The sequence below is a fragment of the Ovis aries genome, chromosome 13 (assembly GCF_016772045.2).
Source record: "Ovis aries strain OAR_USU_Benz2616 breed Rambouillet chromosome 13, ARS-UI_Ramb_v3.0, whole genome shotgun sequence".
NCBI classification, from domain to species: domain Eukaryota; kingdom Metazoa; phylum Chordata; class Mammalia; order Artiodactyla; family Bovidae; genus Ovis; species Ovis aries.
In genome coordinates, this window is record NC_056066.1 from 54710075 (window position 1) to 54776930 (window position 66856).

At 53.5% G+C, this 66856-nt stretch overlaps 4 protein-coding genes and 1 non-coding gene across 11 annotated transcripts; 2 read left to right on the forward strand and 3 right to left on the reverse strand.

Annotated features, from left to right (window-relative positions):
- Positions 1–2362: 2362 nt before the first annotated feature.
- Positions 2363–9754, reverse strand: MTG2 (mitochondrial ribosome associated GTPase 2). 4 transcript variants are annotated; one of them, XM_060396942.1, is made up of 7 exons: positions 9726–9754; positions 8171–8379; positions 6314–6461; positions 5571–5686; positions 4907–5125; positions 4605–4743; positions 2363–3882 (listed from the first exon to the last, which is right to left on the reverse strand). In XM_060396942.1, exons 2-7 carry the CDS (start codon positions 8372–8374, stop codon positions 3488–3490), a joined length of 1221 nt encoding a protein of 406 aa, XP_060252925.1. In that variant the 5' UTR covers positions 8375–8379; positions 9726–9754; the 3' UTR covers positions 2363–3487. The 4 variants fall into 4 exon arrangements, with proteins under 4 accessions (XP_060252925.1, XP_027832779.1, XP_042085839.1 ...); XM_027976978.2 differs by having other exon boundaries at positions 8171–8395; XM_042229905.1 differs by having other exon boundaries at positions 9106–9748.
- A 226-nt stretch (positions 9755–9980) lies between these two features.
- On the reverse strand, positions 9981–37779 carry SS18L1 (SS18L1 subunit of BAF chromatin remodeling complex). 2 transcript variants are annotated; one of them, XM_060396943.1, is made up of 12 exons: positions 37621–37779; positions 29781–31573; positions 23092–23168; positions 22496–22580; positions 21780–21924; positions 21125–21322; positions 20199–20360; positions 19911–20015; positions 19027–19119; positions 14762–14881; positions 13710–13837; positions 9981–12583 (listed from the first exon to the last, which is right to left on the reverse strand). In XM_060396943.1, exons 2-12 carry the CDS (start codon positions 29811–29813, stop codon positions 12557–12559), a joined length of 1173 nt encoding a protein of 390 aa, XP_060252926.1. In that variant the 5' UTR covers positions 29814–31573; positions 37621–37779; the 3' UTR covers positions 9981–12556. The 2 variants fall into 2 exon arrangements, with proteins under 2 accessions (XP_060252926.1, XP_027832780.1); XM_027976979.3 differs by lacking the exon at positions 29781–31573.
- A 339-nt stretch (positions 37780–38118) lies between these two features.
- Positions 38119–43682, forward strand: PSMA7 (proteasome 20S subunit alpha 7). The gene is made up of 7 exons (XM_027976982.2): positions 38119–38281; positions 40246–40372; positions 41025–41149; positions 41788–41910; positions 42322–42441; positions 43098–43160; positions 43454–43682. The coding sequence occupies exons 1-7, from the start codon at positions 38186–38188 to the stop codon at positions 43544–43546; spliced, it is 747 nt and encodes a 248-aa protein (XP_027832783.1). The 5' UTR covers positions 38119–38185; the 3' UTR covers positions 43547–43682.
- Positions 39746–39817, forward strand: TRNAE-UUC (transfer RNA glutamic acid (anticodon UUC)). Its single transcript has one exon. It is a non-coding gene; the product is annotated as a tRNA-Glu (tRNA).
- Positions 43683–45384: 1702 nt separating the features above from the next.
- Positions 45385–55905, reverse strand: LSM14B (LSM family member 14B). Of its 3 annotated transcripts, none has more exons than XM_027976980.3 (10): positions 55630–55905; positions 53563–53726; positions 52310–52445; positions 51464–51580; positions 49230–49397; positions 48922–48999; positions 48564–48725; positions 48063–48213; positions 46999–47184; positions 45385–46518 (listed from the first exon to the last, which is right to left on the reverse strand). In XM_027976980.3, the coding sequence occupies exons 1-9, from the start codon at positions 55754–55756 to the stop codon at positions 47013–47015; spliced, it is 1275 nt and encodes a 424-aa protein (XP_027832781.1). In that variant the 5' UTR covers positions 55757–55905; the 3' UTR covers positions 45385–46518; positions 46999–47012. The 3 variants fall into 3 exon arrangements, with proteins under 3 accessions (XP_027832781.1, XP_060252924.1, XP_027832782.1); XM_060396941.1 differs by lacking the exon at positions 55630–55905 and adding an exon at positions 53843–55148; XM_027976981.3 differs by lacking the exon at positions 51464–51580.
- Positions 55906–66856: the final 10951 nt, after the last annotated feature.

Sequence of the window (66856 nt, forward strand, 5' to 3'; positions counted from 1 at the left end):
AGAGGACCATCTTTGAATCGAAAGGAGTCTGAGCATGGATAGGCTTGGCCAGGGACAGTATGCTAGCATCTTGGGGGCATGGCCCTCTAGACTCCAAGGCTTGCTCTGTCCTTGGCCATGGGTCCCAGAAGATCCCACATGGGGAAGGGGCTGTGTACCCAGGGTGGGGCTGAAGTAAGCAAGTTTAAGACCCCAGGCCAGACCACGGGTGTCCCTACTCTGTTGGACCTTACAGATGCGTCCCAGGCATATAGATGATAAAACCAGGCAATTAGGGGTGGGTGACAGGCATATCCCAGTGCCAAGTGTAGTGGGCTCCATGGGCTAGGCAGCCCACCCAGACCACAGTGAGGCAGAAAGCCTGCCCTTCACCCCCACCTCCACTTCAAGGCCACAGCAGAAAGTGGAGACATCTCGTGGCTCTGGAAAAATACCGACCCACTGCTGCCTGGTTACTTCTGACAAGGAAAAAAAAATTTTTTTCTCGAGAGTTAAAGGTTTGCAAGACAGAGAGACCCCTCCAGGTGGCCCTCTTTGGGTGCTCACACTCCTGTCGGCAGCTCTGGCTCCACCCAAGGCCTGTGTGTCCCCTCTGCTCTGTCTGCCCTGTTGCCCTTTCACAAGAGGAGACACCCTGGCCTTGGTGGGCCTGAGCATTAGAGCCACCCTGTGATGAGACGGATGGTGTCAACAGTGCCTAGCACATGCTCACCTGCACGTGTGTGCATGTAACTGCATGTGTGCACACAAATGCGTGTGCTTAGTTCTGCGTGTGTTTTTACTGTGATCAAATATATGTAAAACTTACCCTTTTAACCGTTTTTAAGTGCACAGCTCAGTGGCCTTAGGCACATTCACAGTCGTGCAACTATTCCCAACATCCACCTCCAGAACTTTCTCGCCTTCCCAGACTCTGAGTCTACCCATCAAACCTCAAGTTCTGTGCGACTTCGTCACATGATAACATGACCAGGCACCTCACGTGCTTTCAGAGCCATAGCCACCTCTCCACCCTCAAGCCTGATCACCACTGACCCGTCTGACAGAACCCTCAGGGGTGGTGCCCCCTGCCATCTGTAAACACACTGGTGTGTATCCCCACACACGTGTTTTACCCAAACTACTATGGGCCCAGCAAGTCTGTCCTCCTGCCTCTGGTGTCCTGGCCCTGGGATGCAATGCAAACCAGTGAGCTGTGTCTCAAAGAGCCACGTGGTGGCCGATGAACATACCAAGGACCACGTACCCACAGGCCAGCATGGCCCAGGGCAGGGCCCATGTAGGTGAGTCTGGCTTTGATCAGATGGTTGCGGGGCCACCAGCTGGGAGGCACTCATAGGGTGTCTGAGGAAGGGCATTGGCACACAGAAGCCTGGTTTCCCAGAGGATCCTTACTGGAGGGTCCCTGGTGTTGCAAGGAAACAGCTGGAGTGGTGGGGCAGGGAGCCCAGGGGCCAGGGGGAGTCAGGCCAGGCAAGGGAGAGGGTCGCCAAGCAGGGGTGGGGTAAGGATCTGTGCATACAAGGATAGGGCCACTTAGGCTGCTGCATGGGGAGATGAGGGGGCATCAGCTCGGTATGAAACAGGGTGCTGATGGGGCTGAAGAGGACCCCAAATTCACATCAGTTGGAAACTCACAATATGACCCGATTTGGAATCAGGGTCTTTGCAGATGAATTGAGAGTAAAGCAGGAGGGAGGAGAGAGCAGGGAGGAGCTGAGCCCACTGTCATCCACGGGGGAACAGAAGGCCGAGGAAGTGGAGAGAAGACCTCAGGGGAGGCTGGTGGCTGAGCTCCGGGGAGATGGAACCAGTGGGAAGGGATGACGTGGACAGACACCACCTGGAGGAGGGAGAATGCCGCAAGAAAACCCAGGACCCCACAGCCCATGCCCCGATGGCCCGACACAGACCCAGGGAGGGTACAGGGATTAAGTGTGAGAAAGCAAGTCCCTGTTCAGGGCCAGAGATCAACAGGTGATGCTCCAGGTTGATCAAGGTAGTAAGAGCTGCTCAGACTTCAGAGCAGGTCACTAAGCAAAACAGCCAGAAGAGGCAGGTCTAGGGGAGCTGGGACGGGGGCTGTGGCTTGGGGTCCACCTGATCTTTTAAATGTCTTTAAAAGCAACCTAAAAGCACTGGATATCTGCCACCACACACTTGCTCGTTCCACAAATGTACTGGTGCCCCTGATGGTCAGGTCCTGAGGCTCTGGGGGACACAGCGAGAACTGGACAAGCCCCTGCCCCTGCAGTGGGGTCCCTGGCGGGTCAGCTACACGGGCATCTTGAGCGTCTCCGCCTCTGAAGAGTGAACGTGGCGGGGGCCCTGTGAGCAAGATGAAAGGCCGTTGATAATTAAATGCTACTCAGACCTGGCTTTTACTCTTTGTGGTGGCCTGAAAGAACAAACAGATGCAAAACCCATCTCTGGTTTCCAGAACACAAGGATCTCTGAAATTACAAGACATTAAAATAAAGCTTCGGGTAAAGAACTCTTGTTCTTGTCGCAGATTTGATGTTAGATCAAAATGGAATTGCTCCTGAAAGCTGAGGCGCTGGCTTATTGTTTGAGGTCTGCCCAGCCCCCATCATACAGAAACAATGTGGGTTTGAGTGATCCAGAGGCTCAGATGCCTTGAGACCCTGAGGCCAACTCCTAGAGGGCCTGTTCCTCTGCCCCTCCCTCACCCCTCAGGGGCACGTCAGGGGCATCACACTTTAGCTGGGGGAAACAGATGTGTGGGCCCACACCTTGCTCGATGTGTGGGCTTGTCTTCATTAGGGCATCTGCAGTTGGGGGACCCTGAGGTGTGGGTAAAGCTGCCAGTGACACCTAGCAACACAGACCTGTCCCTGACCATTCTGAGGCTCAGGCTGCCGACACCCTGCCTGCAGCCTGCAGTTAATAACCCACCATGAGGCCCAGGTCGGATATTGGGAGCACTCAGTCGTGAAGCTCAGCTTCCACAGAGCACAGCACCGTCTGGGATGACAGAGCGGGCGTCACCCTCACTGATGCCCTGTTTCTTCACAGCTGGGCACCTGCAAAAGCTTCCTCACCCCCTGCCTCACGCAGCAGACGGAGCATCCCTGTGAAAGGGTGCCAACAGCTGTGGAATCAGAGGCCCACCTCTGCCTCAGCTGCCACCACCCGCGAGTCAGCGCTGCTGACGCTGGCTCCTGTCCACGTCCCATCTGGTGACGTCAGCCAGCATGTAATCCCTGCTATTAATAATTAGGGGCCAATTAACACAGATGAGCCCATTGCAGCACGTCACTCACACGCAGGCGGGTGTGGAAGCACTGGGGAGAGACTGGCAGGGGCAGGAGCGTCCGCTGCCGAAGGGGTCTTGTCCCAAGGCAGGGGGTGTGTTGGCTGGGAGTCCCAGGTTGGCAGGAAGGCCCCTGCACCAAGGCCTCCCAATTCCCTGGGGCTCCTTCCTCATCTCCAGTTGCAGCTGGCCTGCCAGGTGCGGCCTCCTCTGCTACCACTGCAGCGGCTGGCGGCCGTGCTCTAGCTCGGTGGCCACATGGCGGTCATGCAGTTCCTTCAGACGCAGCAGCAGCTCCTCCAGGTTTTCCCCGGTGGCTGCCGACAGGGCGATGGCCTCCTGGCCCAGACGGGCCTGCAGCTGGGGCAGCCGGGCCCTGGCCTGTGGGAGGTCGATCTTGTTTGCCACGACAGCGTAGGGTCTCTTGGACAGGCCTTCGTCGTATTGCTCCAGCTCATACTTCAGGTCGTCCAGCTGCGTCCAGGGCTCTGGCACCGAAAGGTCCACCAGGAACAGGAGGAAGGGGCAGCGCTCGATGTGCCTGAGGAAAGCCAGGCCCAGGCCCCGGTTTTGGTGGGCACCCCGGATGATGCCGGGGATGTCAGCCACTGTGGAGGAGACAAGCAGACAGTCAGGAGGGGAGCCCGGGGCCTCTGGGCACTGAGACTTTCCTTCCAAAAAGTATCTCATGAGTGAAGTCATTCAATTTTCCGCCTTGCTGATTCACCAGGCCGATTCCATCTGAGGCACTGCAGCTTCCAGTCTTGCTAATGCTTTGAAATATTTGGGTGACTGGCATGATGACAGATCAGTCTAATAAGAACTACTTAACACATTCCAATCTCTCTGGCTTCAAAAGTGATTCAAAAAAGGGGAAAACGGCTTCCTGTAATCTATTAATAATTTGATTACCGATAGAAATTATGATAGAGTCCTCTGCAAATATAAAGTGCTATACAAACCACGTTGCCAGCAGGCTTACTATTTTTAATGGGTACATTATCTTCTGGAAAAAGTTTTCTTCTCTCAAAATGGTACAGGGAAAGCTTTTAAAATCACATGTTGTCCACATGACTGATGCTGCCGAATTCCCCGTAGATGGAAAAGAAGAATAGAGGCGGTGAAAAGGAGTAATTTCCTCAGGTTTGAAATTTAAACTCAAATTCCTGAACTGCCACTAACAGATGCCTGGGGGAGGGGGTGGGAAGCAAATCTAAACCGATTTTGATAAAGAACTATAATTTTTCAAGGAAGAAAAACAAGGCTGCATGTAAGTTACATAAGCATGGCTCTGAATTCCACCATCACCCAATCCTCTGAGAGATCCTACCTGCTATCTGCTGGTGGTCCTCGTAGTGAACAATCCCCACGTGGGGGTTCAGGGTCGTGAATGGGTAGGAGGCCACAGTGGGCCTTGCATTTGAAATGGCCCGGAGAAGCGAGGACTTCCCGGCGTTGGGGAACCCAACCTGGAAGACAGTGAAGACTATCACCACAGAGTCTGTACCTGGTTGGGTCAGAGAGTCTCAGGTTGGGAACGGGGGACAAGCAAGAACAGGGCTCCTAATGAAGCCAAGAGGACCTGATAGGAGAAAGCGGGCTGCTCTGCCGCCATGATGCACAAACACCCACCAGTCCAGCGTGTGCCACCGTCTTGAGCTCCAGAAAGAGGACGCGCTCCTGGCCCGGCTGTCCGGGGGTGCAAGTTGTGGGTGCACGGTTGTCGTTAGCCAGGAAGAAGCGGTTACCCTTCCCCCCTGCCCCGCCCACTGCTGCAATGAACTTGTCTCCTGGGCGCGAGAGGTCAGCCAGGACTTCATTTCCCTCCTTCACCAAAGTGCCCACGGGGACCTGAAACACAACAAAGTGTTTTTAGGGGCTCCAGAGAAGGGGGTACTTCAAGCTCCCAGAGGGAGGAGGGCCCTCAGGGTTCTGTGGGGCAGGCTGCACAATGGCTTCTCCCAGTAGCACTTCTATAGCATCAGGGTGAGCAGAGCATCTGCGAATGAGAGCGACGCTGAGGGTGTGAACCCACTGCTCACACGGAGATGCCCCAGGGGGTAGGGCAGGGGAGGCTTGTGGGGCTGCAGATAGGGACTGCGGACCTGTGGGTCCCCTCACTGGAAGACAGAATCGTCTCAGGACTGTGAACAGGTCATAGGTGCATATGGTATGAAATTGACACTAAGTCCCCGACTGGGGTTGCTCTGTGGAAGACAGGCCCCTCTAGGCCACTCGCAGGACCTGGGAACCCGACGGCCCACAGGGTGGACAGGGGACCCCACGCCTGGCCTACCCGAATGTAGAGGACAGCGCCATTCCGCCCAAAGCAGTTCTTCCTGCCGCCGTCCTCGCCGTCAAACCCTTGGTACTGCGACAGGACAGAGGACAGAGACTTGACCTGCTGGTCAACTGGAAGTCAAAGCGGGAAGCGTCACCGCCCTCTGTGTTAAAGGCAGACCCGTCTCATTTCGTAAAGTTTCTCTTGTTCAGACTAAGAATGCACACGGGATGAAGTCACAGCAAAAGTTACCAAACCCGCAATGAGACTTTTTGAAAAAGCTAAATTCCTTTTCCTTTAAAAGATACTACAGTTTCCAAAAAATTCACAACTACCCACAATATCATTGTGATTTGAACAGCTGTACTTTATTATTATGCTGTGAATGGCTACTAACTCCAAGTGGACTGGTTTGCTAGGCCTTTGTGCTCCATGTGTTTAGGGGTGATCAACACCCTTTTAGCACTTGACTGATAGTAACAGTAACAGATTTAACCCTTGGACATATGGTACCAGAATGTTAGATTCTCTGATAGTCTTTATGTTCCTGAAACGTTAAAAAAACAACAAACCATCAAAGTTGGTTTGAAAGTTGGTTTGGGGTAAAATATCTAAATGTGAACATCCACGTAATTTAATAAAATGATGTCCACACATCGGTTTTGAATTCAAATTCCTGTTAGGGCAAGAAGGTGCAAACTCCCCATCCAGAGATGACAGACAAGAGTGAAGTTCCCCAGCTGCCCAAGGGCACCTGCCTCTCAGGATGACATGGCCCCCGTTGCCTCCATCACCACCGTCAGGGCCTCCAAACTCCTTCCGGGGTTCACTGTGAAAACAGCTCACCCCATTGCCTCCACGTCCCCCTCGGACGAGCACTCGGCGATGATCCACAAAATGCCGTTTCTGCAGAGAGCACAGGGTGCCCTGATTGGTATTAACTCCGCAGTCATTCCAAGGACCAAGCAGCCATTTGAAACATACCTTTTCTACCTAGGAAGAGCTTTAAAATTAGATGCTAATGATACTAACATTGTTAATCTCTCCTAAAATGCAAATATAAGAAAGAGTTCCCGGAAGTCACTGCTATTTGTAGGCAAATATAAATTCACGACGCAGATGTAAAGAGTGGTCAGCGTGGAATACACACCCCAGAAACAAACAACACTAACGACCTAAATACAGCACAGCACAGGAGACACTCCTTAAATAAAGCATCTTCCTAGATTTTTTTCAAATAGAAACACACTACTGAAATAACAGACCTTTACTAAGGAAGTTTCTGTTCTTCAGCATGAGACACTGAGAGCGACGGTCCCTGGGCCATTGCCAGGCTTCCCGCTAAGAGCAGAAGTCTCTGGCCAACTGAGTAGGTCCACATTTTTAAATGTGGTGGTGCAAACCGAGCTCCAATCTGTGAGCAAGTTCTTCTCCAGGTCCCTAAGGGAGCTACAACCGACCTCAAGAATTAGACCTAACCGACCAGGCTAATGTTTAATAAATGTTCACTGGCACAAGATGTCCAGCTGCCCGAGGTGCCAGGGTTCAAGTTGGGGCTACCACCCCAGCCCTGTCCCAAGAAGCCTGCCTGCTTCCCACAGGAGTGCACAGGCAGATGTGGCCGCCCACACAGCCCCTCCGTGGGGACCAAGGCATCTGCATTTCCATAAGCAGATCTTTTTTTAAAAAAGGAAAACACACAAATATTTTAAGATGCTCTGGCACCACCACATGGAAAAACCATGAATTACTATTCAAAAACACAATGCATAATTTTGAACACGAGGGAAAGCAACCTGATGGGAAAAAAGCATAACTGATGAGCACTGAACAGAAGATAAAACTCAGAATCAGTGCTTACATTCCAGGGAGGAGACATAACCATTGGAAACCTGATACATCTGAGTACACTTACTGACTGCCAAAGTAATTTTCCCACAGGAAGTACTCTCTGCCCTAATAAGCCTCATGTGGAACCCCCTACTTAGGGGAAAACAAAGTGGTCTTAAACACATACATTCTTCAATTTGATTAAAGATCATTCATATTTTAAATAGGTTTTGGTAAACAGAAGAACAAAAAAAGTGTAAGACTTTGAGAACTATAAAACTAAACGTCTATGCGCCCCCTCTCCAATGTTATAAATTAAGAACTATTCACACATATTTAAGAATATGAAAGTGAAAAGTGAAAGTGTTAGTCACGCAGTTGTATCTGACTTTTGTGACCCCATGGACTGTAGCCTGCCAGGCTCTCCTGTCCATGGAATTCTCCAGGCAAGAATACTGGAGTGGGTAAGCCGTTCCCTTCTCCATGCATTTAAGAATATATGTAATACTTATCTCAGACACATAGGCTAGTGATACAGGAGTCTGGGCACCCTCCTGGTGAAGGCAGAGAATACCCAGAAGGGTCATCACTTCTACCACACTGGGTACCACCTTGGGGCCACCACAGTTTTGGCCCGCATGGTACTTGGTATCCACAGGCCTTCATCTCATGTCCTCATCTTCAAGGATAAATGAAGACAAGATAGTGGGAGCTCAAAACAACACCCCGTGACTTCCAATGAGGAAACTGGAGGCAAATCCCTTCAGGGTTTCTAGAAGTCTCACCAGTTTTTTCTCCGAGAGTGGCTGCTTCCTGGGTGGTTCCTGGTGCTTGGTGCAGTCCGCACAGCTGACTGAGAGCAGTCTGGGAGAAGCGCGCAGCAGAAGAAGGCGGCTGGGCCCATGGACCATGCGGGCTGCTAGCATCCAGCACCCCACACCCTCCAACACCGCTTGGGGTCTCGCTGAGAAAAGCCTTGAAGGTATCATAACTCCTTAACAAAAGGCAAACTGGTAAAATAAGACATCTGGTTTAAACCTGAACATGAAATTGAAACTAAAGAAGTGTGGGTTCCTGGGCCAAAAAAATCCTGATCTACGTTTCTGAAATAAATGAGCCCACGAAGGAAGCTCTCACCTCACTCACCACTTTCCACAGGAGTCAGGCCCTCTTAGCCCATATGCCACTTGGAAAGAGTTCCCTGGTGGCCTAGTGGTTAGAATTCTGGGCTCTCACTGCCAGAAGCCTAGGCTCCCTCTGTGGCCAGGGAACTGAGAGCCCATAAATCTTGAGGACAACCCCCCGCCCCCACGCCAAAACAAACCCATTTGTTTCTTACAACCCTATGAGAGATAACACCGCATACTGGATTTTCCCCATTTGCTTTTCTAGACTCCTTTCCCACGCTGCTGTTTCAAGAGAATACCCTGCAGGACCACCCTCAGTTGCCTTGCTGTTGGGCAATGGCTGGATGGAGTAGCAACAGCTGGATATCGACTGAAGGCTGCACCACCAGCCAAGGAGGCCATGTCTACGCTCCTCTGTCCTGGTCCTTCTCCTTACCCTGCGGGCGTCCAGGAGCGGCAGCAACGCCATTGTCACCAGCTCCAGATAAAAACATCAACTCTGCTGTTTCCCTGAATGCTCCCCTTCAAATGGGGGCCTTTACACCCTCCTTAAATTGTCCTCAAGAGACCGTGCCAGGATTTCGGACCCTTACATTTTGCACGCCCATTTTAAAGCAGTGGAGGCTGAGACTCAAGAGAGGCTGTCACTTGCCCACTTCACGTAGTATCCTCACTGCACCAGTGATTCACAGCAGTGTTCTTCAAATGCGGGACACACACACGACCACCGTCCAGGGCACCAAGGCAAAGGTCATTTTTAAAGAATCAATGTTGTGTTTCTTAACTCTGGACACGTTTCCGCTGCTAAAATCTATGTGCCTGAGAACTATCATTTAAAAGCGTGTTCTCCTTTCCGCTCGTGTCTCGAGAAGGGTCCTCTACAGAAGGAAGCCCCCTCCTGACGGACCGGGGTGCCAGACCAGGACGAGTCTGAGAAGTCCAGCCTGCCCCGAGCTGCCCTCAGAGCAGGACGCTGCTTCTGCAGAACTCTACACCCGTGTTCACGCTCACACTGTTCTGTGCGACCGCGCCACCGCAAGTACAGAACAACACCCGCGAGGACCTCGGCCCGAGGGCGTCTCCGGGCTGCCGGAGCGCGCCCACGCGGGCTAAAGGGAAGCAGGAAGCCCGGGCCAGGGACTCGAGGGCGCGCTCGGTCCCACTCCTGTGCCCTACCCTCTCCCACGGGTGCCCGGACGCTACCCACACTCACCACTCCGCGGGCACGTCACTTCCGGGGCCGCCTCCAGGGATCACTTCCGGGACCGGCCCCGCCTGCGCAGGGTTCCTCAGCGCGCATGTGCGAGAGGGGGAGGGGCTACGGGCGTCCGGGGAGAGCCGAGGAGGGTTTCCAGCAGGTGGGAGGGTGTTTCCTTTGAACCCAGGGACTCCGACACCGCCGGCCGGGCAACCCTCTCCCACCGCGGCTTCCGGCTCCCCATCACCTCACGGAAACTCAGTCTTCAGGTCGGTTCTCGAAGAGCCAGTTTATTAATCACACCAAAGGCATAAAACAAGACGCCAAAGTCCGACTGAAGAGAGAAACGGCGGATGAGGACGGTTGTCCGAGGACGGCCTGTGCTCGTGAACGAGACGGGGCGACCTGCCCGGTCACGGCCAAATGGTCAGACGCCCACCTCTGGCTCCGAGGTTGAGCGGCCGCCGGCGCTCAGCGACCGCCGAGGCGAGGCTCCGGCTGGGCGCGGGAGAGATGCTCGGTCGGCCGTGCCGGGCCGGAGATGCCGAGTCCAGACGCGGCCGGGGCGGGGTCGCCGCCCGGGCGCCCGCACCTCGGCCGGGAGACCAGGCGGCACCGACCGCGCCGCGCGGACAACTCGCTTCGGCCTGAGCTGCCGCGGACAGAAGAGACACGAGAGTGACGAGCCGCTGGCATCACTCCCCACATTACATAAAAATGGACGGCACGTTAAATAAACATTTTGTTATTAATCATTAAATATATTAACACCAACAATCATGTATAAATTAGGAAATAAATGTACAAACTATTTCACAAAGTGCTTTTTAAAATATATACACAACATTCAAGAAATTCTTAATGTAAGACATTTCAGATTGAAGTTTTGGGATAAGATTTTTTCAAGTGTCCTTTTCCTTCAAAAAGTATTAATACAGCACTTAAAAAAACACACACACACACAAAAGGCATATTCCCATATTGGCAAAGAATAAAAATAAACTATTTTCACAGTTCTCAAATGTTTTAACATTTTCAACAGGAAATTTTAATCCCCGATTGAGTTTGCAAATTACTTCTATGAAAATTGTCAGGAAAGAACAGAACAAAATGAAGGGAAATGACTCCCTAAATTGAAATTGCTAATGTCTGTGTCATTTAGCAATTAAGGGCTCTCACTTAAGTAATTTAATATAGAGATGTATTTTTTAAGCCCTTACTAGTATTAAGGGTTTCTAAAACCCGAAAGTCTACAAAATAAACATTTCTATCCCACTGTCCCTGTGATTCTGTCTCCACAGAAGAGGGCAGAACGTCCTAGAACAGGACTTGTACTGGACCCCAGCTGTCCCTTCAATGAGCCCTGGTGCTTCACCTGTAAAACAGCAACAGTAACTGTCGCCATGTTCCCAGTGGGGACGGAATTCATCCTGCTAGAAACACATAAAAAATGTCTTCTAGACTGCAAAGCATCCAATTATGCATAAAGTACTACCTTAAAATTTTAAAACATAAGACTTCACTAAAACATCAACTTCAGTAGACTTGATATCAAGAATTGGATTTTTTAAAAAAATTTTTTGGTTCTTGGAAATATGTCAGCATTTACCCAAAGATGTTTTTAAAGGGACCATAATAAATATGGGTATTATTATCCAAGTAAAGGTTGATAAAATGTCTGTATGACTTACTAGTGAAATGTATAACTTTTCCTTTGACCTGACTTTTCCACATGAGCTATCTTTAACATTTGCGCAGAATTTAAATGGCATTTAATGTCCTAGGAATGTAAAAACGACTCAAATTTCTCTGCGTTAGAGCTTTCCTTCTTTTTAGGAAGAACACAGTGAAATCAGTGGTGTTCTCTTTAAGATGTGAATTTCAGATATTCCTAAATGAAAAGGAATGCTCGCTTGGCGATCTGAATAAGCAGGTCCTGGAAGAAGTATAAAATAACTTGCCAACTCTTTGGAGAATTCGGTGTCACTATTTTAAATTATGAATTTAGAATTGAGCATATTACATATTAAAATTCCAGAAACGACCATCCGATAAACAAGAGTCAAACCCAAAGTAACTCCAGAGGACTACCCTCTCCTTCCTTCAGTTAACACCTCTCTCCCTGGGTGAGGCTGATCACAGTTGCCTTCTTGGATTCCTACTTATTTGGAACAAAGTCATTGATCCCTCTTTACTTTGTAATACAAAAACGTGTAACTTTTTGGATAAACAGAACCAGTGACAGACACAGGTAAGGAACGAGGTCTGGAAATCAAGGTTCAAGGCCTCTCCAAGTGAAGCTTATTTATCCTTTCCATTGGGTAACAAAGACTAATGCAAACCACAGAAAATGCCTGCCCAACTCCCCTGCCTTGAGGCCCAGGAAGAAAGAGGCTGCCATCCAGGGGCAGTGCAGCCAGTGAGAGACAAGTTTACAACCCCCAGTACAAACATGAGAGGAGAGTCAGACCTCAGGTCTGTTCATAAGAACATGCGGACTGTGGCCTCTGGTAGGTTTGTCCCATCACTGGGCAGAGAAGACTCCAATGACAAAGGGACCCCTAAAGCTAGCTAGAAACATGGATGGGGGGACAAAAAGGGACAACCTCTCCGTTGTATGGACATACAATACTATACACAGCACCAAATATGTCACACCATCAAAGCGCCATCTGGCACCAGCGTGCACGCTCAGTGTCCTACCCCACATGAAAAGTGTGCGCTTCACAAGCAGACGCTGCGTGAGACGAGGGGCAGCCTACAGGTCACAGCCCCTCAGAACTGTCACTGGCCTGTCCATCCTGGGCGGACATGCCACCTCAGGATTCCTCACAGACACGGGTCCTTCACTGCTGGTAATTTCCGTACTGGCCCTGCAAGAGAGCAAGACACAGATTATACTCCGACAGGTGAGAGGGTTCACACCTGAGGATGAGACAGATCCCACCTCAGCCCACACCCAGGGTGAGAGGTGGATGGGGCATGGTTGGCCAGCGACCAAATGCCTCAGCCTGTGTCCATGAGGCAGGTGGGTAGCTAATGTTCTGGAAGCCACCATCCAGGCTGAGAGACTGATTTAGGTCAGTGGGTGGAAGAGGTTGGTCCACGTGGTCACACAGCAGCTGACCGCACTGGGCCTGGGCCAGGTACCCGCGTCACATCCCCACCTGACCCTGCTGTGAGCAGGTTTGGGATGGGCTCCCCAGGTACACTCCCCTTGGCACTGCTTCCTACATGCTCACCGGAACGTTCCAAATGCCAAAAAGGATTTGCTTCCCTAATAACTCTGCCCTGGGCTTGTTTACTTCTTGTTGAAAACTCGTTCTCTATGTATAACTGGCTCATTCTTTATCTCTCTTTAGGGAGCAGAGTGAGAAGTATTTAAATAATGAGATACAGGACCTTACCTATTCACGTACCAAGAGAAAAACATCCCTAATCCATACAGTGCCTTAAGGTTTTATTAGCCACGTAAATAGTCGTTGGTGCCTCTGACCTACCACATAGTCACTGACGGATAGTCACCTCTTGCCCGGGACTGTCCTCCAAGGAGACTCCAGAGTGCCCAGGACCCGTCTCCTCCCACCTACCACCCTGCTCCTGCCCGAGACAGGTCCAACTGTGACAGGCAAGATGCAAGCTCTACAATCTGCCTAGGTGCCATAACCTGCACTAGACAGACACTGCCAACTGGGGCAATCACGTGCGGCAGCTGGGGCAATCACGTGTGGCAACAGACACTGCCACTGCCAGGCATGAGGGAAACATCCGAGGTGAGAAAGGACGAGACTCTGGGCGAGTTTAGGACACAAAGAGCCAGCTGTGTCTGACTGAAGTGGCAATTTTTAAAAACCTTACAGGCTCAGAGAATTCATGTTCTGGAGGAACCTGGGGAGCCAGCCTGTCCCATTTTATTATTCCTCATGGCCATAGGGGAAACCTTTGTCACATGTGATGCACAAGGCGGGGTGTGGGTCTGGAAACGGGCAGAAGGCTTGCCTGCTCGTAGCCATAAGGCCGCTGCTGCTGGGCGGACGGGCCCGTCTGAGATGCACGGTAGCTTCCGTACTGCTGGCCTTGTCCCTGCTGGTAGCTGGAGTACTGTGAGGGGGCACCCTGGGCAGGTCCTAGAACACAGCAGGATCGTGAGATCACCCCCCAACACCCTCTCCCACAGGTCCTCCCAAGCCCCTGAGACGTGCATTCCTGCTAATTCAGTCGTGTCTGACTCTTTGCAACCCCATGGAATGTAGCCTGCCAATTGGAGTAGGTTGCCATGTCCTCTTCTAAGGAATCTCCCCGACCCAGGGATCCAACTTGCATCTACTGTGGCTCCTGCATTACAGGTGGATTCTTTACAGCTGAGCTACTGGGGAAGCCCCTGAGACATCAGCACCCATTTTTCTACCACATTAAACCTGAGTAGTGAAAGCACCACAGCTGGCGGCCAAACCTGCTACGCCCCCATGGCTCCAGCTATGCCTCCCCCACATCCAGACGGGGACTGGGGGCCACTGTCAGAGCGCTAGACCTGCTTCTTGGGACCAGTCTACACAGTCACAGTTATTACTGTAAACACGAGTTAAATGTACAGCAAATGGCGAGAACACAGGCAAGACAATGATGGTGCCTCGAAGCCTAAGTGGACAGGGAAGGCGGAATTGACAAAGGCTGAGGGGTTTTTCCAAAACCAGCCTGATGGAGGGTCTACAAAGTGCCTGCCTAGCCCTCTTCAAAGTGCCAAGGTCAGGAAAGACAAGGAAAGTGCGAGCAACTTGCAACCCAAGGAGTTGTGGAACCCCGGACAGTCCAGGACAGGAAAGGACATGTAGGTAGGCCCATGAGGTCTGAAGAAACGGGGTTCAGTCCACGGCCACACACCAGCGCTGGTTTCTTAGCTGTGACCATGGGGCGCTGGGAATAGAAGAGGTTAGCCATGGGGAACCATCAGCTTTCCCCATAGCTTTTCTGGAAACCTACAGCTGTTTCAAAATAAGACGTGCGCAGGCACCCATTGAATGACCATGCTCCTGCAACCCCCACCGCCTTACCGTAGCCTTGCTGTTGTCCGGGGTAGCTCTGCTGGTTGGGGTACTGCTGTTGGGAGTACGTCTGCTGCTGGGCTGTTCCCTGCTGGTACCCTGTCTGCTGCTGGCTGTACTGTGAGTTTCCTGCAGAGGGAAGTAGACATGAACTTGTTTCCAGAGAGCAATGGCAGCTCCATTGTCCTCCAAGGTATGGGCTGCTTTGGGTTCCATAGATTGACTCTATTGCTCCAGCACCTTTTCTTTTCCACAACAATACAAATTATTTTACTATACTTCTCTCTTACTATCTGATAGAAATACAAATATACGGCCAAAATGAAAAGACTATTGCAGTTAAAACAAAGCCTGATACCAGGGCTTTGAGGTCCTGACCCTGGGGACCTGTGGCCTTATTTGGAAAGAGGGTCTTTGCAGATGTAATTGTTAAGGGGAAGCCATACTGGATCAAGCTGGGCCCTAATCCAGTGTTCCTATAAGAAGGAGATCTGGACACACACACAGGGAAAGGCTGTGTGACTCCCAGAGTCCAAAGGGACCCCACACGTTTCAATGCAATTTCGTTTTACAGGCAAATGTGCAAGCCAGTTCAGACCTGTAACGTGTTTTTCCTCTGACTTCATGGATGAAAAGATGTAGAAATTTACCTCTGTGTTCTTCATCTATTTGTGGGTATAGTCCCAGAGATGTTTTAGGTTCATTTTTTCTTTTTTTTTTTCCCAAAGAAAATGCCTTAATTCTCATTTTCAAAACTCTTAACTAGCCAGCCAGCACCCATGCTAAAAGCCTCATTTTTGGAAGAAAGCTCACAGTAAAAGTTGAGAGAGTGGTAAGCATATTAACAAATAGTTATCAAGGGTTAAGAGCGAGTGTTAACAACCATTTAAAAATCCTACACCTACAATGGAAAAGAACCTAAGAAAAGTACATATGTAAATATATGTATATATGTATAACTGAATCACTTTGCTGAACACCTGAAACACAACTCTGTCAATCAACTATATTTAAATAAAATTTTAAAAATCAATAAAAATTAAAAATATTTCTACAAAGTCTTCCTAACGCAGGTCACAAGAGTTTTAGATTGGTGTAGAGATTAAATTCCATTCAGTTTTCATAGTGCCTTTATACAAAGACCAATTTAAGCCTAGTTTCATTGTTTTCTTTCAAATAGGGCTTTGCTCTTCACCACCACAGTGCCTGCCCTTTAACTTACAGTATGTCGGGTCCTACTTTGCATAAGACTCCATGCTCTAGCAGGAGCAGCTGGAGGCTCTAGCAGGAGCAGCTGGAGGCCGGGGGCCCAGGAGTGTTTACTCCTCTGTGGCATCAGAGAGCCAGTGAACAGCCTGCCCAGAAAGGAGAGCTGTTTATTGTTTTGTTTTTGTTCTTTATTCAAAACATATTCTGGAAGTAAGAGACAGAGGCACCGTGACAAGAGGCCAGGTTATGAACAATGGAATCCAAATAACCCATTTTTCTACATTATTTTTCCAGTTGTAAATAACTTTCCTTAGAATAAAGTAAAAAAAACAAAAAACAAAAAACTTTCCTCTTCTAGGAGTTATAAATTGTAAGTATTTAAAAACTGGGATCCTGATAATGTACATTTAAAAATAACAGCTTTATTGAGAGCAAATTCATGTGGAAAGGCTTAAAACCCCACTAGGAAGTCCATTTCCAGCTGCACACAAAGAAAAGGAACACACTCTGTAATATGGGCAAACTCTTCTCCAAGGTGGGCTCTGATGAGCCTGTGGGTCTTTTTAAAAAATTATCTGTTTCTTATTTGGCTGAGCCAGCTCAGCTGTGCTGTGGCATGTGGGATCTTTAGTTGTGGCAGGTGGGATCTAGTCCCTTGACCAGGGATCGAACCCGTGTCTCCTGCACTGGGAGTGCGGAGTTTTAGCCACTGGACCACCAGGGAAATCTTTCCTCGGTCTTTCTGATTGATCACCATCTAAGGAAACACCTTGACCTCTGCTCCCTCCTCACAACCATGGCTGGTCCCAGCAATAATGGCCAATGGGACAGCTGATGGCCAAGGAGGTGTCAGCAACTGGTGGAGATGTGGGTTCACTGTCCTTGTGTCTCCTGAGAAGTGCACCAGAGACTTGGCAGGTTTCTCCAGGGCTGCAGAGTTTCGGGGCCCATCTGCACGTTCTCATGTCTTACAGTCCTGTTCTCCTTCTGTGGCAACAGGTAAAGGGGCTAATTCACAGCAGCAGCTGCTGAGGCCTGGACACAGCAGGTGTGCAGTGAGTAAGAATGCAGCGCAGCTCTCATGCACCCAGAAAAACCTTCCCTTGATCCAGGGCCAAACCCCAGGGGAAGATGGGCTGGTTTGGACAACTCTGAAACAAGAGGCAGGACTCTCTGAACATGCCTGAGGAGTTCTCAAGAGGGTCTTGTGGGAGCAGCAGAGCCAGGGAGCCCAGATTCTGCCCTTCCTGGAACAACCCGGGGCTTTCCCACCACTGGGGCAGAGACGACCACTTCCCTTGTTTTTCTGCTCCTTTTCATTTGTTTCTATCTTTAAGAATATTGTGACAGCCTATGACGTGGCCATGAAAAAAGGAAACACTCATTGGTTAAAGAAGAGGCTGGTGTTAATAAATGTGGTAGGAATGTGGCCACAAAACAAAGGAACAAACCCATGATGGTGACTTGTCTATAAAACCTTGTCGTCAAGCACAGAGGAGCCTCGGGGCCTGAGTGGCACCGAATGCCCACCCACAGTCACCACTGCCGTCGGGAGAAACTGAGAATCGACCTGAGGACTGGGGGTCGGGGGCAGATCTGCACAGCCACAGGGTTAGCACTTTGAATTTCAACAACAGCCAATAATGTTTACTATTTCGAAGTTTGACTTCTAAATGGACAGATGCATTGATGCGATTTGAAATCTAAAAGCAAACCCAGTCCACCCGCCCGGCCTGGCCTTATCACCCCCGAGTCACTTCGATCGCTGTCTCCAGTATTTCTCGTCTGTTTATGGTGGGTGGGTGTGCTCTTAGCACTCATTGTTTTACACAGAAGGCAGCATCCAGATACTCTGGTGCTGCACACCTGGTATGACCCAGGGGACCTCCCACAGCAGTGCCCTGGACATGCCACAGTGGACACTGGCTGTGTCCAGCCTCTGCTCCTGCAAACCTCATGGAGAGAAAATGCCAGTGGGACGTCAAGGTTTCCATGGAGGGCTCTGCCGTGGCCCCGACAGCAACCCTGTCCCACCCATCTGGGTTTGCTGTGCCCCGGACCACTTCTCGGCCCTCTCACTCCAGGGAACCTGCAGGGTGCCTGTCTCCTGTGAACAATACCAGGACCAGCCACCTGTGTCTCTTGAGGTTCCTCATTCCCTTGGGGGACAAAGCTAATTATGGGAAGGTTCTTTATGTCAGCTTCAAGCCACCCCTAATCACCCCCACCCAACACCCCTGCCTTTCTCAGGGCACTGACCACTCCTCTGAAAGAAACACCCCCACCTCCCAACCTAAAAAAGACCAGGCAGGCCACCCACTGAGGCGTGGCCAGTACCGTGTGTGGTCCTGTGCGAGGGTCACTAACCAGGTGGAACAAAACATTTCCAGATGCAGGAGGAAACCATGCTGTCTGCCACACCTGCCCTAAAAGAAGTCACTGGATGTTTTAGCAAAGTCCTCATCAATTATGGAGGGTGAGTGGTTGTAGCCCAAAGCGAGGGTACAAACTGCACTTGAGACTTCGACAAGCCCTCCCTGGTGAGCAGCGTGGGGGCTCTTCCTGAGGAGGAGGCTGAGCCCAGCTTTCCTGGAAAGGGTGGGGAAACGGAGGTAGTGTTTACTGGGGACAGATGGTCAGTTCAGGAAGACGAAGGCTCTGGGGACGACGCTGTGACGGTACAACGCGCACGTGCTTAGTGCCGCTGGATTGTGCACTTAAAATGGCTAAAATGGTAATACTATGTGTTTTTACAATTAAAAACAGGTCACCTCAAAAGTCACATTTTCTAGTCACTCGTTCCACTCGTATCATCTGTCTTTTCTTTCCTGGGCCACTGGCAGCCCTGACATTGTCCCCACTCCTGACCAGCAGACTGGGGGCCCTGGATGCCATCACCCATGAGCTTATTAGTGGCCCCTCTCCTCTCAGGGTTTCCTGGGGGCAGCAGGAAGTCCTTTCCAGGGCCAGCTTGGTGCCATCACCTTGGCGGCTTTATCGGCACCCGCCCCATTTCTGCAGGCCCTGTGCACATTAGGCCTGGAGCTCACAGCCAGCTGCCTTACCGCCCTCGTAGTAGTGCTGCGTGGAGTCCTCAAACGACCGGTCGTAGCTCTGCTCTGTGTAGGATGCCGGCTGGTAGGCGTAGTCGCCATGTCCTGCAAGGAAATGGGGCGCCGAGCAGTCAGCAGAAGTCCTGGCTTCCCAGACCCGGGGAAGACCACATGGACTCAGCCATCAGGTCGGGATGGCGTGCCCCTGGATGTGGGTCCCGTGTCCTAGATTGAGCCCGTGGGGGCTCTTCCTGCTGTCTGGCAGCCAAGGTTCCTTTAAAGTGCAGATGGCTACCTGCTCCTGGGGCCAACAAGCCAAGGTTTACAGAGCATACTTGGTGCCCCATGTCCGACACACACGTGTCCGTTAGCTCTTAAGGTTGCTATGTGGTCACCATCCCGTCGCCGACTCCCATTGGAGTGTGTGACCCCTCTGGTCTTGGCCACCTCCCCACCACCCACTGCCTGACCTGGTCACACATCCCTGCATGGGGTCCTCCCCAAATCCCACCTGTCCTCTGCAGTCACTTTAAGACATCTCCACAAATCCTGATTTTAAAGATGCCGGAACGGTGACACGGAAAAGGAAAATAACCTGCAGAAGGTGTAACTGAGCAGCTGGGAGGTGAATGTTACGAGACATACAGTTGGCTCGGGTTCATCACCTTCCTGAAGGCACTTCACCACGAGCTCATATCCATCCTTCGGATATTTGTGTCCATCCATTCAGAGGACTGTGCCCCCAAGCCCCAGGGAGCCCAGTGCCAGAAGCTTCTCTCAGCAGAGACCAGCCCCCACCCTCAAAGGGGACTCTGGGTGCTTTGCTGGCGGGGGCGCTGGGACTGAACTGGGAACAACTGGGGAGTGCGGACAGATGCCAAGGAAGTGGGCCTCACCATCGGGGTAGTACTGCTGGCTCATGGGCTCCGAAGCAGCCTGGCCGTGGCCGTACTGCTCACCGCCGTAGTACTCCTCCTGGCCCAAGTACTGCTGGGACGAACCTGGGGGGACAGTGCTGATGTCACCTCCCCGAGCCCCAGAACCTCCCAGACGGGCCCACTCAGAGGACACCCCACAGGCCCACCCAGGGGACCCGGGGCCCTGCCGCATGTCCAGCCCCCAGGAGCCGGGCTTCCCACAGCAGCCCTCCCCGCACTGGTTCCCTGTACCAAGGGCGGCCTCACCTTGCTGGGAGGGCCGGTAGGGCGCCATGGGCCGCTGCCCCATCACGCCGCCCCCCTGCCCGCTCTGGCCCATCATGGCCATGGACTGGCCCTGGTAGTGCTGGCTTCCGCCCTGGGCCGCGCTGTAGTGAGACGAGGCTGCCTGCTGGTGCATCATGGACACTGGGAAACACGACAGACCCCAGTAACCCAAGCAGTTCCCAGGTGGTGCCTCCCCCACCCCCAGCCCAGCCTGCACCCTCACCCCAGGCTGCGGCTTCCACAAGGCCCCCACAATGGGGCCACATCACCCTTCCTGCCAAAGTGCCTTTGGGTGACTCATAAAATGTGAAACGCGGCCCCCACCCACTGGTCCCAGAGAAGTCTGTTGCCCTGCCCTCCCCAGACGGTAGCCTCAAAGGGCCCTGGGGGGCCCTGCCTGCCTGTCCTTTCCTTCCACCCTGCTCGGGACCCTCCAGGCAATGCTGTCCAGCACAAGGTATGTGAGCCACATCACGGAATGAAAAGAAACAGGTAAAATCTATTTCAGCAACATTTTATTTGACTCAATATATCCCAGACAGGTTGTTCTCAGTATGTAAGTAACATAACGAGAAGCAAGGAGTAATTTCACACCTGTTTCTGCTCGAAGCTTTGAAACTCACTGGGCACCCCAGTTTGGACCCAGCGCTTCCTGAGTGCTCAAGGCCCCAAGCTGTCAGGCAGGGCTCCTGCCACCCCTCAGCATGCCCTGCATGCCTTCTGCCTGTGGGAGCCCTTCCCTGTCCTCCCAGCACAGGGTGGGGGGGGCATGCCACCACCCTTCAGAGCCTCCCCTGAAGCTGCCGCAGGAGCAGCCAAGCCCCCTACCCACCGGGCCTGTACCCACCAGCCCCGCCCCTCAGGGAGCTGCCAGAGGAAGGGGCATGGGCCGAGCGGGGCGGTACCTGGGTTGGACTGCATGTTGATGTTGGCCCGGGACACGTAGTTGCTGATGGCGCCCTGGCTCTGCAGGGGTACACTCTGCGAGGCAGGGCCCGAGTGGCTGTAGCCGGGCCCCGAGCCGTGGCCACTGCCCGACATACTCATGGAGGTGGTGGGCAGCGTGCTCTGTGCCGTCTGCTGCAGGGACACGTGGTTTGGACCTGTGGGGGGTGAGGGGGTGTGAAACCCACAGAAGACCGGCTCTGAAAGACACCCCCCGCGAGTTTCCTTCAGGTGACTGTGCAGGGGGGAGGCTGACCACGGTCAGCAACCAGAGAAGGACGCAACCAGAGAAGGACGAAACCAGAGAAGGAAATGGCCTGCTTCCCATCACATGAATCAACCGTCCCAGTGGCTGCTACCAACTCTCAACCCAAGGACAGGACACCTGTGCACTCAGGTGACCAGGTGACACACGCCGATCTGCAGGGTCACAGCCAATCTGGGGCTGCAACAAGGGCCCTACCCCCCTACCCCATGTCACCCGCACACGTGTGCCCGCAGCAGGGCCTCCGGCAAAAGGGGGTCTCCACCGCAGCACCAGCCACTGGGGAGCCCAGTCGGTGACCCACTTGCTTCCCAGAACCAACCCAAGCCCGACACGCCGGGGCCACTCACCGTTGCCGATCTGGGCCTGCATGAGGGAGGAGGGTGGCAGGCCGGCCCCGATGGCATCGCTGAGGCTACCCTGCGAGTGCAGGCCCTGGGCTGAGCCGCTCTGGGACAGCCCTCCTGGGCCCAGCGTCATGCTCTGCGTTGGTGGCTGTGGCAACAGGAAGGTCAGCAGGAGGAGGGTTAATGCGGAGAATGGCCTCTAGACCATCTCATCCAGGGACTCAGCCATCCCAAGACCTGCAGCCACATTTGCTGGCTGCCTAGCAAATGTCTCTAAGACAGACCACCGCTCTCATATAGCTGGACAGCTCAGGCCAAGACAGAAATGCTACTCCAAGAGTTCCTTGAGCTTTTCAACACACACTTTGAAGTTCAAAGCTGGACCCCCCCCCCATTCCTGGGACTCAGGGAGTTGCTTCACCAGCCCCAGTCATGTCCACCTCACCTTTTCCACACCCTTCCCCACCCGCCTTGGTCTCTCTGGTAGCCCTGAGCCCTTGCACAGCCTGTCCTGTGCTACAGTATCAGGCTGCCAGGCGCCCTGCTCCTCCTCCACCCCCAGGCCCACCTCTGATCACAGGACTGAAGATGGAGCTTCCAAGTGACCCCCTACCTATCCGGGCACCCTCATCTCCCAGATCTGAACCAGAGAGCAGCCCTGTAGCTTTGGACCAATGGTGTCTATACCTCCCCCTCCCCCAGCCTTGGTGGGCACTCACAGCAGGCAGCAAAGACTGCATGTTCTGGTTGGAGTCTGCGATCGTGGCCAGGTAGACCAGGTTCCGGTGTAGGATCTGCTGGTACCTGCAGACGGAGGCGTCGGTGAGGGGAGGAGCCTGCCCAGCCCTGCAGCCAAGCCCTGGGGTTGGGGGGAACAGGCAGGTGGCACAGCGCTCTGCAACCCAGAAAGGGCCAGGGGTGGGGAGGGAGACCCTGACCTGGTACCACTGAGTCTGTTCAGAGGATGGAGGTGGAGGTGAGTCAGAGGGATGTGGGGGCCAGGGAGACACAGGAGGGTCTGCCAGGGGGCTAGCCTCATTGGTGGACCCTGGCACCGGGCTCACTTGGTACCCCAGCCCTCGAAGAGGCAACAGCATCCATGAGAGCAGCTCGTGAGCCCCCCTGCACCCAGTCCTGGGCCCCACAGTGATCCGCTCTCCCCTACACTCGCATTTCCCTCCAAACCCGCCCACCTCTCCGCGGGGAGCCACCCAGGGGGAGCCGACTCAGCAGCTTGGCTGACCCCGAGGCCCCACTCTCTCAGGCCACCGAGCCTGAGGCAGCTGGGAGGGGTGCAGGCGGTGTGGCCACTCACTGGGTGCACTCGGCCGTCTTGCCCTTGCTCTGATAGTCCAGGATGCACTGGATCAGGTGATGGTTCTCATCCAGCATCTGAAGGAGAAGCAGACGTGAGCGCGGGAACATGGTGTGTTTTCAGATGGTCTTTCAGGGGGCTCAACGGTACCATCCCACAGCTCATGAGGCCCAGTGGTGCCATCAGCAGAGCTGCCCCCTCACGGCCCGAGCCACCAGGGCCCAGCACTTTCCACATCCCTGGGCCAAGCCCGCAGCCCCACAGGGCCAGGGTCCATCACACCCGGCCCCACCCAGACAGGTCCCAGGTTGTCAGTCTGCAGAGGAAAACCCACAGCCTGCAGGACCTGTTTTCCAGGGTCCTTGAGGGTGGACTGGAGTCTGGAGAATGTGAGACCCACAAGTAATGGCCGTGTGGGGGGGACGCCTGGGGGAGGCATTCTCCAGAATGCCCCCACTTGGGGACAGCACCTGGGACAGCCTTGGAGACCAGGAGGCGACAGAGGCTGCAGAAAAGGTCACTGCGTGGGAGTGTGGGAGGGGCTCCCAGAGACGGACCAGGAGGCCCTGAGTGGACACTTCCCATCAGGACGTGGGGCAGAGATGGGGAACCCAAGCACTGAGGGCCTTGCCCTCCCTGCTCATCCCTTGAGCCTTTGGGCTTGGTTTCTCTTGCTTGGCTTTTTTAGTTACAACCTCCTCCTCTTTGCTGGGCTGTTTTCCCCACCGTAGAGATGATGCGCCAAATTCTGCCATTCCCACGCCGGCGGAGGGGCCGACCCGAGATGGGGAGCCACAAGGGGGCGCTGTGGGCCGGGGTTGCCTGCGGAGCCCAGCGCAGGCAGGCTATTAGACCGACGGGGACTGGGCATCCCTGCCATTTGCCCAGGAAGTCTTTCCCAGATTAATTAAGAAAGGAAAACAACCACAGAAGGCCATGTCCTCTCCCTCTCAGAGCTGCCCCTAAAAGGCACCCCAGGCTCTACCTCCTAGGCTCCTGATGCCAGGCAAGAATCCTCTCCCAAAGTCACATGCTTCGCATGAACCATAAATCCATTTCAGCATCCTTCCTGTCTGCTCAGAAAAGGGGGGACGCTAAGTGCTCAATGTTGCTATAACGAGCAATGACGGGAAAACCATAGGTTGAGACGTTAACCAGCTGTTACAAACATTTTTGTAGTTCTCATAACTATAAGAAAATGTTACACTGTTAGAATTTTTTAAAAACAAGGTACTATCTCACTTCATGGAAAGCAGAAGAGGAAAAAAGTAGCAGCAGTGACAGATTTTATTTTCTTGGGCTCTAAAATCACTGTGCACGGTGACTGTAGCCATGAAATGAAAAGACATTTGCTCCTTGGAAGGAAAACTATGACAAACCTAGACAGTGTATTAAAAAGCAAAGACATCACTTTGCCGACAAAGGTCTGTATAGGCAAAGCTATGGTTTTTCCAGTAGTCATGTATGGATGTGAGAATTGGACCATGAAGAAGGCTGAGCACCAAAGAAGGCTCATGAAGAAGGCTGATGCTTTCTAACTGTGGTGCTAGAAAAGACTCACGAGAGTCCCTGTGATAGCAGGGAGATCAAACCAGTCAGTCCGAAAGGAAATCAACCCTGAATATTCATTGGAAAGACTGATGCTGAAGCTGAAGCTCCTATGCTTTGGTTACTCGATGAGAAGAGCTGACTCATTGGAAAAGACCCAGATACTGGGAAAGATTGAAGTCAAAAGAAGAGGGAGGCAGAGGATGAGATGGTTAGATAGCATCACCCACTAAATGGACATGAGTTTGAGCAAACTCCGGGATAGTGAAGGACAGGAAAGCCTGGTGCATTGCAGTCCATGGGGTTGCAAAGAAATGGGCTTCTTAACGGAGGCCACTGCATCTGTTGTTGCATCTCACAGGCTTAGCAGCTCCATCTTCCTGGATCAGGGATCAAACCCATGTCTCCTGCATTGGCAGGTGGATTCTTAGCCAGTGGCCCACCTGGGAAATCGCTGAAGGAGACTTTCTGAGAATAATCAGACTCTGGGAGAGACTTCCCCAAGGTAGATGACCCAGTTCTGACTGAGACGTTCTGAGGTATGACCTGATCCTGAGGTGGATGACACTCCCGAGGGGAGATGGCCCAATCCTAAGGGAGACTTCCTGAAGAGGAACGTCCCAAATCAGACAGAGATTCCCTAAGGAGAGACAGCCTGATTCATGAAAAGGATTTCTGAAGAGGGATTACCCAAATTCCAGGGAGACTTTCTGAAGAGAATGACCTGCTCTGAGGGAGATATTGGGGGAGGAATGACCTGATCCTCAGGGAGACTCTGAGCAAGGATGACCTAACCCTGAGGGAGACTATCTGAGGATGAGTGTCGGGATCCTGAGGGATACGGTCTCAGGAGGGATGACTGGATCCTCAGGGAGACTTTCAGAGCAGGAATGATCTGATCCAGGAGACCTTCTGATGAGGATAATCAGACCCAGGGAGAGACTTCCTGAGGTGGGATGACTCAGTTCTGACAGAAATCTTCTGAGGAGGAAAGACCTGATCTTTGAAACACTTCCTGTGGAGTGACGACCTGATCCTGGGTAAGCCTTTGGAGGAGAGATGATCTGATCCTTAGGGAGACTTGCAAGAGGAATGATCCGATCCTGTGGGAGACTTTGTGAGGAGGGATGACTGGATCCAGAGGGAGACCTTCTGAGGTGAATTATTTGGCCCTGAGGGAGACTTTTGGATGAGAAATGAGCCAATGGGGAGTCTTTCAAAGGAGGGGTGACTCAATCCTGAGGGAAGCACTCTCAGGAGGGATCAGCCCACCTGAAGGGAGACTTCCTGAGGATTGGAGACATCCTGAGGCATATTATCTGAGGGAGCTTATGAGTCCTAAGAGACTCTGTCAGAGGAAGAATGACCTGATCCTGAGGTATACGTTGTGAGACGGATTACCTGATCCTTAGGGAGACTTTCTGAAGAGAGACGACCAATTGCCTGGGAGACTTATAGAGGTGATGACCTAATCCTGACAGTGCCTGCCAGAGGAGGGACCACCTGGTCCTGAGGTGTGTCTTCTCAGGAGAGATAACTGGATGCTGAAGAGGAGCTTCTGAGAAGAAATGAGGCAATCCCAAAATATGCTGGGGAGCAACAACCCGATCCCGAGGGAGACTTAATACACTTTCTTAGCATAAACAGGAAAAGGCGTCTTCCACCCTAATTGAGTGCAGTGTGTCTGTGTTACTTGTATCCGACTCTTTGTGACCCCCATGGACCGTAGCCCGCCAGGCTCCTCTGTCCACAGGATTCTCCAGGCAAGAATACTAATGTGAGTTGACATTCCCTCCTCCAGAGGATCTTCCCAACCCAGGAATCGAATCCGGGTCTCCTGCACTGCAGGTGGATTCTTTACCATCTGAGCCGCCACAGAAGCCCTATTGAGTGCAACTGACCCATAATCTTCAAAATGTCAAAGTTTTAAAGGCGAAGATAGAAGAAGAATTCCTTACTGGGAAACTGAATACACATGACTTGGGATTTTCTTTTCCTATGAAGCACATTTTTGGCATAAATGGGGAATGAGAATTAGGTCTACAGACCAGATAACAGTCCTGTGTCCACGTCAGCTCCCACATGCCCATCTCTGTTCTGTGGTTATGTCTTTGTCTTTAGATAGTGGTGCTTGGACATTTGGACATTTGCAAAAGTCAGTTTGCAAATCTCAAACGATTCTGGCAAAAATAATATTTATACACAGGGCAGGGGGGCAGAGAGAGGAGGAGAGAGCAAATGAGGCAACATGTTAACTTGGGGAAATCAGCAGGAAGAGAATATGGGAATTCTTTTAAAGGTTCATGTCCCACAAACCTTTTTTCAGGAATCTGTAAAATGATGTGTTCCCATAAAACAAGGGAGCACATGGCAAAAGGGGAAGATCTCAGACCAACACAGAGGCCTAAAGAATGGGGACCACGGTGGAGGGAGACCCAAAGAGGCCCAAGAAGAGTAGCCCTGAGACCATGGACTTGACAGATTACCTGAGCTGAGCTTTCCATGACTGGGAGAAAGTCTAGGATAAAGTAGTGAGAGACGATTTAAAAGAAAGTGAGATTGCCAACTCCAGGGGAAAAAAAAAGACTGGACAGGAAAAATGATCACACACAAGATTGTGCATGGAACATTTACACTATCACAACCAGAGGTGGATCAACCACCAGGGGCCATCCTGGGGCAATAGGAGCACTTGTGTGTGGTGGAAGAGGGAGCATGAGAACGAGCCATGACCCCCTTTGCTTCATCTTCATGTGAGAGCAAATGTTGGGGACTGAATATCTACTGTCCCCCTAAAACTCCTCTGTTGAAGCCCTAACTCCCAATGTGATGGTGTCTGGAGGCAGTACCTTTGGGAGGTGTTCAGGTTAGTATAAAGTCATGGGGGCAGAGCCCCCATAATGCGATCACTGCCCTGGTGAGAAGACAACACCAGAGCTTCCTCTGGGATGAAGACGGCAAGAAGGTGGCCGTCCACAAATCAGGGGGCAGGTCCTCGCTGGGCATCAAATCTGCCACCACCTTCGTCTCAGACTTTCAGCCTCCAGGCTATGAGTGGACTGAGTCAACAGACAATCCTTAAAGCTAAAATCATTCAAGAAGCAGCCACTTGGTTTAGCAATGGTGAAGGCAAGTGGTGCTGCTGGGAGGTGGAAACCAGCATGGGGGTGGAAGAATGACCCTGAATTTCTAATACAAGCCCCACAGCACGATTTGATTCTTTATGTGCAGATGTGGTTTTGAGGAGTGTAAAATCTAACCTTAAAACAAGAAGTAAATGACCAGAGGGAAACCCTGGCTCACTCCGGATTGGAGACTACAAACAGATTTTATTTCCTATGTAAGTGAAAGTCACCTCAGTCATGTCCGACTCTTTGTGACCCCATGGACTATATAGCTCATGGAATTCTCCAGGCCAGAAAACTGGAGTGGGTAGCCTTTCCCTTCTCCAGGGGATCTTTCCAACCCAGGGATCTAACCCAGGTCTCCCAAATTGCAGGTGGATTCTTTACCAGCTGAGCTACCAGGGAAGCCCAAGAATACTGGAGTGGGTAGCCTATCCCTTCTCCAGCGGATCTTCCCAACCCAGGAATCGAACCAGGGTCTCCTGCATTGCAGGTGGATTCTTTACCAACTGAGCTGTCAGGGAAGCCCTGATATTTTCTGATGGACTGGAAATCCATTGGGGTCTCCCTGCGCAGGTTCATATCTTGCCAACTACGTGGTGGTTATCTGTGAATCAGTTCCTTCTTATTCCCTATATGTGTTTATTAAAATTTCTAAGAGAGGCATCTGTTACTGTTACCATTTAAAAGATGATTCTATTATCTTTAAGCTTTTTTTCTTGATCTTTAAAATTTTTATTTAACTTTTTCTTTTTAAAATTTTTTCATTTTATATTAGAATATAAATGATTTACAACTTTGAGTAAAAGGTAATTTTAAAGAGTCTGGGACTGCCGGGGCTGGGTGGGTCCAGGGGTTCACTTGTTCTTTTTCCTACCAGTGTGCCCATGCTAAGTCGCTTCAGTTCTGTCTGACTCTTTGCAACCCTATGGACTGTTGCCTCCCCCCAGGCTTCTCAGTCCATGGACTTCTCCAGGCAAGAATACTGGAATGGGTTGCCATCTCCGGCTTCAGGGGATCTTCCTGACCCAGGGATCAAACGCTTGTCTCAGGCATCTCCTGCACTGGCAGGGGCGTTCTTTACCACTAGTGCCACCTGGGAAGCCCCTTTCTCTACCAAGTGTGCGTCTAAAAAGTGTGTATCCTTAATACAAAGTTGAAAAATAACGACAACACTTACACTGACAGGGAGATTAACAATCTATTTCACATATTTATTGCTGTCTTCTGAGCTTTCGCACAGGAGATCCTGTGTCTTCCTGCACCAGAGGGCATGCCCCTTGCTCTCTGCCCTCTTGGGAAGCCTGGTTTTTCATAGGTTCAGGGGGATGGGGCAGGTGATGTCACAGGAGAAAAGAGCTGGAGTCTCATGAAGTATAAGAGCTGAAACCCAAGTGCCAGGTGTGGCCCAGGGCCTCTGGAGGCGAGAATCCTAGGGTAGACAGTAGAGAAGGTGGCAACACCATTTGGAGAAGCTGGTGCTCAGCATTGAGGGCCACGACTGCCAAGTGATGGTGAGATCCCATCTCTGAAGGCCTATCCTAGACCCAGGCAAGCATGACAAGGAGGTGGCCAGACCCCACCCTTGCTTGCGATGGAGTGGGCAGTAGGTGGCTGGAGTCAGGGCGAGTTGGCCACGGGCACATATCTGCTTGGTGCCACAGGCGGCTGTGTGTCAACTGTGATCTTGACAGCAGGGATCCAGGAGCACTCAGCAATGATGTCTGAGCCATGGCTGGAAAGCCGACCAGGCACACACAGGTGGAGTTGGAGGTAGGGCAGCCTGAGTGGCAGGGACGGCCCAGGCAAAGGTGCGGTAGAGCAGGGCACATCCGAAAGCAGAGACAGAAGTTTTAGGAAAGTGCAGAAGAGGATGTGGTGGAGATGGAGAACCATGGAGCGGCTGGGGGAGGGGGAGGCCTATGCCCAGCAGAGGGTGACCTGCTGAACCGCAGCCTGGATGGGCTGCAAAGGCCAATGCGACCAAGTTCATGGGACACAGGGCACAGCTGTTACCTGTTGCGTGTCACAAATGTCCCCATGCCCCATGGTGAAAACAGCGGCTTCTTAGTTCTCATGATTTGGGGCCGTCGGGGAGGTCTGCCGCAGGTCTCTCCTGGCCTCCGCTCTGGCATCGGTGGGGCTTCCTTGGCATGTGGTCACCCTGGTGGTCTCAGGCCCCAGTGGGCAGCCGGAGAGCACAGGTCTCATCAAGCCTCTGTTGTGCTGGCCGCTGTTTCAGTGGTCAGAGTACCGTGAAGCAAAGCCTGGGGCCACCGTGGGGGTGGGAACACAGGCTCAGAGCTGGGGTGGCCCCACTCAGCTGCTGTTTCTGTGACAATCCACCACAGGCTTTACCAGGGACTGGACCTGGCTTCCAGGGAGGTGGTGACCAACCTGGCACTCTGCTGCCCATGGGGCTGCCTGGAGGTGAGGACACAGGTGATGAGGCAGGGCCGGCTCAGGGGCCGCTGACGCCACACGTGGGGTCCTGACTGGGTGGGTGAGGGATTGAGGATACCAGAAATTTGTGAAGGGGAGGGACTAGGGGCCCTAGAGCCCACAAGAGGGTGGGGTACAGGGACTGGAGCCATCAGGGAACCCTGGAATAGGGGCACAGAGGGGCCTGGAGGCCCTGAAACTTGCTGCCGAGGGGGGATCAGGTCACCCCACAATGGGCAGAAAAACCCTTCACAATGTCCTTGTGCCTGTTCTTGTAATTAACAAAGGCTGTGCCCTCAAAATGGGAAGAAATTCACGGATGTGCTCAAGTACCGGTGGGCCCAGGGGGAGGGTGGGCCTCCAAACCCCCACGCTTGGCTGCCACTCCAGCCAACCTCGGCTGTTCTGGAAGCATTTCCCTGTCCCCATTGTGACACATGGGGAACATTTCCGTCCCGCTGGTCTCCCACCGTCCCTGTCTCAGCCACAAAGGTCCCCCCTCGTTGTTTCCTAAGCACCAGAGAATTCCACAAAACAAACACATGGTACTCAGGGGCTTCTGTGGCTACAAAAGAGACCACAGTGCATGCCTGCACACGTGGGGTCAACTCCATGTGAAAACTCCTGGGAGCCACCTGAGCTGTGGGAGGGATGACTAGAGGGCTGGGTAAGCGTCCCCGGGTGGCTGACCCCCCTCCCACCATGGTTCTCAGGGCAGACATTCTGCTAACCCATCAGGGCTCCTTCCTGCCAGCACACAGGCAGCTGCCACCCGCCAACCCAGAGGATAACTAGGAGCCCCCAGGCCACAGACCCTGCCGATGAACGCTGACAGGACCCCTTCCAACAAACATGTGCCTGATGGGTGAATCTGTGAATGGGATGTGTGGGTTTCAAAAACCCCAAACCTTACTCCTATGGTGTCCTTGGGAGGGCTGGCCCCGCCCTATGGTCCTCCCTCCGTGTCTGACACGTGTGTTCAGACTCTAAGGACATGGTAAGGCATGTTAACATGGTTGTGGTTGTTCAGTGGCTCAGTTGTGTCAAATTCTTTGCAACCCCATGGAGTGTAGCATGCCAGGCTTTCTTGTCCTTCACCATCTCCTGGAGTTTGCTCAAACTCATGTCCATTGAGTCGATGATGACATCCAACCATCTCATCCTCTGTCATCCCCTTCTCCTGCCTTCTATCTTTCTCAGCATTAGGGTCTTTTCCAGTGAGTCGGCTCTTCACATCAGGTGGCTAAAGTACTGGAGCTTCACCTTCAGCATCAGTCCTTCCAATGAATATTCAGGGTTGATATCCTTTAGGATTGACTGAGTTGATTTCCTTGATGTCGAAGGGACTCCAAACAGTCTTCTCCAGCCTACAATTCAAAAGCATCAATTCTTTGGTGCTCAGCCTTCCTTACGGTGCAACTCTCACATCTGTACATGACTACTGGAAAAAACATAGCTTTCACTATACTGACCTTTATTAGCAAAGCGGTATCTCTGCTTTTTAATATACTGTCCAGGTTTGTCATAGCTTTTCTTCCAAGGAGGAAGCATCTTTCTATTTCATGGCTGCAGTGACTTCACTGTCCTCAGTAATTTTGGAGCCCAAGTAAGTAAAATCTGATCTATTTGCCATGAAGTAATGGGATGAATGCCATGATCTCAGTTTTTTGAGTGCTGAGTTTTAAGCCAGCTTTTTCACTCTCCTCTTTCACCTCATCAAGAGGCTCTTTAGTTCCTCTTCACTTTCTGTTATAAGGTTGGTATCATCTGCATTTCTGAGGTTATTGATATTTCTCCCAGAAGTCTTGATTCCAGCTTGTGCTTCATCCAGCTCAGCATTTCTCATGATGTACTCTGCATATAAGTTAAATAAGCAGGGTGACAATATACAGCCCTAATGTATTCCTTTCCCAATTTGGAACCAGTCCGTTGTTCCATGTCTTGTTCTAACTGTTGCTTCTTGTCCTTCTTACAGATTTCTCAGGAGGCAGGTAAGGTGATCTGGTATTCCCATCTCTTTAAGAATTTTCTACAGTTTGTTGTGATCCATGTTAACATGCACGCAGCTGCAAACATATGCCCATCCTCCTCAAGGATGTGGGGCCCCCATATTATTCAGTCACTGTCACTCTGCCCCTGTGGGCCTGGCTCCCTTCCTTCTTCACAGGACCCTGGACTCCTGCAGTTTGGGATCACCTACCCTTCAGGATCTACTCATCGCTTTTGCTCAATGTCAAGAATACCATCAAAAGGCTGAGACCATCACTTACTTACAAGGTGGCTCGCCTTCTTGTACCAGGTGATCACGTGTTACCACAAGTGCAGTTGAAAGGATCCAACCATGTCATCTTCCTTAAAACAAGGGACCCGAGGCCTGGGGGTGGAAGTGGGGGTAGGGGGCGCTGGGCTGTGAGCTGCCATAGCTCCACCCTCACTGCAGACCCCACGGCCCACTGCCCATCCACCAGCCCTGCAGTCCCAGCACAGTCACCCATCTGCTCAGAAGCCGTGCTGGCCAAGGGGTTGGGGCCACATTTCAGGAGCCTCAGCTGCACAAACATAGAGCATCTTTGCCCTGGGGCCTTCTGACTCCTGCCATGTTCACGCAGCAGGGCACACAGTCATGGTGCCTGCCACAGATGAGGCGGTCCAGACTGGCCCGACGTTGCCCAGGCCCTGCCACTTGTGGACACAAGAACTAGATCCCCTCACTGCGGGGTGGGAAGGTGGCTTCTACTCAGAGCCTGGGGACTGCATGGATGCTGTCATCCAACTGCCAGCACAGGGCCCGCCGGCCCGGGGAGCAGGCTGGGGCAGAGGGCCGGGGCCCCGGGCAGGGCACAGTGGGGACACCAGTGAGTGAATGTCAGAGGGCCCCTAGCTGCCTCCCCCTCCCTCCCCCTCCGGGCTCTGCAAGAGAGACACAGCCCTGAGGAGGCGGGCTTGCAGAGGGGCGGGGGGTGTGGCCTGTACTTTATCCAGAGGCTTCCATCCTCCACCAGGGGGCTCCCAGGATAACACCTGGGTTGGGGCAGTGCCTGGGCAGAAGGGCAGAGGCTGGGTGGGGGCTGTTCCCTCCCTGAGAACACCCACAGGGGCTGCACTCAGAGCCTCCACAGCGCAGGTTCAAGTGCGCTCAGGGGCAGCACTCTGCCTCCCCACCCAGGGCTGGTCCCAGAGACCACAGTGAGGGGACACCACCACTTCCACCCCAGGAGACCCTTCCCAGGCCTCTGCTCACTGAGGAGAAAGTGCTTTCGTAATTACTGCCTGAGATGATCAACAGCAAAGTTCACAGGAGGCTCTGAGTCCCCAAGACCCTCTCAGTTGCGAATTAAAATGGCCAATCTACCTCCCCCATGAATTAGCCTACATTTTTAAGGCAAGTTTCAGGTCTGAGAGAGTACAGGGCACCCTCCCCCGACAATGGGTCACCCCTTACCCCTGTGCCCCTACCCTGCCCCTGGGCACAGAGGTCCTTGGGGCCGGGCAGCCACCCTGCTGGTCTCTCTTCAGTGCCTTACCCGCATCAGCAAACACACAACTGCCCACCCCTCCATAAGCTCCACGGAGCCTGTCTCCCCAACACAAGGGGCTCGGGTGCAAAGGGACAAGATGCTATCCCTGCTCTTCAGCTGAGGAAACAAGCTAAGGAAACCAATATAAACAGTGATGATAAAATTCCCATTTATTAAGCAACTACTATGTGCCAAGCAACAAGGAGGCACCCACACGTAGGCCAAGGCAAAGCAGTCAAGGTCCCCTCCAACATGCCCCAGCCCAGCCACACAGGCTGCAGAGACAGCAGCACCCCAACCCCCACCAGTGACATCCAGAGTATGGTCTTGGGTCCCCAGCCGGAAAGAGCAGTTCAGGGCGGGTCCTGGCCTATAGGTCAGCTGGCCAGGTACAGAGTCACTGGCTTTTCCTGGGGACACTGCCCACCTCCAACCCAGACCCTCTGGTCAAATCATGTCCCCCATGGTTCTCATCTGCCCTCACACTACGCTTGGTCACTGCAAGCAAGACCACTGAGTGCATGACTGAGGCACCCCTAATCAGGCTGGCCCTTCTAGCCCCACCAGTTTTGGTGCTTGATGTGAAGAGCCATCTCATTGGAAAAGACCTTGATGCTGGGAAAGACTGAAGGCAGGCAGAGAAGGCAGCAACAGAGGATGAGATGGTTGGATGGCATCATCGACTCAATAGACATGAGCTTGAGCAAACTCTGGGAGATGGTGAAGGACAGGGAAGTCTGGCGTGCTGCCGTCCACGGGGTCACAAAGAGTCGGACATGACTGAGCCACTGAACAACACCTGCTCTACTCCCTGCAGACCACGCCGGCGGGACCACTGGTGACTCTCAACCATTGAGACCCTTCCTATCCCCACTCTTTGGTCCTCCTTATCTGATATGCCTCTGCCGCAAGTGTCCTCCTTTAGGAGCTGAACTGTGTCTCTCAAAATAACCTGGTCAAGTCCTATCTCCCAGTATCTGGGACCATGGCCTTATTTGGAAACTGGGGCCTTGGGAAAGTAATCAACTTATATTTGAGGTCACATGGATTAATGTGTTAGTTGCTCAGTCACATCTGACTTTTTGTGACCCCATGGACTGTAGTCCATCAGGCTCCTCTGTCCATGGGATTCTCCAGGCAAAAATACTGGAGTGGGTTGCCATTCCCTTCTACAGGGGATCTTCCTGACCCAGGATTGACCTCAGATCTCCTGCATTGCTGGCGGATTCTTTACCATCTGAGCCAACAGGGAAGGATTAGGGTAGACCTTAAATCCCACACCTGGTGTCCTCATGAGAAGAGGGAGATTGGACATAGACACATAGGAAGGGGGCCAGGTGAAGATCGAGGCAGAGGTCAGGATTATGCATCTGCAGGCCAAGGAGCTCCAAGGCCCACCAGCAATCACCAGAAACTCAAGAGAAAAGCCTGGAATAGATCCTGGCCTGGAACCCCAGAAAGGAAGCAACACTGCCAACACCATGGCTTTGGGTTTCCAGCCCTTGGAACTGTAAGAAAATTAATTGCAGCTGTTTTAAATGACCCTGTTTGTGGTAATCTGTTATGACAGCCGTAGGAAGTGACTACTACTGCCTATCCCAAACACTTGACTGATGGAATCAGGGTCACAGATGTTCCAGCACATGCTAGGCACTGACACTGTGCCAGCCTGGGGACACAACAAGAACGGGTCAGCAACACAAAACTTGGGAGCCCAAGTGACATGTCAAAATGCTGCCCTTACCACATGACTGCCAAGGGTGCATAAGGAAGGGGCATTTCAGTGAGGCCTTGAAGGTTGAGTAGGAGTTTGCCTGGCAAGCTCCTATCCAAACATACTCTAAGGACAAGAGCGTACTCCCTGCTGTCTCACTACCAAGTAAGCTTCCAAGGAACCCCTGGCTTTTTCTCAACGCTCTGAGCATGAGCACATACTGTGGACACAGCTCATGAGTGCAGAACATGTATCTCTGATGCCCTCTCAGAATACCAGTAAGAGAGCTCTGCGTATATACACTGACAAAACACTAAGGTGACTACACAGACCCCTAGCCCTAAAAGGTCAAACCAGATGACAGCCTAAGCCGAAGACTCATCCCCAACGGTCAGCATGCAGACCTACCCTGCGATGCAGTCTTTCTGATCTGATGTTTGGGAGCAGTGCTCACACACTTCTGCCTAGAGACTTGCAAAGTGCAAAGAACTGGATAAACGCTGACGCCAAGGCAGCTTCAGGAACAGTGACTGCACTCGTCACACTTAACTCCAAAACCCAGGGTCCTCAGAGCCCCTTGGGCTGCCAACATCTGCATCTGGGTCACATGCTTGACTCTCTGCCCAACCAAGAGTCTGACACAGAGTGTCACTGTCAGGGAAGACCCTGGAGCTGCTGTCCAGGTGTGACTCCTAGCTCTATCGTGTACCAGCAGGCACGCAGCCTCCCTATACCTGTCTCCTGATCTGTAAAATGGGGACGATAGTAACTCGAGACATTAAACGAGTTGAGACCTGCAAAGCCCTTAGAATAAGGCCAGTGAGCACCCCATAAGGGTTAACCAAACAAATAAGAATGCTCTACTTTTAAACCTGTATTTCTCCTGCTTCTTAAGTCCTCTCTTCCCCATTTAGCATTTATGAGGCTCCTCGTTTGTCAAAACCAGTCACGGCAAAAGTCGTCTCAAACAGTCAAGAGGCTGAGAAGTCCACCAGGTTCCCGCAGGTCATCAAGGAAGAAGGGCCGCGGCCATTGAAGTGAATCCCTTCAGGGGAAAAACAGGCTCACAGAAAGCAAGGCATACTGCAGAGGACCGCAGGTTAGAAAAGAAAGTAACATAGCTGTCAAAAACACCAAAAAAATTCAAGCGGCAATGACTAACACTCTCTTTCTTCTGAGCTTATCTTCTAAGGAAAAACAGTAGGAAAACTGAAATCTTTATTTTCATAACTTAAGGCTTTGTTAAAGGTGCCCCCAAACCAACGGGGAGGTTATCTCTAGAAAACCACAAGGCCGAACTTAAAGAACGTGGGCAAGGCTGTAAAGCGAATGTGTAAAGTTTCTGTTAGGTGAGAGGCTAGCTAGCTGTCACACTGAAAGACAATTTGACACGCGAATAAGGGCAGCAAGATCTGGCCGGCAGGTCGGCCCCGGGGTGTAGCGCGCTCCTAGAAGGGCTGCGGGGCTGCTGAACTGCGTCCCACCCTCTGGATGCGCCCCTTTGTGCCTCCGAGTGCCAGCACTTAAGGGGGCGGTAGGGGCCGGCTGCTGGGACCTATTCCTGTCGCCCCGTGCGCCCCTCAACCAGTCAAGGTGCGCGTAGGGGCCAGGGCCGCCCACCACGCAGCGCCACCGCTTTCGCCAGCGAAGCGGATCCCCTGTGCGCGCGGGGTGGCCGGCGGACACCACTCGGTGGGCGCCTGGTCCCACCGCCCTGCACCCCTGCCCATGGACTGTGGCCCCAAAGATGGTGAGTCACCACTGTGCCCGTGCGGCCCGCAGTCGATTCCGGGTTGGATCCGAGGATACCATCCCGCGAGCAGCATCTTTCGGACACCACCCCTTGGGCAGTCTGTTCCGCCACCCTGCGCCCCTGCCCGGGGCCCCTGGTCCCGAAAGCGGCGGGTCCCCACCGTGCCCGGCGTGGCCCAGGGTCATTCCCGGCTTGGATCCGCCGACACCACCCCGCGGGCGGCCCCGCGCCCTGCTGACGGCCCACGCTCGCCCCCGCCCAAGCTGGCGCACGTCGGCGGCTAAGCGCGCGCGGGGCCCCGGCGGGGTCGCTGCGGTCGCCTGCGCCCCGGCTTTGTTCGCTCCCCGCGTCCGCCGGCTACCCTCGACCCGGCCGGGCGCCCGCCCGCACCCAGCGGCTCCCGGGCCCAGCCCGGGGCCCCCAGCCCACCTTCTGGATGGTTTGCTGCGTGACCTCGCCTTTGCCTCTCGGCCGGGCGGATGCGAAAGCCACCGACATGGTAGCGGGCGCGGGATCAGCCCTAGATCATCGGGGTTTATTCTCCGGCTGCTATCGGCAGCCGGAGGCGCTCATTCTCCGCAGTCGCTGGGGGGCGGGGGGCGCGGGGGAAGCTGCATTGTGGGCTCGTCCGCCCCGCCGCTGCCGCTTCGCCCTGAAGCCCTCCGCGCCCCTGTCTCGTGCGCCGCCTCAGGTTGAGGCAGAGCCCCGCACCGCGCCCCCGGGAGACCGCTCCGTGTCCCGCGCCCAGCCCGCGGCAGCCGCGCCACCCCCCGCGCCCGGCCGCCTGTGGTTCGGCCGGGCCCCGCCCCGTTGCGCGCGCACGTCAGCCCAGCACCGCCTGACGCCCCAGAACGCCGCCTTACGCCGCTAGCGTAATCGGGGGCGCCGGGGGCGGGCGGGCGCGCGCGGCGCCGGCGCAGCAACGTTGTGAATCGCCGGCTGCGCGGCCGTGAGTGTGCGCTTTTCCCGGGCCCGGTCGCGTCGTTCCGCAGGCATGAGCTACGACCGCGCCATCACCGTTTTCTCGCCCGACGGCCACCTTTTCCAAGTGGAGTACGCGCAGGAGGCCGTGAAGAAGGGCTCGACCGCGGTGAGCGGGGAGGCGGGGCGCGGGGGGCGGCAGAGGCCCGGGCGGCTGGGTGGGGCCCGGGCGCGTCTCGCCGACCCGCTTCCCCGGGGGCCACGCTGACGGGCGCGCAGTGGTTCGGGGCCCAGGGAGGCATGGTGGCCTGGGGCGCACACGGAAGCTGGGACTGGGGCGCCACTGCGAGAAAGGAGCGCCGCAAGCGGCGGTTGCGAGGGCAGGCCGGGCGGCTCTCCAGGAGCCGGCTTCCGCGTATGGCCGAGCGGGGCTGCTGGTGCCGAGACAAGGGCTCTGCTGGCTGCGGGCTTCGCTTCCCCGCGCCGTGTCCAGAGCCGAGCGCGCGCCTGCCGCCGACGCCATCTTGGCGGGAGCCCCTGCGCGGCCTGGGGGGCCTGGGGCGGTGCGAGGGCGCGGGGCTTAGAGAGGCAGGGCCCGGCCCTTGCTAGTTCCCAGGCGCTCCTTGAAGGAGTAGGTGGCTGGGGCGGACAGAGTCTGGACAGCTCCCAGGTAGCCGACTCCCCCCTCCCTGTCGTCCCCCGCCCCCAGAAAGTAGTTGCCCTCCAGACCCGGGGCGATCTCGAGAACAAAGGGCCGCCGGTGTCGCACCGGCGCTGCAGTTCCCGGGCCGCCGGCGCGGCGGGCAGGCTCCCTCCTGGGTCCGACTGCTGAGTCCTCCCACTTTGGACCCTGCCCCCGACTCGGGTCCCGTCGCACCTGAGCGGTCTGTCATTTAGGCCGCTGCTTCAGGTGTGAATACCTGTTGTCTTTAGGATAACCTGTCAGTTTATCAGTCAAACTGGATGATGGGTTTTTGTGTTTTTTGTTTTCCTAATCATTTAGTGTTTCAGAGGCCTGAGTAGGCAGAGACGGTTGTGAATTTTGAAGTTTTTTTTATTTCGTGAATCTCGAAATTAAGGCCCCCAAATCCACTTTCTGACCTACCTCAGCTCAGCTTGAAGACTACTGGGGGAATGTCAGCGGACACCCCTCCACCGTGGGCCAGCCAGATGGCTGCCTCTGCTTGCCCTGACTGCTGCCTCTGGGCCTGGCCTTTGCAGACAGTTTATGAGAAAGCTCCTTGAAATCTGAAACGCTGCCACATGGTGCTTCTTTGCATGGGACATGGAAATTTCTAAACATCCAACAGGGCTCGGACCTGGCCCCCCACATTGAAGAATTAGCTGGCCCAGGTGCCTGTAGGGCCAAGGCTGAGGTACCCTGTCCAAACTGAGAGAAGTTGCTTTTACAAGTGATTGTCTCATTTGTGTCTGCTGTGCTTTGAGTGGGTTAACTGGCAGCCAATGTGGTTTCCCCCCCATGTATTTAAAACATCTTTTTTTCTGCTATAGTGTCAGCCGTAAGCAGAGAGCCATGGGTCTCCCAGTAATAGTTGATGTGTTGTTCATCTGATACCATACCAGGCACTTCTCCACCGCTGTGCACATTATTTCAAAAGTGCAGGAGGGGGGTTCCTTGGTGGTCCAGTGGTTAGGACTCCGTACTTTCACTGCTGTGACCCAGGTTCAGTCCCTGGTCGGGGAGCTAGGATCCCTTGAGCCTGGTGGTATAATGAAAAAAGAGAAAAAACAAGTGCACAGGAGAGAGAGGGAAGGGTTCCGGTACAGTTTCATAATCACAGCAACACTGCTTTTGGAATACCTGACTTCACTGTTAGGGATTCATGCTCAAGCTTTACAGAGACTCTGATTCACTGGGTTGAAATGACACATGTTCACAAACATATGGATTATATAGCAGTTTTTCCTCAGTTGTGTTGTAACTGAAACTACACATCAGTATTTTAAGGCACAAGGCTAGGTGCCTAGATGGTGATGCCTGGGCTAGCTCTCCCAAAAGTGGATTAAGGCCCACAGTTTGCAGGGTGTGCGTGCCCCCACAGCGGTGTTCACAGGACCATGTGGCAAAACCTCTGGTCAGTTTCATAAGTGCCCGGTTGATATTTATTGAAGGTCGGTGTTCGAGGAAAAGACATTGTTGTTCTTGGTGTGGAGAAGAAGTCAGTGGCTAAACTGCAGGATGAAAGGACAGTGCGGAAGATCTGTGCTCTGGATGATAATGTCTGCATGGCATTCGCTGGTGAGTCTGGGGCCAGCACTGTGTCCCTGTCTCTTGGAAGAACGGCCCTCTGGAGGTTAACCTAGTGAAAGGGCTATGGGGGGCATGTGATTGGGTAAACCGAAATCGTATAAGAGAAAGATTTGGTCTTGAAGAAAAGGGCTGGCCTCAGTTTCAGGGGTACGATCCTCCCCAGGAGGCTGAAGCAGAGGGGCTAAATGAATCAATGGTTCCAAAAAGAGGGGGTGTGCTGTCTCCTTATTGCTGCTGTCAGGAGAAAGGTCAGCTGTCCACAGTTAACCGTGTACCTATGAAGTGGGGCAAGCTGGACAGCGCCCTGCTCTCAGGATGTGCAGTGTTCTTGCACTTATGTGGTTTCACTCATTTCCTCCTTCAGCAGGAAGATCCCAGTTCTCATAGAGACTGACTTGTCAAAGACAGTGTGTGTGTAGCCTAGCACCCATAGCTCCTTACCCATGCAGCTTTCTCAGAGGATTTCACAGAGGCTGCTGGTTCCACTGTGGGGCTCAGAGTAACCTTGGTGCTGCCTGTCAGGACCAGTTTTAGAACATGCCTGAGGTTATCTCCTGTCCATTCATGTGATCTGCGCCATCCTTGACAATTGTCCAGATGAGGCATGGCTTAGGGGGCGTTGTCTTTGTGATCCTTGCAGGCCTCACTGCTGATGCAAGAATAGTCATCAACAGGGCCCGCGTGGAATGCCAGAGCCACCGACTGACTGTGGAGGACCCGGTCACCGTGGAGTACATCACCCGTTATATTGCCAGTCTGAAGCAGGTGGGTGTTCCTGCTGTGTCCCGGCTCTGGTGATGAGCTGTGTCCTGGAGCGTCCTGCCACGGGACATCACTGTGGGCAAATCGGGAGACTGCACTTGTTCCACAGGCACAGTCCTAACCTTGACTTCATCTGCAGTTTTACTGTTGTGTATCCTTTTCAGTGGCATTTGTGGTGTTTTTATTTAGTGGCCTGGAGTAGTCCAGATTTATATTTCTAGAGGGACATGAAATGTAGTTTTTGTTTAGTTTTTGTTTAGTTTTTGTTTAGTTCTGAATGACCTGTCACCAAATAATTGTGAAGGGGCTAAAAGCCACCCCCGCTCTTGGTGAAATCTTAGTCACCTGTGAACCTGGTATGTAGCCAGATTGTGTTTGCTGTCAAAGTAACTCCAAGGAACCCCAGCTCCACGCGGCAGTTTGTTCTTTCTAAGAATGAAAATGTAGCACAGGAAGGAGGAATGCTGAGAAACCATGGGCTCGTTTTATTTTTCACTTGAATTACAAGTAACCTAAACGTGGGCTTATTTTCATCCTTTTGTTAAAATGTGTGTTTGGAACACGGTGTGTTTTATTTGCGGTGGGTTCTGGGCAGCCTCCATGAGGAGGCTGCAGTGTCACTGCGTCTCTTTCTCCACTAGCGCTACACGCAGAGCAATGGGCGCCGGCCGTTTGGCATCTCTGCCCTCATTGTGGGTTTCGACTTTGATGGCACCCCCCGACTCTATCAGACGGACCCCTCGGGCACATACCATGCCTGGAAGGTGAGTCCCTGACAAAAAAAGGGCTTGGGGCCATCTTGCCTGTAGAAGCAGTTTTGGAGGCTGTTGGGACCTTGAGCTGGCTTCATCCTATAGAGGGATGTACGCATACACACGTTGCATGCTCATGACACTTGTGATGTGGAAGCCGGGAAATTGTTCAATGTTGATGTTTGGGAGCAAAGGATAGTGAGCTGTAAGGACACGTGGCGTATGCAAGACGGCCATGTGTCTTTCATTAGAATCCCATTGGTGGGCATGAGCACCAACTCCAAATAGCCCTTTGCAAAAAGAAGCCATGGGGCAGGGTCTCCCCCAGCCCGGCTGCCTCTCCACAGCACGCGGGAGCAGGGTGGCACTGGCTGTCTCTGGATCGTTGCATTCTGTGCCATGTAACACACACCCCTGTTTCAGGCCAATGCTATAGGCCGGGGTGCCAAGTCAGTGCGTGAATTCCTGGAGAAGAATTATACTGACGAAGCCATTGAAACAGATGATCTGACTATTAAGCTGGTTATCAAGGCCCTTCTGGAAGTAAGTTTGTATTTGAAACCTGGGCAAGATGAAGACACCCATGCTGTGGTGGTGATGGTACTTGACCTGGGGAATGGACAGCATGGGATGGAACAGCCTAATGTGTAGGCAACAAGGAGAGGCGCAGGCACTCACGGTACCACCAGGCACCACTTTGGTGCTGTCAGCTCCTGTATACATCTGGGGCAGTCAGGGTACCAAGTGGCTAAGTTGGCCTAGAGTTCAGACTTTCTGAGGCTCAAGCTATTGCTAGAGTCAGAATTAGAAGAACTGGGAATAATGGATGGGAGCTGTGAGGTCTTAGAGTTTGTCAAGACTTTGGAGGTGCTGGGGGTGAAGCCAAAGAGGCGGAGGGGGATTACAGCTTTAAGGCTAGGCTGGGGCCCAGGCATCAGGCCTCGGTGATGGGGCAGGCTGCGAGCAGTTGGCAGGGCCCTGAGTCCATCTGCCCGCAGGAGGAGGGACAGCAAGCCTGCCCAAACCCAGCTGTGCCAAGATCAGAGGAGTGCAGATAGCTCACAAGGCCGCATCAGTGGGCAGCCGGGGCACCCCATGTCCACCCCTCCCCTTGTGCAGCAGTTCTGGGTTCAGGTTCACGGGGCACCAAGTCTGGTTGAGGTGGGTGAGGTGTCTGACGCTCTTTTCTCCCCTCAAAGGTGGTTCAGTCAGGTGGCAAAAACATAGAGCTTGCTGTCATGAGGCGAGATCAACCCCTCAAGGTAATCACCAAGTTGGTTTGCTGTCCTTCTCTTTGGGTGTGTTCCCAGTGGTCAGGGCAGGGGGCAGTGCATGTTCAGAACCGCTCTAGCACCAAGAAATGTTCTTTCCAAGGGTCCCCACACACGTGGAAAAGAAAGCATTCCCACATTGACCATCTACACGTTGGTTCCACCTTGTCCCCTGGGTCGGCCACATGTGGCTTCGCTCTCCTGTAGAAGCAGCCAGAGGGGGCATCTGGGACTTAGGTTTGGGGGCACCTTGTGTGGCTAATCATATACTATTCCTTTGGTAGATTTTAAATCCTGAAGAGATTGAGAAATACGTTGCTGAGATTGAGAAAGAAAAAGAAGAAAATGAAAAGAAGAAACAAAAGAAAGCATCATGATGAAATGAAATTTTGCTTGTAACGATTTTTAAATTCAAATCATGGCTGATTTCCAAAAGGATACATATGCGTTTCCATTCCACTTATCCATACTGTCCAAGTGTCCTACAATAAATTTGCCTATTTTTTAACCTTTCTTTCAGAGGTGATTGCATCTTTAAGGTGTATGGCTAGCTTTTTAGGGAACTTGTTCACTTTGGGTCTCTGGAACATTCCTTTCTGCTCCTCACCAGGGTCTAAGACAAGGTGATGGTTGAGTGGATCCCTCCCTTGGGATTTGTGGAAAAGCTGTACAGGGCAGTAGACAAGAGGCACCATGGAGGCAGAAACTTGGGGTTTCTCCAGTTTAAGGGTTCTAGACACAGAATGACCATTTCTTCTCACACTTTGTTGTAGTCCTTGATGAATGTATGACATCAGGACACAAGGACAGACTGCGCTCAGTTTAAACCTGGAGCTCACTTAGCAGCGCAGCTCCGGAACTGGTCTTGAATTTCTGGTTCTAGTAAATCAGGTCAGCGTTCCTGTTTTGATCCTTAAGACTTCTGGTTCCTACCCCCACCCCCTTTTTAACCAGAAAGATTATCCTTCTTTTAGCTTCCAGCCCACTTAGAGAGTAAGTGATGGTCCTAAACTTTGCCTGGGTAGAAGAACCCCTTCCATCCCCTTTGCCTGCATGGCTCTCTGCCTCTTGTGGGCTCTACTGCCAGCTTTAGCAGTGGCATTGCCTTTTGGCTTCCGTTACCACAGGAGAACCCAGAGAGCTCTCTTGAGTCTCTGGGCTGGTGGTCTCTTCTGACTGCACTGATAGTACTCCAGGGCTCTGCTCTGTCTCGTCTGTGGCTCTTCTTGAACTGAGTTCTCGGTTCAGTGGATTATATCCACCCATCAGACTCCCGAAGAGAACAGGGTGATCCAGGGGCAGGACTTGGCACTTTGACTGCTGAGGGACCCCCCCCATTCATTCATTCACTCCCTGATTGGGAACCTAAGATCCCATAAGCCACACAGCACAGCCAAAACAGTGAAAAGGCCTAGATACATTGTAAACTCAGCCTGAAGTGTCACAATGATTGTCAGTTTAAATTTTTAATAGCAAGGTTGGTCATAGGTGGTAAACTGACAACTATATTTAGAATCTCTAGCAGAGAAATACTTGTTGAGCTTGAGTGTGGAGTCACCTACCTAGTTTAGAACTAGTGTTTAGGCTGGTTGTATCCAGCAGGTCAACTGTGGAAGGTATTTATTTTTCACTGGTCAAAGGTGTCAGTCGCCCGAATGGAAAGTTGCCAAGAATTTGTTCAAATTCTGCAACTACCACCAGGGCTCAGGACCTGCTAGAAGTGGTGGACTGCCCAGAAGAGGACGTTGGCCAGAACACAAGGCTTGGTCCACCTGCTGCCTGGCCCTGCCCTGAGAGTGCCTTTGAGAAACCACCTGCATGCCCATTAACAGTGATGTGAGGCGCTTCCACCTCGAAGCGGCCAGATCTCTGCTTTTCTCTGTGGTCCGAGGGTCCAGCCCTGTAACACGTTATAAAGCATCAACATGAAGTTCTGGGGGTGTGGAAGCTGCATTAAGGCAGCAAGCCTTCTGAAGCTGTTTCTTTAAACCAGTGTCCCAAGCGTCCAAAGAGCAGGATCACTCACCCTAAAAGGGCCTGGCTGACGGCCCACACCCAGACTGACCAGGTCTTGCTCACAGCACCAGGTGTCCCCAGAGATCTGACCAGCTCAAGGCCTGAACAGCACATGCACAGCATGCATGTGGGACAGGCATGTTAACCCTGATGTAATTTAGGCAACAGAATCAACAGGACTATTTCTAGAGCAAGAGAAGAGTTTTAAAGGTTTGCGTGTTTATTTATAATTACAAGTTTACATTACTCCAACAGAGCAACCCCATTGCTATGCTCTAATTCTTAGCCATGAAGTCCTACAAAAATAAACCTAAGCTTTTACAGTAACGTAATACAGAACTAAAACCTTTATGCCTACTTAAAGGGATTTAGTTACCAAGGTGCTTATGTTCACCACAATGCCCTGTCAGAGGGAACATGCTTCTACTAAAGGTCTCATGCAACGAATTTATATTCCCACCCTCCCCTCCACCTACCAGTAAAACAAAAACATGGAACTATTTACAACTGAGAAGAAATAATGCTCTCGGTCGATCGACCTCGCCAAAAAAAAAAGACTGGCTCATTTCCAAGTGGATGAGACACCGAACAGTGTTCGGCCTGAGTCCACCACTGACTGGCCCGGGTCAGGGACTGGCAAAGACAGGCACGCCACAGAGGGGCTTGTCCTGGGTGTTCACCCCCAACCCCGATTCCTACAGAACCACACTCCAAGTGACAGCTCACCACAGGAGCCCCCCACCCCAACCCCACCAGCCCCTACCTTGACATTGCCCCTTGGGATATCACGGTCATCTGCTTTGCTTAAACAACATGATCTGTGGGACACCGCACTTTTCCCTGCCCTAGGCCCACCCGCCCCCACATGCCCCCGTGCTGGCCGTGCCCAGCTCCTGGGCCCCACCTGTGGCAGTGGGGGTGCCAGGCCAACAGCATCCGCGGCCAGTTGAGTTACAGAGATGCATTTGGCTGCTGCATTTGCCAAATGAAATTTGGTTCCACCTTAAAGTCAAAGCTGTCCCAGAAAGGTCACAAAATGAGGATCACGCTTTCGCTCCAGAACCTTTCTACAGATCACCAAAACCTTACAATCAGGCTGTGCACAACTAAAAAGAAAAAATAGGCTAGGACACCTCAAAGCGGTCTCCCATATACACTTCCCCAAACAAGAGGTTCTAAGCCAGACCACATCCAAGTTCAGTCCAAAACTTAAGTAGTAGTGTGGAACTTTCCAAACTCAGTAAACGAAGTGACCATGTCTCTCCCAGTAAGTGCAGCGTTCTCCATCGTCCTCGTAGACACGGCCTGGCACCCGTGCCGCTTCAGCAAGAGCCTTCGAGAAGACATGACACCTGGTTAGTGTCTCACCAGGCAGCTCCCCAGCCCAAGCCCAGCACATCCTGGCTTCCAATGAAGAATGTGCTACTCAACCTTCCCCCAACCCCAAGTCAGCCAACACAACTTGAGGTCATTGCTTTTGTCCACACTGGGGGTCAGGAGGCAGCTCCAGGTCCCACCTGCAGCTCACGTACCATCCAGACCCCAAGGGGCACACGTGATCCCTCGACCTAGTTAAAGATGCAGACTTGGGGGCACTGCAGGGCCAGGCTGGGGCTAGCCCCAGCTTGTAATCATCTCTCCTGACTGACCACACTAGAGGAGGAAACACCCCACCCTTCTGTGCCTGGACCCTCACTTTGACAACCTGGGGCCTGAGTCCTACCGTCCCTGAGAGCCCCCCAAGTGATTCATTAAGATTAATGGGGCCCAGTTTGGCCACGATGCTAAAGGATCACGAAGCCCCCTCACTTACCTTTGGCTGCCTCGTTACACCCTGCCGGTCCCAGCTCTGTGGGAAGTCGGGTTACGGCGGGTTGCACCGTTGCCCCTGCCCCCTCGAAATCCACCCCGGAAACTACGGCCTCGGAGGAACCTCCCTGACACTCCGAAGGTCTCCGTGTTGAGCTTCCTCTCCTCAGCCCACGTCGTCCGCCTGGAACTGAACCACAAACAAAAAACGTGAAACTGACTGCAGCAGACAGCTCCTCACACAGCCTGGGGAGGAAGGACAGATGGTGACTCATCACTGGAGCCATGGGGGGCAGGGGGGTGGGGGCAGCGGCAATCCAGTCAGGACCGTGGAGCTGGAGCCTCTGCACTGCAAGAGTTCCCAGGCCTGTTTCCCACTGGACAGGTCTCTCACACCTGCAACCTCTTAAGGCCAGCACAAGGCCGCTATGTGCTCGGGGAGGGAAGACAAGAGCCTCTTCCTTTCCTTTCTGCTGCACCCCCAGCGCCCACTACTCGAGTAATGAAGGGACCTGAGTGTCCACACCATGCTCATCCTGCAGACTCCATTTACTGTCTAGCATGTTCCTGGGCAGCACCTAGGCATCAGCTGTTGGGTATTAAAAACAAAGCACATACGAGTTCCCGGCCTCAAGCCATCAGGTTTAAGAAAACCGTGGACACCCTTGCCAGCTGCCTAGGTGGCAAGGGCCTCAAGCCAGCAAGGTCAGACCAGGAAGCAGGCCCAGGCTAGGTGGTACAGAACTGAACATCAGCAGTACCAGCAGGGAGCACTTTCCACCCCCACCTTAATGGAGAAAGGGCAGCTAAGCAAAGAGGTGCCTGGACCTGGGTCAGATCACTCTAGCACCAGTGACCACCCGGGCTCCCAGGCCCCCACTTACTGCTGGTGCCACTGGGGCTACTGTATGCATGATGGTAAAACTGTGAATGGGGGCCCCAGAGATCTGCCCTGAACCTGAGATCTGGGTTTGGTCTCCATGGGAGCATGCCCTAGTCTCAAGAGCGCAGGTACACCAGCTCCACACCAGCTCCCCGAGGGCTTGCCTGGTCCCTCAGTCCCCCAACCTGGTTTTGAGTTCAGAGGAGATGTTGTCAAAGAAGGACTTGGACTTGTCGTAGTAGCAGTTGGGCCCCAAGTGGTCCTCCTCAGCAGGGGCCTCGTCACTCTGGGTCACCACAGCCAGGTCCTTCTCTTCCCCTTTCTCAGCTTTGTCATCTGCACAGAGAAGCGGAGCACTGAGATGCCAGGGAGCAAACCAAGCCCCTTCTGCCAGGACAGGTCCCCACTGCACCACTCTGGCTGACTGAGGCTTTGGGAAATGCCCGGAGTGTTCTGCACTGAGTGAAAGCTCTTCTGCTCCTCAGGGCTGGTCTCTTTCACCCCACACTGTCCCAGGCCCTGCAGTCTGCTCTTGTCCCCCCTTCAGACTCCTCTCCTTACCAGGAATTCCTTATATGACAGGCACGCCTTCCCACTGACCACCATTCCCAGCTGCCCCTCACCCCCAGCTATCTTTCCTTGACCCACGCTATGGACACTCTTGCGGGGAGGGCAAATTTTCAGACCTTTAAAATTCAGTTTCTTCTTAAATTCCTTGTCCAGCTCTTCTCGGTTGAACTGGGCATTTGCACTCTCAAAATCAAAGTCACCTTCAAACTTGATTGTGTTTTCCTTGATGTTAGTTGGACGGCTTTGCCCTCTGGAGCGGTTCCTTGTTCGTCTGTTCCCTGTGAGAAGAAAGGGTGGCCTTGGCTGGTAAGCCACTAACCCAACATTGCTCAGCGTGAAACAGTAGACCAAGAGGGACAGGATACATGGAAGCCACCTCTGAACCCGGCCCCCTTAAACTGTCGCCCACGGGAAGCAGGCAGGAGCAGAGAGCAGAGCAGGGCCCCCAGAACTCTAAGTGGTGACCGCTGTTACCTGAGCGCCGCCTCTGAGGCCTTCTGTTCTCGTCGTTCACCTGCCCTTGCGTTTGCACAGCTGCTGGCTGAGCGACATCTAAGACACAAAAGGGAAGAGTTTAAGGCCAGCGCCCGCAGAGGCAGAGCCCAGCAAGGGACGTGGGTGGCACCCCCAGGGGACACGTGGCAAGAGGCTGCCCTGCAAAGCCTATAGGGCTTGTGAGGTGTGGGGCCGGGGGGGTCTAGTTAAAAAAAGGGAGATCCCCCCAGGAAGCGCTGTGCCTATGAGAACATGAATAAAGACCAGGCGAGAAAGCAGTTAAGTACCAGTGGTGGCCTTGCTGCTGGGTGGGGCCGGGCGCCCGTTGAGCTGCATGCCCACGGTGCCCTTGCCAGGTAACAGCTTCTTGGAGTTCAAGTTATCAAGAGATCCAGTTTGGACGGCCTGCTCCACCATGGGGCTCTTGCCAACTGAGACAGACGGAAAGCTGGCTCCTGAGTTGAGGAGAAGAAGATTTAAAAATGGAGAAAAGAAGCAAGCCTCACACCCCGCACCCCGATACTTGTCTCCCAGATGGTGAGTGAGGCAGGAGAGGAAGGCAACCGCCTTGAGAAATTCTACCAAACGCAGCACAGCCCCGACCTGTACCATCCCCTGCATTGAGTCTAGGCAGCAACAAAGCCAGCAGGCTCCCGTAGTTAGGGCACCCCGAGGGAAACCCGTACCACCACGAACACCTCTCAAGTGCCTTAGAAAACGCTTCCCCCAAACCACATAAGCTCTAACCCCGTGGGGGCTTGACAGTCCTGAGATGCTGGTGAATTCACGGTCTGAGAATGTGTTTCACTCTGGGCCCTGCTGGACAAGAACCATCTCAGTCTGGCATCTTCCACAAACAAAATGCAGTGGTCAGCCTTTGAAGTTAAAAATGCTAGAACACGGTCATTTTTGCTTAAGGCACAATAAAATCAAAAAGGATGAAGCGATGAGAGCTGACTATAGAGAAGTGACAGCCTGCGCTCCTCCCGTGAAGGGTCCTTGTTAAGAGCCCAGGGTTCCCAGGCTGCCCCTGGAGCAGGCACTGCAGGGGTCTTTCCCCACCCCGAGGCATCCCCAGGCCTGAGGGCAAGAGAGAAGCCCCGGAAGCCAATCTTGGCAGAATTCCCAGCTGGAAGGAGGGGCTCAGCCACAAGAGGAGGCCAGAGGGGAGGTCAGGCCGTCTCCCCTCCCGCGTTCCTGTGGGCACTATTCAACAGACGGCTGAAGACTAGGTGGAGGCGCACAGACTTCTGGGACAGAATGAGCCCTAACCATGGAATAGCCATGTTCGGAGGAGCAGCCCAGCACACACGAGCACAGGACAGTCTACCTTCTGCTCCACAAACAGAAACAACGGTCAGAAATTCCTGGTAAAGATCAGAAGTACTCAGAAGCCAGGCCCTACACACAGGTACTTTTTTTTATTTTGGCCACACCACAAAGCATGCAGTATCTTAGTTTCCCGACCAGGGATCGAACCTGTGCCTTCTTCAGGGGAAGCACGAATTCTTAACCATTGGACTACCAGGGAAGTCCCCACACTGGTACTTCTAAGTGTTCTCTGTGGTGGCATTAATTAACCTCGACCACTTCCTCTGACAATAGCGTCACTGAGCACGGCCTTCCCGCAACAAGACACAGCTGCGTCCTACCCACCCTGTAACCAGACTGGGCAAGAACCTTGGGCTTGTTTGCCTTTCACAAAAACAGACCAGTCAAACTATCTTGCCCTTAGAGCAGTTCTAAGTAAAGAGCTCTAAGAACCACCAACTATCTCAGGCAATTTTTAAGTGGGGAAAACCCATCACTACAGCCATAGCTCAGATCCTCTGGCATCCATGCAGGAAAGCAACACAAGCAGGTTAACAGACTGACAGTAGTTGTGGGCTGTAACAGAAGCCCCAGGCACCATTGTGGACCGAGTCTCTGCAGTGGTGAGGGCGGCGCACAGCACTCTCGTGTCAGATTGCTGGTGAAAGGAGAAGGCCCAGAAAGGTCAAGAAACTCCCCCAAGTGCAGGCACCCGGCAGACAGGTTGCACAAACCAGTGTTAATAAGCCAAGGATCAGGCCCACTGTTCACCTGGTCCACAGCTCAGGTTGGCCACCCAATTTTAATGGTGCTTCTTTCCCCAAAGATAGCTGAGGCCCCCGATTCCTCATGCCCTGGGTGGTGAGGAAAGTGCCACACGGATCCCAGAGCAGCAGGCGATCGCCCTGCAGTCTTCCCCACCAGAAACCCCAGAAAAGGGCCTTCTGAGCAGAGATAATTACGGTATAGGTGGCAACAGGCCCTGGACTCAGGACGAGTGAACAAAGTGCACTGCCGGTTCTTTCTAATCAGTCATTTAAAACTGTGGGAGTCATTACTCCAGGATCACGTGCAGAACCACACAGAAGCACTTGAACTGATCCATGGGCTCAGCAAGTTATTTGCTACAGCTACTGTCATTCTGGGCTACTGGTTTACCCCTCGCTCTTAGCTCGCAACACAGCATGCAGTTTTCCAAAACTGCTGTTACCCTTGGAAGTGAGCTGGTGTGGCTCTGAGGACATGTCAAGCTCTGAAACAGGTTGTGGAGATGGAGAAGAACTAGGGCTGGAAGCCGCGGCTGAGGCTGGAGGGCTTACCAACTTTTCTAAAAGAAGATAAAGGAGACAAGAGCAAACAAGAAAGCACACAGGTGAGTAAGGAGAGACTCTGCTCACACCCAGCAGGCTCTTTCACGGGGCACTCTGATCACACAAGCCTCATCTAGGAAAAGGGAGCCAGGTGAGAAGGGCTCCTGCACTGTGGGAGCAGTGGTCAAGACAGCAGGATTCTTACAAGCATGACTCATGAGCGAAGTAGGCAATGCCTGCAACTCTGTGGTCTGAATACACTGCAAACCTATGGCCAGGTAACCCTCAGTCTATGCGTGTAGAGGAGAATTTACTGAGCCGTGGGGGAAATTTCACTTTTGAGCAAAGCACTGACAGGAGAATGATAAAAGGATAGAATAGGTGGGTGTTGCATTTAACTTTTATATTTATAGGCTGACAAATGTGTAAGTGGTTAGAACTCATCTGTAATTACACATATCAGTTATTTCTTCCTTGAAGCAGACGTACCACCACTTCCACCCAGACACAGGCTATTTTAAAGGAATTCTGATTCGATTCATCTGTTTCAAAACTCATACTGCTGCCTCTCATTCATTTGAGGAATTACTAATTTCTCACTAGTTGAAGGGGCACTGAGAAAGGTACATTACGCAGTGTGCACTACAATCTGGATGTGACAAGAATACAGTGTCCCCACCACCAGGGTCTGTGCCCATCACCTGGATGTCAGCACAGGCAGTTCACAGGTGGCAAAGGTTACTCACCTAAACCCAAGGAAGCGGCATACTGCTGGCTAAGCAGGGAGCTGGCGGCCAGCTGGCTGTAGGGCGGCATCCCTCGGAAGGGGCTGTAAGGCACGTGTGGCTGGAAGGAGGAGGCCGAGCCCGAGCCCAGGGAAGACTGAGCAACGAGACACACAGGTGAGAGCAGCGCAAGGCCTCCCGTCACCCTGCCTGGAGAGCACCGTGCAGACCAGCAAAGGCAGCCAGGCTGTCGGCCTGTGTTCGCAGAGGCTGAAGTGGTACCGAGGCGCATGAGCCTCCAAGATGGTCTCAGGGAGCTCAGAACTGCCCTTTCCATACTTTATCCCCAGCTACACCAGTCTATGAAATTCTAACACGATCTTCTTCTAACACTATGAACCCCTCTAATGGCCCCCCGCTGCCTATGACTAAAAACTCAGAGGACCAGGGGCATCGACTAGGCCCTTCCCCCAACATTCAGGGGCCCAGCTGTGCCACTAGGGAACTGTCTTCACGCATCTCCTCTCTGGCTCCCCACCTTCAGGTAGACTGGTGCCTGGGCCCCGCTGTCTCTCAAGGACTTGCTCAGGTACTTCCTTCTTGTCAGCTTCCTAGGGACACTCATTCCAAACCTTTCCAAAGTCTGGCCTGGGGCTTCTTTACGGGCTCCACAGCCCAGAGTGCAAGCTCCTACCTCCCAGGGGGCACACTCAGCCCCAGAGCCTCCTGCAGTGTGAACCCCAACAGAGTCAGTGACTGTCGAAGTTTACAAGTCAAGAAAGTATCAGCCTGGGCTCCCTAGTAATCCAGGGCACATGCCCTAACGCAGCAGGCAGGCATGTGGCGTGAAACCTCCAACATCAATGTTCCACAACTCTGAATACAATTCCTGGACAGTGTGGAAAGAGCGAGTTCCACTGACCCAAGTCCCTCCAAGCATCTCTGCTGCTCATAGCACGCCACTGGGGCTTCAGGCTTTCCCAACCTGACACTAAGGACAAGCCCTCCAGGTGCATATCAGTAATTTCCCCTAGAAGCATCTCGCCCCAACCCCTCCCAGCACACCCACCTCCCTCTTCAGTACACCCCACTGCATGCTAGAGGAGCTTAAGACCTCCCACAGAACACCAACCGTCTAGACAAAAATTCAACTACTTTTCATGAAAAGATCATTTTTTGAGTTGAGCACTCTGGCCAGATGACACCAAGTTCCACTTGGAAACCAGCACCTCTTAGAAACAATGTCCACAACAGAAACACAGCGAGGCACTTACTTGAACGATAGCAGGATCCTGAGGGAGCGTGTGCTGAGCTTTCGGAGGTTCACACACAGTAATATCTTTGATATCACTTCCCCGGAAGATGATGTACTCATAAATCTCCTCTCTAGGGGGGGCAGGCCTATCTGTGGGACGGTCTTCAGTACCAAAGGACCTCACTTAGGGGTTGAGAAAAAGAAGGGTTAATTTGTTGTCCTCAACCAAGTGCATTCAATCAGTCCCCTCCTAGGAGCCATCCACAGCACCCAGTTTCCATGTTTCAACTAATACCCACCCACAATTATCAATGGAGAAGATGCCATTATCAACTGACAAGACCCCAGCTGTCGAAGCTCCAAAAAGTTCTAGGTCACAAAGGACAAGGAAAGATTCATGAAGCTCAATGTTCTCACTTTCAAATACAAGCCAGCACTCTCACAAAATGAGTCGTCTGGTTTGCAGAACCCCCGTTCACGTCTGACTTAGCAGGTTAAACGGCCCCAAAGCTGCTTTTTGATTGAAACTTCACGACACATCAGCCCTGGGGAGTCTGTTTTCAACTGAGAAAAGCTGTGGGTTGAGTGCTATCCCCACCCTTCTGTCCACAACCAGCCTGGGAGGAGCTGGTAGAGAAACAATGGGAGGGGGGGCCCTGAACATGGACGCCCACCAGCAGTGTCACGGTCTCCTAGAGGAACTTCCTAGGGGGTTAATCCTTAATGGCAGGGTTCAAGGAGCCCAAGCAAGTGTCTCCTGGGATCTCTGAGGCACAGATGGGCTTGAGGCTGCCTCTAATTTGAGCACACTGAGGACCAGGGACTACTCTGGGCCTCAGGTTTTCCAACCAGGGTCTCAGGCCAAATGCGGTCAAAAAGTAAAAATAATTATAATCTTATAATACTAGTTAGTAATTAGTACTTATACTAACACAATACTAACAGTACTTGTATCAACACCTCCTGGAGCAACGCATCCATCAAAAAACTTAACAACTAGTCTTTGGAGGACCTATTCCCAGAGCTGGGAACTGACTGCGACCTAAAGGCCTGGGGCTCTAACACAGGAGCGTGCGCGCTACGCCTTGACCCTTGAAGTCCATGACAATGTCCTTAGCCTAACAAGACCCACCAACCACACGGGGCTTCTGTAGACCTGGCTGCACGCAGCACTTCTAGGAGGCAGGGGAACCACACTAGTTACCTTCCCGGAGGATGAAGACAAAGGAACTTTGGGGCCACCTCCTGCCTCAACACACTCAGAAAGACTCTGGGCTCCAGCAGAGGCACAATGCAGCCATCTTTTCCCTAGTCTCCCAGGACTTCAGTGGGGTTACCAGCACCCGCAGGGAGGGGTCTGTCACCAAAGGATAAACCCACACACCAAACGTCTGAATTAGAGTAGGAAGGCGCTTTCAAAAGGAGCACCTAGCCGCAAACCGATGCTCTTATCCTGGCAGGAGAATCCATTAAGACGTGGTATTTGTTCAGGCTCAAGGCCCCAGCTGCTTAATAGGTTCCAGAAGGGCTTGCAGGAGTCGTTTTCTCACCCCCTGCCCCCACAGCGTCCCGGAGAGGCCCGGCGAGACTCGGGTCTGCCCACCCCCCCCATCCCTCCCTTCCCCTCCCCTCCCGCCAGGGACCAGGTTTTCTCGGCTCCCGCGGCCCGCGGCCCTAGGGCAGGCAACCCCAGCAACGCCGAGCCCCCACCTATAGAGGTGGGCTACGCCACCATGGAGAACGGGGGGCGGCGCCGCGGGAGCTGGACCCGCCCCCACCTCCCCACCCCAACTCCGGGCTGCGCGGGGCGGCCGCTCACAATTACGCCGCCTCCGGGGCCGGGGGAGCCCATTGTGCGGGTCGAGCCCCGGAGGGCTACAGCGGGACAGGGGCGGAGGCCGGGGGCGCCGCGGGGGGCGCGGACCGGATGCGGGGGCGCGCAGGGGGGCGGGGGGAGGGGCACCCCGGGCGGGTGAGGCGGGACTGGGGAAGGGGCGCGCTGGTGAGGTGGGGGTAGGGCGGAGGCGCGGACCCGGCTGTTGGCGGGGGTGGGGGCCGGACGGTTGGGGCGGCCGCGGGGCGCTACCTTTGGCGAGCGCCACGGTGGAGTTGTCCGTGTCGATGGTGTAGAGGATGCCCTCGTAGCGGATTTGTGCCTTGGAGATGAGGCTGATCTTGCTGCCCAGGTACGGGGTGCCCGAGGAGCCGCTCATGGCGGCGGCCGCCCGGCCGGGCTTGGCCCGCTCGCCTCCGCGCGGTCGCCTCGTCGCCCTCTCCTCGGCCTCGGCGCCGCCTCACCGCCGTGCGAGGGCCTGCGCGGGGACCAGCGAGCGAGCGGCGGCGGCGCGCAGCCGGGGGCTCTGAGGGGAGCGCGGGGGAGGAGGGGCCACAGCAGCCACATCCGGGGCCTGCGCCGCCACGCCCCGCCCCCACACGCTGGCCGCCCATTGGATCGCCTCGCCGGCCTCCCTTTAAATATGGCCGTGCCGCCGGCCTGGGGGCGGGCCCGCGATCTGCTCCTGCGCAGCTCGCGCCACCAGCCCGGGCGGGCTTTTCCCTGCGTTCCGTCCCACTTCTCGGCTGGCTCCCGGCGGGCCCCGCGCAGGGTGGTAGCACGAGACGCGACTGGCAGGACTGGGGGAGGGGTGGGAATCGGCCGGGGCGGAGCGCGCGTGCGCGGGAGGGGCGGGACACACGTGTGGCGAAGGGGCGGGGCGCCAAGTTCTGCCTGCGGCGCGTGCTAATCTCGCCACCCAAGGGCAGGGAGCCAGTGGACAGTTCACGGTTCTCAGTTTCCTCTTTATAGCAGCTTGCCGGACATCTTTCCCCGGCCCTGGGCAGGAAGGCCAGCGTGCGCCTCAACTCTCCCGTTCCCCAGGGGTGAAGATTAGGGGCTCCCTTCCTCGGGGAGTGACGCGGGCCGAGGTCACTGACCAAGGAAGTCGGGGTCACTGCCCGTGGGGTGAAGGTGGGAGGCCGGGGAGGTCTCTTCCTTGAGGGTAGAAGGTAGGAGGCCAGGCCATAATCATTGCCTGCGGGGTGGAGGCGAAGGGTCGTGGGGGAGGGTCTCTTCCTCGGGCGGAAGAAGACAGGTGATCAAGGTCACTGCCTAGGAGGTTAGGGTGGGGGCTGCCCCTCGCGCGTGGGGCGCCGTAGTAACTGCGGGTAACGAGCGCTTCCGGCGAGTTGGCCGCTAAATATAACATGCTGAGCGCATCTTCTCCTTTAATCCCGCCCCTCCCCCTCTCCTGCGGTGGCGTTCCGTGTCCCTTAAAATAAATCCCAGCCGCGCCACGAGAGCCTCCGAGCCCCGCCTGACCTGGCCTGCGTGCCTCCTTGTCCGGCTCCGGCTGGAGGCCTCGCAGTGAACTGGGGAACCGGTCTCCCCTCCTGTTCGCCAGACCCCTCTTGCCTGCACAGCCCTGTATTTTATGGGTGGCTACGTCTGCACTTGCTTTTTTTTTTTTTTTTTTGGTTGGTCTCTCTCTTGACATCAAATCAGAAGCCAGTATTGGGTCGTGTAAAAGCTTAATGAGTGGTGACCAGCATTTTATAAAAACGAAACAGAATGAGGTGGAGAGCATCTCAGGGAGAGTGCTCTGGCTCTGGGAACCGTTTATTTCAGGTACTCGTATTTAAGTGGGTACTTGACCAAGATGTAAAGTGCGTTGCTTGCAGTAAGTGCCCAATGAAAACGTGAGAGCCACCGCTGTGAACCCCTTACCACACCATGCACATCAGCTCTGACTCCCCATTTTACAGAAGAAACCGAGCCCGGGTGTGGGAGGGTCACGCGGCCCGCAGGTTGCAGATGCCACAGACTCCTGCCCTTGTGAACCCCCTGGTCCCACAGGCACCCTGCAACAGAACAGTATTGGGTTGGAGAAAAGGGAGCAGAGAAGAAGCAGAAGATAAGATGAAAAAGTCTTCAAAGTGTAACTGCCGAGATTTAGCTGTGCTTCTCTGCTCCTGGAAGTGCACTGGTGAGGTGACCCCTGGGTTAGCCCAGCTCAAGTAAGGTCTCCAGGCCTCCAGGCCTCCAGGCGTCTGCCCATAGGCATGACACGGCTCTCCCTCAGCACAGCACCGTCTTCCCCAAGGCGTGCCTGTGTGCTACAGTGCCCCCCAGGTCTCCTGAGCACCTCAGTGACCATCTGGCCTGGGGTCCCCTGTGCAGCTGATGCCCCCCGGCCACTATCCAGGTCCAGAACATGACTTGCCCAGGTCACAGGTTCTGTGGCTCACACATCTTACCACAGCTGTGTGTGCGCGGGGCAGGAGGGCAGGTGTGGGGGGTTGGGTTCACCAGCTCCTGCGTTCACCAGCAGGAGCCGACTCAGCCGTGGACAGGGGCGCTAGGTCATGAGCTCCAGGGTCAGGGCAGGGGCAGTGCCCGAGACCTCAGAGAGACGACTGGGCTCCCAGTGTGCAACCGGCTGGTTCCCGGAGGACATCAGTCACTGCAAATGGCAGGGCCTAAAAATACACGTGGCGCACAGGTCCAGGGAGGCTGGCTGTGCCATTCATTCCTTGGCATCCTGCCCACAGTGGAGGGCACTTGCAAAAGGACTGAGAGGGGGAGCAGTTGTGTGGGGCCTACATGTATCTCAGGAGTCCATTAGTGTGGTCTGTTTCTCAAATGAGGACACACCCCTCCAGCCCCACCACCCTAAATAGAATTCCACAGTTCCCACCTGCTCAGTCATCACCAAGCCTTAGGCTCCCAAGCCTGGGGATGTAGTGCGTGCTAGGTCGCTTCAGTGGTGTCTGACTCTTTGCAACCCTGTGGACTGTATCCCGCCAGGCTCCTCTGTCCATGGGATTCTCCAGGCAGGAATACTGGAGTGGGTTGCTATATCAGGGGATGGTCCCAACCGAGGGATCGAACCCACATCTTTTATGTCTTCTGCATTGGCAGGTGGGTTCTTTACCACTCGGGCTACCTGGGAAACCTGGGATGTAGAGAGAGGAGCTTAGAACCCAGAAGATTCTGGGTAGATTAGACTCCCTACCTCAGTTCCTCCTTTTGCCAGATGGAAATGACAGCTGTCCTGCCCCTCTCACTGGGAGCATGTGAGGACCCCAGAAAATAATGTTTGTGATGGGCTTTTGATAGGTGCTGGGGCTCTGCATGGGAGGGGGGGCGGCATGCAGAGGACCACAGAAGTGGCTGGCTAGGTTTCGGCTGCACCCACGAGCCACACACTAAGCCCTGGTGTTTGGAGGAGAGTGTCCCTTATTAAGGGCTTCCCAGGTGGTGCTAGGTAAAGAACCTGCCTGCCAATGCCCAAGAGAAGCAGGTTTGATCCCTGGGTCGGGAAGATCCCCTGGAGAAGGGCGTGGCAACCCACTCCAGTATTCTTGCTTAGAGAATCCCAGGGACAGAGGAACCTGGCGGGCTACAGTCCATAGGGTTGCAAAGAATCAGACATGACTGAAGAGACTCAGCATGCTCACACACATGTCCCTTACTAAGGATGAGTGTGAAGCTACACAGAACCCTGCCCAGGGTTCCATTGCTGCCTGTGTCCTGCAGCAGGTGAGGGGAAAGTTGCCACAGAAAGCCACTTTGTGACTGATAGGCAGCTGAGAAAGAATTCCTGGCCTGGCCACTGACCTCACAGGTATTATGGCTTAGTCTCAAAAGCAGAGACATTAACTTTGCCAACTAAGGTCCGTCTAGTCAAGGCTATGGTTTTTCCTGTGGTCATGTATGGATGTGAGAGTTGGACTGTGAAGAAGGCTGAGCGCCGAAGAATTGATGCATTTGAACTGTGGTGTTGGAGAAGACTCTTGAGAGTCCCTTGGACTGCAAGGAGATCAACCCTGGAATTTCTTTGGAAGGAATGATGCTAAAGCTGAAACTCCAGTACTTTGGCCACCTCGTGAGAAGAGTTGACTCATTGGAAAAGACTTTGATGCTGGGAGGGATTGGGGGCAGGAGAAGAAGGGGATGACAGAGGATGAGATGGCTGGATGGCATCACTGACTCGATGGACGTGAGTCTGAGTGAACTCCGGGAGTTGGTGATGAACGGGGAGGCCTGGCGTGCTGCGATTCATGGGGTTGCAAAGAGTCGGACACAACTGAGCGACTGAACTGAACTGAGGGACTTCCCCAGTGGCTCAGCGGTAAAAGAAGCTACCTGCAATATAGGAGCCACAGGAGACACAAGTTCAATCCCTGGTTGGGATGATTCCCTTGAGGAGGTCATGGCAACCCACTCCATTATTCTTGCCTGGAGAATCCCATGCACAAAGGAGCCTGGAGGACAGCAGTCCATGGAGTCACAGAGTCAGATAGGACTGAAGTGACTTAGCATGCATGTACATGGCTTAGTAGCAGCAAAACAGAACAGATGAGTTGTTAGTAATAGATAGGTGGTCATAGATAAAGCCGGAATCGAGTCTATGGTCTGAAGCTGGGAACGTGCCAGCAAGGCAGGACCTTGCCTGTCCCCTCCTCTCCTCCAGGACCTGATGCACGCATGGGAAGGGGAGATGTTCACCCTCTGAGAGGGAGACATTGCCCAGAGAGAGTGAGGAGCCAGGAGGGGGCTGAGGAGTTACAGGTGGGCTGGGTTGGGGGCAGGGGGCTGGCTTTGGGAGTTTTCCAATCTTACTGGGAGTCTTCCAGGCAGTCTTCCAGGGGTTGGGAGGCCCCGGACAGGTGTGCTCAGGGCCTCTGTGGTCTGGGAGTAAAGACAAGAGGAGCAGGGTTGATCCTGCACAGCCAGGCGTTCTCCTCAAGTTCTCATCTCTGTGAATCCAGTGGAAGTGCATTCCCTGCCCTGGGGCCTGCAGGGCTGTTTTCCCTGGAGGCTCCCAGAACTCTGGTGGGTTGAGGTTCATTCATCTTTGGACCCCCCTGCCCTCCTTTCCCTTCTCCATCCCTCCCTTCCTCTTCCATCTCCCTCTCTTCCCTCCCCCTGCCCCTTCCCCATCTCCTCTCCTCCTCTCGCAGCCCACCACCTACCCAGCTGAGTCTCCTGGTGATGAGGCATGCTGTGGGGAGTAAACAGAAGTGTACTTGGGGACTTCCCTTGTGGTCCAGTGGCTAAGATGCTGTGCTCCCAATGCAGGAGGCAGAGGTTCAATTCCTGGTCAAGGAATTATATTCCACAAGCTGCAACTTAGAGTTCACATAACCCAGTGAAGGTTGAAGATCCCTCCTGCTGCAAAGACTCAGTGCAGCCAAATACTGTGTTAAGAAGCAGACCTAGCTAAGCAGCCTTAGCCCGCCTTTCTAGGGCCAGCTGGGTGGGGCAGTGAGCAGAGCTGAGATCCTGGCAGACCCAGACACCTGGTCCCTGAGTATCAAGGGGCTTTGCTGGTGGCCCAGTGATTGGGAGTCCACCTGCCAGCGCAGGAGACATGGATTCGATTCCTGATCTGAGAGGATTCAACATGCCTCAGAGCAACTAAGCCCGTGTGGCACAGCTGCTGAAGCCTGCGTGCCTGGAGCCTCTTCTCGGTCACAAGAGAAGCCCTTGTGCACTGCAACTAAAAAAAGCGCGCACAAAGCAATAAAACTCAGTGCAACCAAAAATAAATCTAAGAAAAAATAAAGAGCCCAGGAACAACTTAGGCAGCACATCCCGGGACCCCTTAGCCACCCTCACCACCCAGGGCTGATCAGGCAGACCTGGCTATGTTCTCCTAACCTCTCCGACTCCAGCATTCTAGAGGAAAGTGGGGACCAGGTTGTGGCTCATGTTCTGAGGATGGAAAGTGTGAGCACCAGGCCAGCAAGCAGGAGGGACCCTCTTAACACCTCATCCTGGGTCACTCTCGTCTGCTTGCATGCTCAGAGCCTCCCTGAGAAGGGTGATAGGAAGGGTCATTAGGGACCAGGGCCCACCATCACACAGGGAGGGTGGAAGGAGGTTGAGGTCCCCGGGCCCCCTGCATCAGCAGCTGGGCCCACCCTACTCATTCCACAAGGCCTTCCCCACCCCTTCCATACACCTGGGCTCCCTCACAACCTTAAGGAAGAAGAGGTGTCCAGGCCGGAGAAGTCAGTGGTGAGCATTTGACTCCTGAGAGCAGGGTGGGAGGAAGACAGGTTTCAGAGTGGAGAAGGAACTTGCCCAGAAGCAGAGCCCTGGGGCACCATTCCTGGTGCCTCCCACCTCACCTCCTTCCTTGTGCCCTGGGCATCTTCTGCCCACATTCTCCTGGGGTAGTGAGCCACCGGCCACAGTGATGGGCAGGCCCACGGTTCAGGTGACCTGTCCCCACCCCCTAAGAGCCCCCATGCCAGGCTCTAGGTCCAGCGCAGGTTTGGCACGAGGCACATGCAACATTGCTGTTTGTCCGGCTCAGCTTGTAGGGAGGCTGCCAGTGCTCCATGCCAGCCACCCAGCCCTGGCCTCCTGGTGGTTCCCAAGGGGAGCTCAGAAAAGGGATGTGGGCAGTGGGGCAGGGGGCTGTAGGGAGGGTCCCCTGTGTTCCCCTGAGCACATGGCAAGGGTTGTTTTTATTTATCAGTAGGTCTCTAAGGGCCCAATGGTGATGCCTGTGTCTGCTAGCAGCAGGTGCTCTGGAGCGATCTCACAGCAGAGCTGGTGACTGGCTGGCAGGAGATTGGGTCAGTTTGGGCACCACACGTAAGCAGACCATGGTCGCATAGACGGGGCCATGAGAGAAAGAGACTCAAAGAACCCACGCTCTGATCCCCTGTATGGAGTCACAGGCCTGCACGATGCACACAGGCTGTTGGAGGTCAGGATGGGGTCCCCCAGCCTGGGGGTTGCCTAATGATGATGAACCCAGCCTGGGCTAGATGCTCAGCCAGGGTCACACGGCTAGTGAGTGGCCGGGCTGGGATTCTGATCTGAGCGTCCGGCTTCTGAATGTACACCCTGCCTCCTGGCGTTCCCGGTTCAGCCCCTGGGGGAGAGACCAGATGCCCTCTCCTCACTCAAGGAACCCTCCCTGTGCCTGCGCCCGTGCCCAGGGCAGGCTGTCCTGAGCTGAAGCTTGGCGGGGGGTGGGGGGGTCATTCCTTCATCTTCCCTCTCTTGACCCCTTGCAAAGAGTGCAGGATGCCATCCCAGGACGTTGCCACAGTAACCCAGAGACCTCCCTGGAGCGTCCTAGAATGTGAACACCCCATCAGCTCCAAGGCTGGATGCCTGCTTTTCTTTGCACCTGCTGATGATACAGGAGTGCAGGCCTGACACAACCGCAGCTCCAGGAATGAAGTCGTGTAAATAAGCAGTAGAGGGCTTCCCAGGTGGCTTAGTGGTAAAGAATCCACCTGCCAACACAGAGCATGGGGGTTGGGTTTGATCCCTGGGCTGGAAGATCCCCTGGAGAAGGGAATGGCAATCTACTCCAGTATTCTTGCCTGGAGAATCCCATGGACAGAGGTGCCTGGCAGGTTAGAGTCCATGGGGTTGCCAAGAGTCAGTCTAGATAGAGCAACTGAGCACACGTGCAGAGACGGTCCAGCCCCTGAAGCCTGTGGTCACTGCAGAGCTTGGGAGCCAAGCTGAGGGCTTCTCAGCTGTGTGCTGACACCCTTACCCAGCGAGAGGCTGGAGTGTGGATGGGGAGCATCTTGCCGGGCCCATGGGTACTTTGGCTCGTGAAGGTCCAGTTTGTTAACACTACAAACCTTCTCTTCTGTGGCTGAGGAGGAGGCTTTCCTCTAGGAAGGTGCCTCCACCCAGAGCTGCTTCTGGGTTTTCCAGGAGGTCCCAGCACCTGGATGGGGTGTGTGATGCCAAAAACACACCCCCATGGCTGGAGTTGCTCACACAAGCCACTGCAGACGTCCACGAGTGTGTATTTGTCTTTCCCAAGCAGCAAGCATGAGAACCGTGTTTGCCCTGGGAGTCTCCCTGGGTTCAGGGAAGTGTTTTCACAAATAGTGTTCACCATGCTCCCTGGAGCCTCAGGGCCAGCAGTCCAGAGTTTGGTCTCTCTCCACACTGGGCTATACTGAACTCACGTCTATTCATTTCTTTGTTTAGCAACATTATTGAGGTATTATTTACACACCATAATATTCACCCATTTAAGGTGTTCAGTTCAGAGATGTTTAGTATAGACACAGAGTGGTGCAGCCATCACCACTATATAATTCCAGAACATTCCAAACTGGGGTTTCCCTGGTGGTCCAGTGGTTAGGATGCTGAACTTCCACTCCAGGGGCAGGGGTTAGATCTCTGGTCAGGGAACCCCGCATGCTGTGAGGTGCAGCCAAAGGGAAAAAAGAAAGGTCAACACAGCCGCCCCAAACTCTGTAGCCATTAGGATCCACTTCCCACTGCACTGTCCCCCCCAGGGTGCAGGCAATCATTGTGGATTTGCCTGTTCTGGACATTTCCCATCCATGGAATCGTATACTGTGTAGGTTTCTGTGACTGGTTGCTTTCACTAGGCAAACGTTTATAAGTGTTTTCAAGGCTCATCCAGGTTGCAGTGTGTATGAGTACTTATTTATTTCTGTAACTGAATAACATTCTGTTGTAGGACAGTGCTTACGTGTTCACCCAGTTGATGGATATTTGGGTTGTGTCCACCTTTGAGCTACTGTGAATAATGCTGCTATAAACACTGTGTAGAGGGCTTTGTGTGGACATATGTTTTCATTTCCCGAGGTATATACCTCAGTAGAATTGCCTGGTCATATGGTGAGTCTATGTTTAACATTGTGAGAAACCACCAGACGGTTTTCCAAAGTGGCTGCACATCTTTCTGTTCCCACAGCAACGTGTGAGGGCAGCCGGTCCTTGTCTGATGCTATCTGGGGACAGGGTGTCCATGTCTCAGCAGAGCTATTCCTTCCATTTGGGGATGAAAGGCAGTTCCCTGCTCAGATGGGCGCCCCAGCACTGGGTGTCCACCCCTCTGTTAGCAGTCGCCGAAGGGGCAGATTCATGTTCAGATGGGCAGGACAGATAGAGGTTTCTTTTAGGACGAGCCTTGGGAGGGGACTGACAGCCTGCTCCTGGGAGAGCTGCCCTGGGGTTGCTGTGTATACAGCCCGCCTTTCATCCCAGTCAATCAGGTAGCACACGAATCATAGGCCTTTGGCCCAGAGTCCCCAGACCTTACAGCTCCAGGTCTTCAGGCCTGTGGGTCATCATCCCGACCATAGATATAAGCAGACCTCTGAGGTATTGTGGGTTCCTTGCCATGCCACTGGAATAAAGCAGACATCAGAATACAGGGAGTCGTGAATTTTTTTTTGATTTCCTAAAACTTATGTTTAGGGACTTTTCAGGACTGATGCTGAAGCTCCAATACTCTGGCCACCTGATGCAAAGAGGCAACTCATAACACTGGGAGATAACAAAGGACAGGGAAGCCTGGCATGCTGCAGTCCATCGGGTCACAAAGAGTTGGACATGACTCAGTGACTGAATAACGACTGGTAGTCTAGCAGCTAAGACTCCATGCTCCCAGTGCAGGGGGCCTAGGTTTGATCCCTGGTCAGGGAACTAGATCCCACATGCCACAACTAAGACCTGGTGTAGCCAAATAAATATTTTAAAAGTTATGTTTACACTATAGTCTATGAAGTGTGTAATAGCATAATGTCTTAAGTGAAAGTGAAAGTGAAGTCGCTCAGTCGTGTCCAACTCTTTGCTACCCCATGAACTGTAGCCTACCAGGCTCCTACATCCATGGGATTTTCCAGGCAAGAGTACTGGAGTGGGTTGCAATTTCCTTCTCCAGGAGATCTTCCCAACCCAGGGATCGAACCCAGGTCTCCCACATTGCAAGCAGACGCTTTACCGTCTGAGCCACCAGGGAAGCTGGTGTCTAAAGAACAATGCATATATCTAATTTTAAAATAATGCTGTCTCAAAAATGGTGCTGATAGACTCGCTAGATGCAGGGTTTCCACAAAACTTCAGTTGGTGAAAAATGCAGTATCTGCGAAGTGCAATAAATCGAAGCATAATTAAGCAAGGTATGCTTGCAGGATGCAGACTGTGCACTCTGATTTCTGCACAGAAATGTAAGGTCCATGGAGCAAACACTTTGAAGGAGTGCTCAGAAAAAAGGACAGCAGCTGAAGTTCACATTTACTGAGTGTGTGGTGGCCAGTGTACCAAGCAGTCTCCATCTACACGTTTGATGTTTGAAGCAGTGCTCTGGGGGGTGGAGTGCTCTACAGTTATCCCATTTTATAGACAGGAGAGCGAGGATGAGGGCAGTTACAGAATGTACCTACCGTTCTAGCTATGTGTTAGTTGCTCAGTCCTGTCCCACTCTTTGTGACCCCATGGACTGTAACCCACCAGGCTCCTCTGTCCATGGGATTGTCCAGGCAAGAATACTGGAGTGGGTTGCCATTTCCTTCTCCAGGGGATCTTCCTGACCCAGGAATGGAACCTGAGTCTCCTGGATTGCAGACAGATTCTTGCTGAGCCAGGTGCAAACCCCAAACCTTTGCTGAATGAATAAACCAACCCTCCCCGGTCATCCTGCTTGTCATCACATAATGGCCAGGTGAGAGAGTCTCCGGGAAGCAGATGCTGAGATTAATGAGGGTTCAAAGGTTATGACTGGGGTGGGTAATGCCTCTTTGAGAGGAGAAGCGGAGGAAGTTGGCATAGGCTGGGACCTGACCAAGTCTCCCTGCTGAACAGAACTCTGGAGTGCAGGTGAGGAGTCCCATGTGGGCAGAAGTGACCAGGCCCTAGGAACACAGTCTCGCTCAGGGGCTGACTGCAGCCATTCTGAGAAAGGCACCACCTCCGTGAAATCTGAGGCAGACCCTAAGCCTCTAATGGCTGCGGGCAGTCTGCTGGCCCCACTCTATGGGGCAGGGCGTCTCTTTGGGAATGGAGATCTGTGTGACCACAGTCCACACTCTTGGGTGAACAGGTTCGCTCCCTGGCACACGGGGCTCCTCCAGGGGTTCTTCAGTCTCTCTTCCTGGGGATATTTGGGTGAGAGAGGGAGGTGGATGTGCCCCTACTGGTCTCGACCCCTCAGCTGGTGCTCAGCCCCTCTGGTCTCCACTCTCCAGCCCACACCCTCCTCGTTGTCACCTCTGCAGATCTTAGGGGTCTTCCTCGGGGAGTGACCCTCACCCTCATTCCAGAGGGTCTGAGCCTGAGTTTCTGTTCCTTCTCATGTTGGGGGCGCTGCTCTGTCCATTCATGGTAATGGTCATGCAGGGAGCACCATGGTGCCAGGGACACCACTCCCCAGCCCGCAGACTTCACAATATATGTCAGCCAAACCTTGCAGTCCCTCTTCTCCAGTATTGTCCCAGCTACATTTGTGACTTACTTCTGGTTACAGGCCTGGAGGCCTGGAAAGCATGTGGAACGGGCATCCGCTGTC

What these genes read in the sequence shown, in the direction of transcription:
- MTG2 (XM_060396942.1), bottom strand. Translation starts at nt 8,374, where the DNA reads ATGATACCTTCAAGGCTTTTCTCAGCGAGACCCCAAGCGGTGTTGGAG. An exon ending in CGGTGGCACACGCTGGACTG is followed by an intron (nt 4,744 to 4,906) that starts GTGGGTGTTTGT and finishes ACTGTCTTCCAG; the next exon opens with GTTGGGTTCCCCAACGCCGG. An exon ending in GGACCACCAGCAGATAGCAG is followed by an intron (nt 3,883 to 4,604) that starts GTAGGATCTCTC and finishes TCTCCTCCACAG; the next exon opens with TGGCTGACATCCCCGGCATC.
- SS18L1 (XM_027976979.3), bottom strand. Translation starts at nt 37,689, where the DNA reads ATGTCGGTGGCTTTCGCATCCGCCCGGCCGAGAGGCAAAGGCGAGGTC. An exon ending in CAACATGCAGTCCAACCCAG is followed by an intron (nt 20,361 to 21,124) that starts GTACCGCCCCGC and finishes CGTGTTTCCCAG; the next exon opens with TGTCCATGATGCACCAGCAG. An exon ending in GGCCTTATGGCTACGAGCAG is followed by an intron (nt 12,584 to 13,709) that starts GCAAGCCTTCTG and finishes GCTCTCTTGCAG; the next exon opens with GGCCAGTACGGAAATTACCA.
- PSMA7 (XM_027976982.2), top strand. Translation starts at nt 38,186, where the DNA reads ATGAGCTACGACCGCGCCATCACCGTTTTCTCGCCCGACGGCCACCTT. An exon ending in TGAAGAAGGGCTCGACCGCG is followed by an intron (nt 38,282 to 40,245) that starts GTGAGCGGGGAG and finishes TATTTATTGAAG; the next exon opens with GTCGGTGTTCGAGGAAAAGA. An exon ending in TGTCTGCATGGCATTCGCTG is followed by an intron (nt 40,373 to 41,024) that starts GTGAGTCTGGGG and finishes TGATCCTTGCAG; the next exon opens with GCCTCACTGCTGATGCAAGA.
- LSM14B (XM_027976980.3), bottom strand. Translation starts at nt 55,756, where the DNA reads ATGAGCGGCTCCTCGGGCACCCCGTACCTGGGCAGCAAGATCAGCCTC. An exon ending in AGGATCCTGCTATCGTTCAA is followed by an intron (nt 52,446 to 53,562) that starts GTAAGTGCCTCG and finishes CTCGTTGCTCAG; the next exon opens with TCTTCCCTGGGCTCGGGCTC. An exon ending in GCCTCAGAGGCGGCGCTCAG is followed by an intron (nt 48,726 to 48,921) that starts GTAACAGCGGTC and finishes TTCTTCTCACAG; the next exon opens with GGAACAGACGAACAAGGAAC.